This window comes from Hemiscyllium ocellatum (genome assembly GCF_020745735.1).
Source record: "Hemiscyllium ocellatum isolate sHemOce1 chromosome 27 unlocalized genomic scaffold, sHemOce1.pat.X.cur. SUPER_27_unloc_4, whole genome shotgun sequence".
NCBI lineage: Eukaryota > Metazoa > Chordata > Chondrichthyes > Orectolobiformes > Hemiscylliidae > Hemiscyllium > Hemiscyllium ocellatum.
The window spans coordinates 133,744-205,832 of record NW_026867509.1 but is presented as its reverse complement, the minus strand read 5'-3'; the positions used below and the strand labels follow the sequence as shown (position 1 = coordinate 205,832).

At 41.1% G+C, this 72,089-nt stretch overlaps 2 protein-coding genes across 2 annotated transcripts; one reads left to right on the top strand and one right to left on the bottom strand.

Moving 5' to 3' along the window:
* Positions 1 to 19,092: 19,092 nt before the first annotated feature.
* Positions 19,093 to 21,563, bottom strand: LOC132808236 (probable G-protein coupled receptor 139). The gene is made up of 2 exons (XM_060822060.1): positions 21,494 to 21,563; positions 19,093 to 20,003 (listed from the first exon to the last, which is right to left on the bottom strand). The coding sequence occupies exons 1-2, from the start codon at positions 21,561 to 21,563 to the stop codon at positions 19,093 to 19,095; spliced, it is 981 nt and encodes a 326-aa protein (XP_060678043.1).
* Positions 21,564 to 33,968: 12,405 nt separating this feature from the next.
* On the top strand, positions 33,969 to 37,863 carry LOC132808235 (probable G-protein coupled receptor 139). Its single transcript, XM_060822059.1, has 2 exons — positions 33,969 to 34,038; positions 36,962 to 37,863. The coding sequence occupies exons 1-2, from the start codon at positions 33,969 to 33,971 to the stop codon at positions 37,861 to 37,863; spliced, it is 972 nt and encodes a 323-aa protein (XP_060678042.1).
* Positions 37,864 to 72,089: the final 34,226 nt, after the last annotated feature.

Below are 72,089 nucleotides of genomic sequence, written 5' to 3'. Positions count from 1 at the left end.
AGTGCTGATGGAGTTTAATTCAGATAAATGCGAGGCCCTGCATTTTGGGAAAGCAAATCTTAGCAGGACTTACACACTTCATGGTAATGTCCGAGGGAGTGTTGCTGAGCAAAGAGACATTGGAGTGCAGGTTCATAGTTCCTTGAAAGTGGCGTCGCAGGTAGATAGGGTAGTGAAGAAGGCGTTTGGTACGCTTTCCTTTATTGTTCAGAGTTCTGAGTACAAGAGTTGGGATGTCATGTTGCGGCTGTAGGACAATGGTTCGGCCACTGTTGGAATATTCCATGCAATTCTGCTCTCCTTCTTATGCGAAAGTTGTTGTGAAATTTGAAAGGGTTCAGGAAAGATTTACAAGGACGTTGCCAGGGTTGGTGGATCTGAGCTACCGGGAGAGGCTGAAAAGGCTGGGGCTGTTTTTCCTGGAGTGTTGGAGGCTGAGGGGTGACCTCATAGAGGTTTACAAAATTATGCGGGGCATGGATATGATAAATAGACAAAGTATTTTCCCTGGGTTCGGGGAGTCCAGAACTAGAGGGCATAGGTTTAGGGTGAAATGGGAAAAACATAAAAGAGACCTAAGGGGCAACGTTTTCACGCAGAGGTTGGTACGTGTATTGAATGAACTGCCAGAGGGTGTCGTGGAGGCTGGTACAATTGCAACATTTAAGAGGCATTTGAGTGTGTATATGAATAGGAAGAGTTTGGAGGAATATGGGCCGGGCGCTGGCAGGTGGGACTAGATTTGGGTTGGGATATCTGGTCAGCATGGACGAGTTGGACTGAAGGGTCTGTTTCGATGCTGTACATCTCTATGACTCTATGACTCAGTGCAAGAACTTTTCAAACACTAAGCAAATGCAAACTTTCGAATTTTTTGTGTTATACAGTTCACATGCAGAAATTGCATTTGCGCCCCCCCCATTCTTGTTGATACTTTATTCTATCGTTGCTAAACTTCCAGAAAAGAAAACCTGAAATAACCCTCCCATTGCTCTTTACTTCCAATTTGTTTGGTGAATCCAATTTGATATGATGATTTTATTTTTGTTTGAAACGAACTGTCTGTTCGTTATACATTAAATTCACTTGCACAGTATCGTCATCCGATCTCTCTTTTCAAACAAATAGTGTGTCCAGTACTCGAACACCAGATGGAACAGCATGAGAGTCCTACAAATATTTGATGACATATGGGCTATGAAGTGAAGATTGAGTTTATTTTTTTAAAATGTAAATCAACTGATCCACCTCAGCATTGCATAAGATTGCATGGGTCTGAAGGATTACAGGAAGCCAAGAAATGAGTTTAGCAGTCCTCAACAACACAATACCACATGAACTGGGTCAGTGTAAAACTGGTATTGATCTCAAATGCTAAGCCCGGAAATTGGTGTTTCCCTCAGTGGATCATTGTAAATTGTAATACAGCACGGAAAATTTCGTCAATTTATCATTCTCAAAAAGGCAATATTTTAGCTTCGCTCCTCCATTGGGCAGCTCAGAGAGGAACATTGCAAAATCAAGAGAATTCATAGCAACATTGCGGGTTGTCTCTTATAAAGAAAGATCAAAATGTTCTGTTTTTTTTTGTGTTTGAAACTGAGTGCAGTGAGTTGAAGTACTGAAAAAATGCACAACAAATCATCTATTTTCCTGTTTTATTACAACGCCGAACCATATAGTAGACTCTTTCAGGCGATTTTCTGAGATCGTGGAACATTTTATATTCCATGATTTCAGATCACGAGAATTGTATTTGATTCTTCAGTGTTTGGGATTAGCGTGGATTGACGTTTTGGTCTGCATAGACGAGATTGCGCTGCCGGAAACGATAACATTGATTCTATGAAGCTTTATGATGCTGTCGCAGCCATGAAGGTTATTTTTTCGACAATTCAGCATTCCTTCCTATTGCAAAGAGGGAAATAGGTCTTACGTTTCTTAGCACAGACGCTGCAGCAAATAGATTGTTCGGGGGATTGAGAGGTTGAAATACGGCTGCCCATTGCGTCAGATTTGTGGGACTGAAATAGCTCCTAAACACTTCACTGTTTTGTTATTCATTGCCAAAAACGATTAGGAGGCCTGATAAAGCGATACACCAGCACCTTCTTCAACTCCTCACGGAACTTGTTCTGGGGAACGACATAAATAAAGAAATGGTTGCAGGAACTGAGTAACTGGAGCATGTTGGTCGTCTCTTGAAGAATGTACTGCTGGTTACTGAAACCCAAGCTTGATACGTATTCGTCACCAGTAACCATTCTGTACAGGAAACGCGCAAAATATGTCGCCTAGAGGAGCAGGAAGCGGAGAGAGATTGCAAAGAGAAGAATAATTGACCACTTGCGGTTGGCCATCTCTGTGTCTTCGCTATTTTCAACACCCAGTAGCCTCTTACGGGCTCTGCTTGCCACTAAGATATGTCTTACATTCAAGACATTTAACAAAAGAATGATAAGGAATGGGAGAAAAGGGGCTAAAATGCGGTCAAGCCAGTAGAATGTCTGCCAGGCGGGAGATGTGTGGAAGATCGGTTTGATATCACAAAACCAGGGCACACCATCCAGAATGTACAAAGGTTGGTAAATGAAGTAGAATGGGATGTTCTTGCAGAAGCTCAGAGCATATACCACTCCGATAATCACTGAAGCACTTTTCTCAGTGCAGTACTTGGTCTTCAGACTCTGACAGCAAATAGCTATGAAACGGTCAATGGTGAAGGCCGCGGTCAGCCAAACCGAGCAATCCCGTGTGGCATAGACGAGCACAGCATTGAGGCAGCATGCAGGAGTTGTGGACAATACACTATAGCTGAAGTAAATGCGGCTGATGCGGTTGAGGTTGCACCCAGTGATGACGACAAGGAGATCAGCTACCGCTATGGCGACCAGGTAGTAGGTGACACATCGGGAAAGGCTGCAATGTCTTTGCGATAGTAATACAATGGCCAGTAAGTTGGCTGTGAGAGATAAAAGAACAACTATGTTATCAAGGGTCTCCAAAAATGAGTTCCCACCTCATCCTCAGATTTCCTTAAACTTTTCGGTTTAATCACGTTTCCATCTTCAAACTGTCTGCTCCACTTGGTGGTTCAATTTCCAAAGCTCAAGTACGCATTTCCAATAAAATATGTGAACATTTCCTTTCGACATCGTGAATTCCACCTTCTAGTCTTCAGTCAATTTCAGTGGCCAGCTATCTAATTCGAGGCAAGGCTCTTTACATCACGGGTGTTGCCATTACCTAGAAGCTGAACAAAACCAGGCATATAAATGAATTGCCACAACAGCAAATTAGAGACTCAGACTCCTGCAGCACACAATTCATCTCCCGAATCCCAAAAGTCAGTCCATCATCCTGAAAGAATAAATGTGGGACTGTAATTGAATACTAAAAACTTGCCGATGTGTTAAATTCCAACAAAACTCAAGATGTGTGCACTATCCTGGATACAGTAGCCCGATTGACTGGCATGATACCCTGAATTGCACACTGCATCAGATTTTGATATTCATTTGCAACACTATCGACAAAAGTCACTACAGAAATTTACCAAATATCCTCAGACCGCACCTTTTAAATACATGCCACATCCTTCAAGAAGTGCAAGGGCAGCAGACAGCTGAGAATATCACCACCTGTGCGTTCCCTTCCAGCCACTTACCACCTTGATTGGAGATATATTATCATTACTTCACTGTCACTGAGACTAAATCCTGGAACTTCCTCCCTAACGACACTGTGAATCTACCTACATCAGATGGGCTGCAGCGCTTGAAGAAAGCTACTGACAGCGACGTTCGCAAGAGGAAACAAACGTGGACAATTAACTCCTGTCAAAGTTAACAAAGTCTGCATTCGTCAAGAGATTATCAAGTTGCTGTCCACACCTACCAACGTTCAGCCAGCGACCTTATGTTCACTGATTTGCATTGTTTCCCGTCTGCAATATCACAGTTCAGATAATCTTATTCTTCAAAGTTTCACATACATTCATAGTTCACTCACTTCCATTCTGTTCACATTACGCAGCCGCCTCTGTTGTCAGAGTGGCTGCAAGTTGAATATTAATTCTTTCATCAGCTTTTAAAGTTGATCCCTGATCTCCGGAGATCACTAAATCAGTGGCCCTCCTGCCCCATCTCCCTTGGCCTTTTTAAAGTAATGTTTTAATCATATCATTAGCTTTTTGCTTTGATAGTCACTTATTTTACTTCTGATAAAATTTGTATATTAAAACTTCCGACCTTGCACACTGGAGTGGGCTGACAAGCAAAGCCAGCCACAGATTCTCAAAGAGAATTTGGTGATAAGTAATAAACGGTAGCGTTGACTGCAACAGTCAAATCCGAGTAATTATAACGACATGCAATTCTCTTCAATCGAAATGTTTGTCCAACATTTATCACACAGTAAAAAAAAAGTGCATTCACTCAACTGACAAATTTCATGTCTTTTTGCAAATAATCGCTTATATCCCATTAAAAGTTGAAACCACTGCAGGGAAATTTACTTCTTTGGATCTGTTTCATCGTGTCCATCTTTCACAATGCAGATTCGACTAAGCAGTGAATGTTTTATGTGTTGCAATTCTTTTCACTGTCACTGGCTTGAAATCCTGAAGCATCTTCCCTACATTCTCTATGAATCTACACACAGCAGATACATTACAGCGGTTCGAGATGACAGTTCACCGTCACATTTTCAAGTGACAAGTCGAAGTGGACAATTAACTGTTGGACCAGGAGCAAGACCCACATCCCACAGAGTTTTAAAAATTTGCTCTACTCACGTACAAAAGCAATTAAAACACTATTTTCTGTTTCTATAATCAGATGATCAAATGTTGCTGCTTTACTGCAGAATGTGAGACTATTTTTCTCAGAGTTCACTGCATTTCCTCAAAAGCAGAATTCTGCCAAATTTCAATAATAGGTAGAATTATGTTAAATTGGTATCACACAGTGTTCAATGCATATTTCATTAATCTAATCAAAGTACGTTTTTATGAATGTACTGAAATTATTTTGAATCAAATTTGTCAACTCTGAACATTGGTAGCTATTAACTCATTAGAAGACCATAAGTATACTCATAGAAAATTCTCAGACTGAAGTCATTCCCTGAGGCCGGGCGTATTATGATAGAGGTTAATCCTGAAACGACAGCTCCACAAATTTCAAGTAGCTGCAAAAATAAGTTAGTAACTAATTCGGAACCAATTTCATACCAGGAGCACCAATTATGGCGAGAATTGGATAGCAAACAGCATAGAACAGGCCTTTCGCTGGTCCGTGCATCCTATCTGAGAAGCTAAAGCTGCAGCCCTCCCCTCTATGGCATATCCAATGTTCTTTTATTCATTTGACATGACAGTCTCGAGAGGGTGAACTAAACCTCATCATGCATCCCAGTTGCAAATCAGTAAACAACCACATTATCTTCAGTTTTAATGTCGTTCATTTTAATCAACGGGATGGCGTGTGGCTCAGTGTCATTTGTCAGCTCACAGCTGGCTGGAAATTCCTTCCATCGAAACCCTATTTTTAGTTTTAATGGAGTGGAGTTGCTAATATTCGACACTGGGTGGAGATTGTATCTCTAATCTAAAGTTAACATTTTCTAAGACGAGCATATTATTAGCAATTTTGTTCTTTTGGTTGTTATACTTGTGAATGCTATTTTCAGAGGTTTAAATTCTCATAAATTACTGTTACCGTAGACTTGTCACAGATACAAAAATAATCTGTTAGGCGTCACTAGTACCTTGCAAGAAATGAAACGTGAGGTGGCCACGCTCACATGCTAACAGTGGGAAATGTGCAAGCGTTCCAGTTTTCCTTGTCAAGTTGAAATACAGGAAGGAGCTTCAAAAATGCGTGGCCTATGTTCGCCAGATATCCCATGGTGTCAGAACAACTCACGGCAAGAAAAGTTTCTGACTCACCCTGTTACGTGTTGAATTAGTGCTCCTCTGATTTGGACATTAGTTATTGAATGAGCTGTAAATGCCAAAAGCACACTTTGCCTGGGGAACCCCAACATTCCACAAGATGTGGTTTGGAAACCCCTCCACTAATCGAGCCAGTTTAATCTGAGCTGTGTGTCGTGGGAAAACTAACTGGAGGGATAAAATCATACGTGTTTGTAAACTCAGAAATCTGGCTGGACATTTGTCCATTGCAGCACTGGCCATAATCTTATGGCAACGAAATCCCAGCTTTAAATCGAGAATTCCCGCCATTACGTTGCGTAGCATTGTCACAGTGACGAACAGGATAGATTTCGAACAGATGAACCGATGCAAGAAATGGCATCTATGTAGCAACACGGGCAACGTGGCAACACTATCCGACACAATCTGTCACGTTACGACACCGCATTTTCCCCGCTCCATCATATCATCATGACAAGGGTTCATCCTTAATTAAATGAAGAGTACTGGGAACATTCAAGGATCAGCAGTAACACCTGAAAAGCGTTGTGAACCTGGTGAAGTTACGAAACAGGACTCATGTGTTCTCGGTCTTAAAACCAGCAAGTGACAGTCAGTGTTAAGTGACCACGCAACCAAATGGTCAGATCTCAACTTTGCAGTCCTGTTGCATCTGGTCGAAAACTGTGGTGCGCAATTCTAACTATTCACTGAAGGTGGAGGCTCCATAAACATACCGATCTTTAATGTTAGGAGAATCCAGCCTACCAGTCCAGAAGAGAAAGTTGAAACATTCACTGCAAACCTCAGCCAAAAGCCCTTGACCACAAGGTCACATTTAGGTGATTGTGGTATGAAAGAGCCCAAGCAAAACTGTAAATATTTGAGTGACAGTGCATCCCGTCTATTGGTCTGTGTCACAGGGAAAGATAAAATTTTGGCTGAAGGTTTGGAGGCTCTTTGGAGCGTCGGCGCAGACTCGAAGGCCCCAAAAACCTCTATTCTGCAGTGTAGGTCCTCAGGAAAACTGCGGAATATGTGCTCAAGATTGATTTTCCATGTGGAATCTCCAAGGCTCTGAGGCTTCCCACTGAATCATCGGTTATATGCTTGCAAAGTTCCATTATGACCTGCACTTCCTTCTGAAAGAAATGCCCTCCATTTTCCTCAATATTTCTTGCTGGATTTTCATTGACCTGCACTCTTCCCTCATTCAGAAACCAGATTCCCTAATGCACCCACACAATATGGATAACAAACACTTTGAATTGTGTCACTAACTGACTAAAATCCAATTAGCTCATTTTCCGATTCACAATGGCAAACGTTTTTCATAAAATTAAATAAATTTGACTCAGAATTTTCTTGAGAGATTTACTGTGACTTCTATTTTGGCCTCTCACACAAAGATTGCGCCAATGCTTCCTGGAGGTTTAGTGAGTGGAACATAAGATCCCTACGTTTTCTGAGCATTTGTTATGTTTATTAGGAGTTTTGGCTTGGAATGAAGAGCTTTGTTCCCCAGGGATGGGCGTAAGCCGTTGTTTGAAGCTGCAGTCGCCTCTTCCTCTTGACAGCCGGGGATTAAAGAGTGTGGGTCTGAAATCTTACTGCTTTCCTGCTTTTCCTCGTTTCCAATGTAGAGCTAAGTAAGAGTAAATCAATAAGAGGTTTGTTTAAATTGAATCACTTCATAGATTTTTGAAAGCTCAGATGTGAGACATGCAATGATCTCAATGATCCACAGATTTGCAATGAATATTCATTTAGATTCGAAACAACTTTGATGATATTCCACAAATAATAGTTCTTGTCGGGGAACATTTTTCGGAAATCAATACGGAGCACCAATGAACTCTGATGATGGAAAAACAGCCTTCCTATCATAGCCTCGTGCCACCAACCTTTCTCTGAATAGTAAAACACGGCGACCAAATATACTACAGAAATTGACAGATCACAACTCTGTATGATTCCCAAATGCAAACTGTCAGTCAATTCAAGCTTCAGATTCCTGATCCCTGTATTAGCTTTACCTTAGCTTTGAAATAAAAGTTTGTACATTCTTTGTGGAGTTATGAAAGCTGTCTGATCCCTCCCACTGCAGACACACCAACGTCACAGGGAACCAAATCTCCTACAACCAGGCCGGTCTACCTTTGCACATTTCACTCTCCCATCTGTTTCAAATTCTGTTGACAATTCAATGTTTCCCTAAACGGTTGTGTTAGTCCAAGCATTAAAAAAATGCTTTCCAGCTATGGACAATTACGTCCGAGTGTAAAATAACCAAAATGTGTTTCTGAAACTTGGAGAACGAATGTGAATGTAACTGTTGCTGATAAGTTTCGCACCAATCTGTCTATTAGGACCATGAACACACTAATTCAAAAGCAGTTATTCTTTGTCCTCTCCTTTGCCAAAACGAACACTTTATGCAGAGTTCCTGCTCCAAAGGAAATCATCGTAAAAAGGGAAGTATTGCAGATTATTGTCAGCTGGGACACGAGTGAACTGACAGTCCTGTAAATTGTGGTCATAGCACCGCGATGCAGAAAAAAATTGTCTTTTTGCCATTGATTCTATTTTTTCTTAATTTTTGGTGAATGTATTTAATGGGTTATTATTTCCGCGAAATAGTCTCATTGTTGTTACGAAAATACTTTTATTGACGTCACTTATGCCTTTTTTGCTTCTATTTTACAAGTTTATCTTATTTCAGAGGTAACCTCTCTGAGTTCGCTGAATTGCCCACGTCGATCACAGAATAATACTATTTTACGATAAACAGGTCAGATTAATGCGAAAAAATTAGCCTGGAGCATCATTAAATGATGATTTAGTGAAGCAAATTGACACAAGCCCGAATTCAAATCATCCGGGCCACAATCAAGGTTCAGGAATTCCATGATTCACTCGAAATTGATCAGTTGCTTCTTCTATTTGTATTCCTCATAAATGTCTGTTCCATCAAAATTGACCAACGACAAAGCCCGAACATATCAAACAGCAGCAAGCTAAGTTAGGCACCACAGAAATATCCATCTACATTTGCCTTTCAAAAAAAGTCATTCAAGTGAAAGATACAAAATAAATCACATTTTACATCTATTATTTTGAGTATGTACCGATTACGAATAGAATGTATTTTCAATTGTGCTCTCCGATGATAACTATGTTAGAATATATTGAGAAAGAAATTGTTACACTATAAAATCCCTACGAAAAATGACGTGTGCAGATGCTGAAAATCATAGTCAAAAGTTTCTGTGGTGGAAAAACACAGTTGGTCAGGCAGCATTCAAGGAGCAGGCCAGTTCACTATTCAAACATCAGCATTTCATTTGTGATGAAGACCATTTTCTGGAAGCATCGAGTCTCCGGCTCCTGGGATCCTGCCTCATCGAATGTGCTTTTTCAGTGCCTCACTTTTTGACTCTCATCTTCAGCATCTGCAGTCCTCACTTTCTCTGAATGAATGTATCTTAGAACAGTTTCGTTCGCGACTGCCAGCACCACACATTGTGATCCCAGAAAAAAAGTCCCTCTGCACTTCACCCTGATAAAATAAACTCGCTATTGCAAGGCAACACAAATATCTAAATTGCACATGTTTAACGCATTATAGCTACATAATGAAATACCTTTCTCGACTTGGTTAAAATTCAGCAATCCGTGGACCTGTCGTCTCCTCCATCTCCTCCCAAGTAAGATCTTAAACAGGTTCAAAGCCTGCTTGTTTATTGCACCGTGAGTCACGGCTCTGTAATACACTGCCGTGTGACAGCAGAACTGCATAAATAATGATCGTAAGTGCATAGAGTGCTGTGGGGTCTTTATCACTGTTCAAACGTATTGTAAATATTCCTTGAATTATTTCAACCCGGAATGTGGAGATGAAGAACTCGAGAGATTAATGAAATCACTGCCTGTACCAGAACACAAAGATGTGACATGTAACAGTGCCATTTTTCTGGCAGAGAAATAGATTGTCCGACATGTCCATGATGAATGGATACTGGCACTGTTTCTGTATGACAATAAATTGCTGGAAAACATGATCCGAAGAGAACAAAATCAACATAATGAAGACTGCAATAAGAATTAATTGAAATATCTGGGAATACGTTAGAAATAAGTAAATTTATCTATCTATCTACCTATCTATCTACTAATTATCTATCCATCTATCCATCTATCTATCTATCCATCTATCTATCTATCTATCTATCTATCTATCTATCTATCTATCTATCTATCTATAAATCTATCTATCTATCTATCTATCTATCTATCTATCTATCTATCTATCTATTTGTCTGTCTGTCTATCTATCTATCTATCTATCTATCTATCTATCTATCTATCTATCTATCTATCTATCTATCTATCTATCTATCTATCTATCTGTCTGTCTGTCTGTCTACCTATCTATCTGTCTGTCTATATATCTATCTATCTCTCTATCTATCTATCTATCTATCTATCTATCTGTCTGTCTGTCTGTCTATCTATCTATCTATCTACCTATCTATCTATCTATCTATCTATCCATCTATCTATCTATCCATCTAACTATCCATCTATCTATCTATCTATCTATCTATCTATCTATCTATCTATCTATCTATCTATCTATCTATCTATCTACCGAGTTGTCTGTATGTCTATCTGTCTATCAATTTATCTATCCCTCCATATGTCCATGTATCCGTGTATCCATCTATTTTTCTATCTCTTGCTTCTTTGGCATATATCTCTTGCTTGGCAGAACCCAACAGAAAATGACGGGACAACGGGACGGGGAAATGTTTGCTGGGAATATTAGAATGATAGCTATGGCTGCCAGAGGACAACGAAAGAATCGAAGAAACCTTGGAGCAGAATCCAGAACAAAACATCGCGAGATAGAGAAAACCAAGAGAGCACAATAGGCAGAGAGAGGACAAAAATCAGAAACAGAAGTATGGAGGCAGTGAACGTCGTGGCGAGGGGGCAGATAAATGAATTGATATTAAGATAGAGAACAAAAGACGGAGACGAGGAGAACGAAAGTGAAAAAAAGATAGAAGAGAAAGCTGACATGGAAACAGAGGGAAAATCGTGAATGGAGTAAAGACATAATGTAGCATTCAAAGAGACAGAATGGGAGAACACGTGGACAGAGGAAGACTGAGTCCGACATATAGACAGTAAGAGGGAGAAACAGAAATATAGAGGAAGATAGAATGAGAGAGAAACTGACAGAAAAGGGCAACGATCGAAAGAGTAGAAGGGAATAGGTGAAATTAAGGGAATAGAGAATAGACAGTCGGTTCAGGAGTAGGCCATTCTGCCCTTCGAGTCTGCACAACCATTGAATATGATCATAGCTGATCATTCTTAATCGGTACCCTGCTCCTGCCTTATCTCCGTAACCCTTGATTCCACTATCCTTCAGAGCTCTATCCAACTCTTTCTGAAATGAATCCAGAGACTGGGCCTCCACTGCCCTCTGGGGCAGAGCAGTCCACGCAGCCACCACTCTCTGGGTGAAGAGGTTTCTCCTTATCTCTGCCCTAAATGGTCTACCCCATATTGTTAAGCTGTGTCCTCTGGTTCGGAACTCACCCGTCAGCAGAAACATGTTTCCTGCCTCCAGAGTGCCCAATCCTTTAATAATCTTATATGTCTCAATCAGATCCTCTCTCAGTCTTCTAAACGCAAGGGTGTACAAACGCAGTTGCTCTAGTCCTTCAGTGTACGGTAGTCCCACCATTCCAGGAATTGACCTTGTGGACCTACGCTGCACTCCCTCAAGAGCCAGAATGTCTTTCCTCAAATTTGGAGGCCAGAACTGCACACAGTAGTCCAGCTGTTGTCTCACCATGGCCCTGTACAGCTGCAGCAGAACCTCTTTGCTTTTGTACTCAATCCCTCTTGTTATGAAGGCCAGCATGCCTTCACTACCTGCTGGACCTGCATGCTTACCTTCATTGACTGGTGTATAAGAACACCCAGATCTCTCTGCACTGCCCCTTTACCTGAATTGATTCCATTTCGGTCGTAATCTGTCTTCCTGTTCTTGCCACCAAAGTGAATAAGCATACATTTATCCACATTAAACTGCATCTGCCATGTATCTGACCACTCACCTAAGTTGCCCAGGTCACCCTGTAATCTCCTAATATCCTCATCACGTTTCACCCTGCCACCCAGCTTAGTATCATCAGCAAATTTGCTAATGTTATTACTAATATCATCTTCTATATCATTAACATATATTGTCAAAAGCTGCGATCCCAGTACTGATGCCTGTGGTACCAACTGGCCACTGCCTGCAATTCCGAAATGGAGCCCTTTATCACTACTCTTTGTTTCCAATCAGCCAACCAACTTTCAATCCAAGTTAGCACTTTGCCCCCAATACCATGCACCCTAATTGGGCTCACTAACCTCTGATGTGGGACTTTATAAAAAGCTTTCTGAAGGTCCAGGTGCACTACATCGACTGGATCTCCCCCGTCCATCTTCAGAGTTACATCATCAAAAAATTCCAGAAGATTAGTCAAGCATGATTTCCCCTTCATGCATCCATGCTGACTCTGACCTATCCTGTTGCTACTATCCAGATGTGTCGCAATTTCATCCTTTATAATAGACTCCAGCATCTTTCCTCCCACTGAGGTCAGACTAACAGGTCTATAATTTCCTGCTTTCTCTCTCCCACCTTTTTAAAAAATGGAATAACATTAGCCACCCTCTAATCCGCAGGAACTTATCCGGAGTCTATCGAACTCTGGAAAATATTCAGCAACGCTTCCATGATTTCTCGAGTCATCTACTTCAGTACCCTGGGATGTAGACCATTAGGCCCCGCGGACTGATCAACCTTCAGAACGAACAGTCTCTCCAACACCAATTCCTGGTAAATATAAATTCCCCTCAGTTCAGGTCCTTCAGCCACTGTTACCTCAGTGAGATTGGTTGTGACTTCCCCACTGAACACAGATCTGAAATACCAATTCAATTCTTCTGCCATTTCTTTATTTCCCATAATATATTCCCTTGTTTCTGTCTTCAAGGGCCCAGTTTTAGTCTTAACCCTTCTTTTTTACCTTTCACATACTTGAAAAAACTTTTACTGTCCTCCTTTATATTATTGGCCAGTTTACCTTCGTACCTCATTTTTTCTCTGCGTATTTCCTTCTTAGTAATCCTCTGTTGTTCTTTCAATGCTCCCCAGTCCTCCGTTTTCCCACTTACCTTTGCTATGTTATACTTTTACTCTATTAAGTTTAAGTGTTTCTTACTTACCTCGTCAGCCACGGCCACCAGATGTAAAACGGAATTATGTGATTAAAGGAGATTGTGCAACAGCAAAATGGATAGCCATTGAGAGAAAAAGCATGATAGACATCGATGTGGAATTCAGCTGGACAAAGGGAACAAGAGAGAGAACCCGAAATGAGATAATGAGACTGAAGTAAAGGACAGGAGCAGAATCAGGAAAGCAGACAGAAAATAAAACTGAAGCAGTTCTCAGATAAACACGAACAGGGAGAGTGTCGATGCAAAGAAACAATCTGCAAATGTAGAGAAATGCAACTGAAATAACATGAAAATTAGGACAGAAAGGAGATTATATGGAGAAGGATCGACTGACACAACCAACAGACTTGGTGGCGACGCAAGAAGTTGATTGGATATGTTTCAAGAGCAAACTTTGATTTGGCGACACAACTAATTTGCTGCATTATGGCAATAATTTCAACATCATTTAAAAATAAAATTTATGACCCCCATACGTTTTGACTTTGAGACAGTGAGGACTGCAGATGCTGGAGATCAGAGTTTAGACTGTGCTGCTGGAAAAGCACAGCATATCAGGCAGCATCGAAGGAGGAGAATCGATGTTTCAGGCAAGAGCCCCACATCTGGAACGAGTCTTGTGAGCTTACGGTGTGGAAAGATAAATGGGAGTGGCATGCGGGTTGAGCAGTGTGAGACGAGAGCGCGAAACATAGATGGAGTGAGGGTCATAGTGATATGCCGGAGAGGAAGGTGGAGCCTACAGGTGAGAAGGAAGTCAGACATCTAGGAAATGTCATTCGAGTCGTGCAGAGTTGAACTGGGATATTGCGAAGGAAAGGGGAATTAGCAAACTGGGGAAATCCATGTTGATGCATTGTGGTTGGACAGTCTCAAGGCAGAAGATGAGGCATTATTCCTACAGGCGTCGGGTGGTTAAGGTGTGATGATAGAGGAAGACCAGGATCTGCACGGCCTTGATGAAATGGGAGGGGGAGTTTAAGTGTTCCAGCATGAGGCATTGCGGTTGGTTGGTGCAGGTGTTGCGGAGATGTTCTCTGAAGCCCTCTAAAAGTAGGTGTCCTGTCTCCCCAAGGTAGAGGAGACCACATCAGGAGCAACAGAAACATGACGTGACGTGTGTAGAAGTGCAAGTAAAGTTCTGATGGATGTGGAAGACTCTTATGCTGACTTGGACAGAGTTGATGGGGAGATGTGGGCGCATGATTTGTAATCCCTGTGTGACAGGGGAAGATGCCAGGTGGAGTGTTGGGAAGGTGGTTTGGTGGGGCGCGTGGAATGGACAAGAGAGTCATCGAGGAAATTGTCCTTCTAGAAAGCAGGTCGGGTGGGGAGAGAAATCTATCTCTGGTTGGGGGGTCCGATTATAAATAGCGGAAATGGTGGAGCATGATGCTATGCATACGGAAGTTGTTTGGGTGGCAATGAGGACCGGGGGGGGGGGATTCCGTCTTATTTGCGGTCGGAAGCGTGGGTTTCAAGGTTGGAGTTGCGGGAAGTGGATGAGTCGCGCTGGAGGGCATTATCGAAGAATTGCTAGGAAGCAATTGCGGTCTTTGGAGGAGGAGGCCATCTGGTGTTTTCTGTGGTTGAACTTGTCCTCCTGGGAGCAGATGCGGTGCAAGTGGGAAAATTGGAAAAAAGAGATAGCGTTTGTATAAGCGGCAGGGTGGGAGGAGGTGTGATCCAATTGGCTGTGAGAATCATTGCGTGTCTAGAAGATGTCCTTGTTTTATCGGCCATCTGTGATGGAGATTGAGAGGTCCAGGAAAGGGACAGAGATTTCTGAGATGATCCAGGTGTACATAACTTCGGGTGGAATGTGTTGGTGAAGTTGATGAACTGCTCAAACTCCTCATGGGAGCAGGAAGTGGCGCTGGTGCAGTCATCAGTGAAATGGTGGAACAGATAAGGACTGGTGTTGATGTAACATCAGAAGATGCACTCCATTTCAAAACCCTTCACAGACGTCCCATTTGGAGAACAAAGTGGTGGTGAACAGGTTAGTTCTTGTGGAAGACGATATACTTGCTACGTTGTTGGTGAAATACAGAACAAGAGTTACATTCGTAAGACATCCAAGAATGGGAAAAGGAGAATTTCTTCAATCAGACTGGAGCAAACTTGTGGACTTCTCTGCCACAAAATGCTGTTCGGGGGCCCTTCATTAGATATATTCAAGATGGCGCTGTGCATGGCTCTTTCAGCTAAAGAGATCAAGGGACATGGAGAGAAAGCGTGCCTGGGTTATCGAAATTGCGTGATCAGCCATGATCATATTGATTGGTGTTGCAGACCTGAAAGTCAAAATAGCCTCCCCTGGCAACTATTTTCTATGTTATTACACTGCAGTTTTAAAACAGCACAAATTGCCGGCAAGTTTATTGTTTATAGGCTTGCTTTCATCCTGCTCCAAGACACTTGAACATTCATCATTACAGAAGAGGTTTACTACCTTTTGTTCTGGTCCCTGTGTCTCTTAGCCCGCAGTAATACACTGCGCTGTCAGAGAGTCGCAGCTCACCTCTGTTGAAAATCCCCTCACGTGTTGAAATAGATATTAACGCAGGGAACTGGTTGCAAACATCTTCTGCTTTGAAATCCTCTCCACGTGATGGGATGTAAATCAAGAATATGGCAGATTCTCCACGGCCCTGAGTACATTCCAGGAGGGATAGAATATCTGAAGTGAGGTATAACCGAAATTCCATAAATATATGTCGCTGCAACCAGCTCCTGTAAGACCCAGTCTGTAAAACTCACACCTGCAGAAGTGTAGATGCCAACATCTTTGTTTTTCGTGTTACCTTTTGCAACAATGTAATGGAGCGCATTGCAAATGGAGGGCGAGGACAACGAAAGGTCTAGATGTAATTGTCACCTGTAAGTCAGAATTTTTGACGGTGTGAGGAACGTGCATGTTCAGAGTTTTGCAGAAATTAAGAATGTATAAATAGTAACATCTGATGTTAGCTTTCACCGCCGATAGTGAGTTTTAAAAAGTGGTGGTGAAGCTGAAATATTTAAATATAGAACTGATGGAGTGCTTGAACAGATTGAGCTGAACCTGAATTCGTTTCGTGCAGGGCTGACAGTGTGTTTAAAAGAGGAAGCCGAAGATGAAATATTTTCTCTGAAACCATAGATGAGGAGTCATTTGCGGTTACGATTCACCGCTGGCAATGTCAATTGGGACACCCAATGAACGTATCAAAATTCGCCTTGAATACCGCCAGGAACTGAAGAACGACCACGCTCTGAGGTCCAGGAAATTTCTCAGATTACTGATCTTCCATCGTTTCACAGAGTCAATGTTTGACATCGGGCCCTGATTGGTAATATATAATGTTGCTCTGACGCTGGTATCAAAGATTATCCATCAAAAATGTTGCTCACTGACGAAGAGGAATACAGACATAAAAACGGACCTTTTATGGAATGATCAGTTCAATGTCACTGAAAGTGATTACTTCAGGATGATGACGTTAATACTGGGTATTGATTATATGAACACATCACGATTCAGGTCTCAGGTATGATTCAGTGAGAAAAGTTGGGAGCATGTACTCAGAGGTGTCAGGAGATTGTAGACTCCACTGCCATGTCATTCAAGTGCGCTTTCAATTTTTTTCAGGGTATTTGAATTGTTCGCACTGCAGCACAACAACAACATGAGCCCCTGTTCAATCCAGTCTCGGGCGAATGTTTGTGTGGAATTTGGATATTCTCCCTGTGCCTGCGTGGGTTTCCTCTGTGTGCTCTGGTTGCCTCCCACAGTCCAAAATGGGCAGATCAAGGGAATGGGAAATGCTAATTTGCACGTACGGTTTAGAGATACGTAAGCTATGTGGGAAGGCCATGGGAATTGCAGGATTGCGAAGCTGCAGTAGGAGACTGGGACTGGATGGGATGATCTTCAGAGTGTTTTTTTTCCGTTTAGATTAGATTCGCTGCAACATGGAAACAGGCCCTTCAGCCCAACAAGCCTACACCGACTCTCCGAAAAGAAACTCACCCAGACACATTCTCCCACACTGTATTCATCTCCGACTAATGCACCAAACACTTCAGACAATTTAGCATGACCAATTCACCTGACGTGCACATCTTTGCATTGTGGGAGTAAACCGAAGCACCCAGAGGAAACCCACGCAGTTAGGGGGAGAATGTGCAAACTCCACACAGGTAGTCGCTTGAAGAGACAATTAAACCTGCGTCCCTGGCGCTGTGAGGCAGCAGTACTAACCACTGAGACATCGTGCTTCCAGGATTCAGAATAGAGTTGATTATACCAATAGCCTGCTTCCAAACTGCAGGGATGCTGTATCCTGCCACGCTGTGTTCAAATGACCATGTTTGTGGGGCCCCGTGCACAGAGATATCGCAGAGTTAACGATAGAGACCCAGCAATAGTAAAATTAACAACTTTCTTGTCTTGATCAAAATAAACTGGTCAGAGAAATCTGATGAATCTTTCTCTTTACTCTAGTCAAATTTCTGTTGTAATTATGAGAAAGTAGTCTGGGAATGTATTTAATTAGGGGAGGGGAAATTTTACTGCAAAAACATATGTGTTGTTTAGTTTCAATGGGGAAGAATTGTTCGATGGGAAATGCACAACAGAAATGTTGAGGATTTTTAAGAGCAGTTGTTGTCAGTGTTGGACAACTTTGTCCTGCTGAGACAAGCAATGCTTGATAAGGTGAAGGAAACTTGGATTTCAAGCGAAGAGGCGGTTCTTGACGAAAGGAAGAAGGAAGCTAACTAAGGGTTGAGGAAACAAGGATTTGCACAACTTGGCAGGGTAGCTGGACAGATTTTAAGAATGGACTGAAGAGAGCTTGGATGGTGCACAAAGTAGCTTGAGCAGGAAGAAGTGGGAAACCCTAAAAGCGTTCTGCACTTACCTGAGGAATAAAAGAATGACCAGACAGAGGAGAGGGCTGATCAGGGATAGTGGAGGAAAGTGGTGCCTAATAAAGTATCTTATTTGTTTATTTATATTCCACCATTGCAAAATTACAATTCGCATTTATGGAACACACCTGGTCCTTTGAAAAGATATTCCAGTCATCATAACGCGTTATAGCCACTATGAAGGTGGACATGATATAAATTATGCCAGGAAGGCTGACATGTATTTTGTAAATTACGTAAAATTGATGTGAGAAAAAAAGAACCTGAAGTTCTTTATTTTGAAAGGACACTTTGTGGTGCCACGTGGGTTTTCGTGGGAGGTGTAATTATTGGGATGGCTGGCGTAGCCACTTTTGAGGCACAAATTAAATGTGTAACAAGATAAACGGCAACAAGTGAGGAACTGAAAAAACGTAAAAAGGTGAGAACCTTTAACAGAAGTCAACTGTAAAACTGAGGAATTGCTTATCAAGGATTGAAGCCAATATATGTCAAAAAGGTTGGTGCTTTGCTTGAATGATGATAGTGATCGGCTCAATCCGTGTGAAGTGACTGAGAGCCAACATTTCTTCTCGTGCTTTCACAAAATTTTCACCGACAGTAACGCAGGGGGATCAGAGAGCCGAAGGAGGGAGAGTGAGGAATAAATTTTAAAAATGTCATCTGCACGAGAAGAATGGAGAGTAGCTGCAGTAAGGGGATGTGGGAGGGTGAACACAGATAGAAATTGCGCTTCTTTTCGTGAAATACAAGATGCAATTGTTGCCCATTGTTTTAAGGATCGACTGCAGTCAATTATCAGAGCTGCCAATAGGCTTTCTATCCCTTTGGTACTGGCACTAACTTTCCATAAATTTCAGTACCAGCTGCTAACGCGACCAGTATACTCTGAACTCATCTCGTGGAAAAGAAAGAGCATGAGAGATTTATTCCACTCTGCGTTTAAAGAAATTGGTGACGGTAGCGAAGGGGTACATAAACAAGCTCATTAACTCCTTTCGAAACAAATTCTGAGATATTGCATAAATGAAGACATTGTTGCAGGAACTGAATAACTGAAGTGTGTTGGTCGTCTCTTGGAAGATATACTGTGGGTCACTGAAATCTAACCCACCGAAGTAGCTCTGTGTTTTAAGTCGCACGTAGATGAAATGTCCGACAAGAGGGGCCCACAGGAGGAGGAAGCTGAGAGAGATGGCGAACAGTAGGATGATGGATCTCTTCCGGTGGGCCATCTCCGGGTCTTGTTGTTTCTCTGTAACCCGGAGCCTCCTCCGGGCTCTGTTGGCCACCATGATCTGTCTTATGGTCAGGACGTTCAGCATCAGAATAACGAAAAAGGGGAGAGAAGGGGTATAAATCTGAAAGAGCCAATCATAAGCCTGCCAAGCTGGCCAGACGTAGTAGTTGGATTTGATGTTACAAAACCACGATACCCCATCTAAGATGTATAATGGTTCGTAGATAAAGTAGCATGGAATGTTCTTGACGCAGCACAGCGCACAGACAATTCCAATGACCAGAGACGCAGTTTTCTCCGTACAGTATCTGGTCTTCAACTTCTGGCAGCAGATGGCCACGAAACGGTCGATGGTAAAGGCGACTGTTAGCCAGATCGAACAATCCCGCGTGGCATAGACCAGTACGACGCTGAGAGTGCACACAGGAGTGGTCGACAAGACACTTTCCCGAAAATAGATGCGGCTGATTCGATTGAGGATGACTGCGGTGATGATGAAAAAAAAATCAGTCACTGCGATAGCCACCAGGTAGAAGGTGATGCATGGGGAGAGATTGCACCGTCCTCGAGATAGAATTATGATTGCCAACAAATTGGCTGTGAGAGATCAAAAGAGAAAGATATCACTGAACTTATTCAAAACACTGTCTGCTGCCTTTTTCAATCTGTCATGTAACAGCTTTAAAACACCGGGTTTCCACTTTCAGTCTCTGCCTATCCAAAAACCATTGACAAGCATTGGACGTTCACTACAGCATTATGTATCTCTCAATGTGAATAGTCCCAGGAATGGATATTGTTCGCTCGTTAATGAGTAAACTCCAATAGCTACTGTCCAATTCAGGATAAATGGAATAATGTGGACACGATGAACGTATTCATACCAAACCCCGGACACACTTCAATCCATAAATGTTTCCTCACGTTGGATTTTCACTGGTGGTGTCCCACCCATTACAATTCTCATCATTTGAATCTTTAGAAGCACCAGAGTCTTACTTCTTCCATTCCCGCAATCACACACAACTCTTTGTAATCACAAATTAACTTTGTTTGTGTCTCCTGTCTATGCCTCAAAATGGTATTTCTAACTGTGTCAGTTATAGGTTTAAATAATAAAGCTCTAAACCCTGGAATTATTAACGCAGATATTCGCTTCTACTCCCTTATTTCAGAGTTCCTTTGATCGACCCTTTTTACCAATATCTCATATCTAACGACATTGCATTAATTTACTAAAGGTGTTGTTGTGTTTGCTATGGGCGGTGTTGTGGCTCGAGATGATGTGAACTTTCTAATAATTGAGAGGAATGTTGTTTTGGCTAATTATTCCAAAAACGCATCGAGATCATTTGAATCCTTGCAACAGAGAAGCAAATTAATGACAGTATATAAATCTTGCATCTCCACTGACGCCTTTTACACTAAACTTCAGTTAATTCCGACGATCACATTAAAAATGACTCCATTCACCATGAAAAGTAAATCATAGACAGAGATTGCAATAAAGCCCATGCAGAAAGGCATTGTACCACATTATGGTCAAAAATTAAAGACTGGACTACAACGCTGAAAAGCTTTTACTGTTTTGAAGTGGAACTGAAAATGCATCAACATTACACTTTAATGTTCATGCATTAAGGAGGAAACATCACAGAAGCGCTTCACAGGAGGCTCCCAAGCACTGACGATATCACCTAGACAGGGGACGAAACGTCTGCAACACAAATTCCCAGCACAGCGAACAGAACCACAACAATGAGCACCCGAGCTACAAATCATCTCCCAAAGTTCATGCATGTTCATTCATTCCAGTTCGTAGTTCAGCAGACAATAAGCCATTTTTCTATGAATACACATCATGGAAAGTTCAGGAACGTATTTTTCATTCACACGTATGAAATTGTCAGTACTGAACGATGATATGACACAGCACAGATAGTATCCCGCCATACGCACTGAACATCATTTGATATCTATTAATGTTGCCTGTTGGAAAAGTTCAGCTATATCCTGAATGGGAAAGGAATGCATTTCATGAAAGAGAGAATTAAAAAAAATACTTTTCATGTGAATCTGTGACTTACCAGGGGCGCCAATAGCAGAGAGAATTGAGTAGGAAACAAGGAAGGAGGGGGCAATGACTGGTGCGTGCATCGTCGTTCAGGAACTGCAGGAGTTCTGGTCGCTGTGGAGGTTTGTTCTGCGACACATTTAAGTGCAACCTCATTCATTCGGATTGATAATCTCCAGGGGGCCAATTAAATTACAAGATGAATCTTGCTGACAAGTCCATGCTTAATGAGATGACCTCACTCCTTTTTGCCTTTCAACAAAGTGGACGATTTCAATTCACTTTGGGACAAGCTTGTAATAATTTTAGTGGTTCGTCTGTTCTGGACTGGGCCAGACCACTCAAAACATTCTAAAGCAGAAAGCACAGGCCATACCTTTCCTATTTGTTTCGGTAAGTGTACAGTGAAAATTCACCGGAGTAACTGAGTTAGGTTGACTCATAGGTTTCACAACGGACAAAAATTAGTTCAAAACATTGCAGGTTGAACCATGAAGAACCGAATACAGAATTACCCATAAAAACTAGACTATCCAACTAGACTTAATTATGGTGTTCTGAAAATGCACAACAGTCCTAATAAACAAACGCCTTAAACACAGAGTAAAAATGACATAGAGGCTTAATGATCGAAGGTGACGTGCAGAAGTCGAGAGATAAATTCCAGTCTCAGTTGACTGACTTCAGCAGTCTTTTGTCACACACACCACTGCTGAACTGAACTGCACAGCTAGATAGCTGGCCACACTCCCCTGACTGGACAGGTTTCTTCTAAATCAGAAAAGCTTTGCCATGAAGACCCATTTGTTTACAGATCAGCAAAAAGGCCTCCCAAAACATTTTCTTTTATCTCCGTATCAACCCAGCCGGTTCAGTGTGTGGGCTTTTTACAAAACCCCTTCAAAAATAAATCAAGGACACATTATCCTTGAGAAAAGGAACAGCTTTTAGAAAAATAAACAGTTTTGTATCTCCTTCCATCTAAAAAGAAATCAATATTTAAAGATGGCTTAATACTTAAACGTCAGAGAAAAAAATCTTGTTTGGTCCGTTAAATCACGGTTGTATAGTACACTGACTAAATATGTACATATATGTTCAAACATGCACAACCATATTTGAATTCAGGCCGTGGCCTACCCACCACCAAATGTTTCCATATGTTATTCGGATCTCAACAACCTATTGGCAATCACGTTTTTGCAAACTGATGCAGGCACAATTGTCAAATTGAATGGCTGTAACAACAAGCTCGAACAAAACAGTCTGTTTTTGTCTGTCCTGAAATTTCTCCACAAATGTCAACGGGTTATGATCAGTCCCCACGATTGTCAGATGCGTTGCTGGCCATATAAACACTGGAACGTTTCAATGCCAACGCCAAGATCAAATTCTCTTTCTCAGCTGTTGAATCTTTTTGTTAATGAACATTTACGCTTTAAGAGACATACTCAATGGATCTTTCTTTCCTCTCATAATCATCCTGCAGTGGTATCGCACTGACACCCACACCACTGGCATCAACAGCCGCCTTGAAATATTTCGTGAAATCAGCTGTGGCGAATAGTGGGGCAGTGGGTGACACAGTTTTTAGGCAGCCAAATGTCTTTAGTCAGTCTGTTTTCCACTGAAACGTCTTGCCATTTTTTGTACCAATTCAGTGAGTGTAGCCGTCACACTTCTAACATTCGGCAAAAAGTTTCTGTTATGTCCACTCAATTCCAGGAACCTTGGTAATGCTCTTTTCCTCGATCGCGTGGGAAATTCCCAATTACTTTCTTTTTCACACCCCGTGGGGCAATTTGCTCGTGTCTAATAACGTGGCCCAAAAACGTGGCTTGGGCTTTAGCAAATTTTCTTTGAGCTAGGTTTACCATGAAACCTGCCTGCTGATGTCGATTGAACAAGTCCAATAAATGCTGCAAACGTTCCTTCCACGTTTGATGAAAAGTCGAAGTGTCATCAATGTACACCACACATATCAGTAATTCGGCAATGGCCTTAATAGTTAGTTTCTGAAATGTGGCTGGAGCATTTTTCATATCAAATGGCATGAGTTTAAACTGATATATCCATCTGGCATTACAAAAGCCAAAATTGTCTTTGGGTTTCTGACAAAGGTACCTGCCAGCACCCTCTGAGCAAGTCCAACTTAAAAATGTAAGTTACTTGTCCCACCTTCGCGACACAGTCCTCAACTGCGGAATTGGATATGCATCCGTCTTCACAACGACATTGATTTTGCGCTAATCCATTTATAACCATTGAGTACCATCTGGCTTGGGCACCGTGGCTCTGGGTGAGCTCCAGTTACTGTAAAACTCACTTCGATTGTGGCATTCTTCTAAACCTGCGTCAAGTTCAGATATTTACGCTGATAAGGATGTTGCTAAATCGGAAAAATAACTCTTGGACCTGTCTTTTGCACAATTAGGATAGTATTTCCCAGTCTATTCCTATGATAATTATATCTCCTTCAGGTTATTGTGAATTTCTTGTGGAAGGTAGCTCAATAATTGAGGAATGTCTAATTCAGAGAAATTAACTTAGTTTTTCCTTCTTGGTTGTAATCTCCTCTTCCTTTCCTTACCTGACAAAATACCTTTTGAGCATATTCACATGACTCACATTGACAAATTTCATCCTGTCTCGAGTTCCTATCAAGTAGTTCACCTCACTCAATTTCCTCTCCGTTTGATAAAATTTACGAAACCTTCCTGTTAAAGGTTCACCTATTACTGGAATTAACACGAATACCTTATCCCCAATGGCAAAATTGCGAACTTTGATAAATTGTTCACATTCTGCTCTATTGTATGCTGTCATATTTTTAAATTCTGTTTTGCCATCTCCCCAGCTCTCTTCTCTTGTTCTGTAAAATTTGACACATCATCCAAACGTGTGGTCTCTGAATTCTGATTAACTGTCCTATTGCTTCATGCCCCAGAAATACTTCAAATGCACTGCATTCGGTCGATACTTTTGGTGCATCTCTGACCATATTAAGCACAAACAGCACTCCCCGATCCCAATCATCTGGATAATCCTGACTATAAGCCCTCAATATGGTATTTAATGTTTGATTCCACCTTTCTAGCACTCTCTGCAATTCTGGATGGCAAGCAGTAGATTTAGATTGTTTGTTTACCAAGCTATCCATAAACTCCATGAATATTTTGGACGTGACGTTTGACCCTTAATCTGACTGAATCTCTATTGGTTGTCTGTATCCAATAATCAAAAGAAGATTTAATTCTTCTCCAACTCTTCTAGCTGTGATATCGCACAATTTGACGACTTCAGGAAATTCAGTCGATGCATCCACTATTGTTCATCAATACTGCTTCACACTTTTTTTTTGATGTACGGGACATCCGAAATCATTTAAGACTCTCGTGAACGGTTCCTCAAATGCAGGAATAGGTATTAAAGATGCAGGTTTTATTATTGCTTGAGGTTTTCCGATTAGCTGATACATATGCCATGACTAGAAAAATTCAACTGCATCGACCAGGCCAATAAAAATGTCTTTGAATTTTGCTTATTCTGCATTTTTCTCACTCCTTAGCGACCTCTGACTGGCACCTCATCTGCCACTCGCAGCACCCTCTTTCTATACTCAACTGCCAATATAATTTGAAGACACTGCAGCATTGGATTTTTCGAGCAAACTCTGCCTTTGTTGTAGATTCTATTTCCTCCACTATTTGTAAAGCCAGGAATTCAAATAAAAGCCTGAACAGTCGATATCTGCGATAATTGTCCTAAATATTCCCCAAGACATCGGCACCTGGCAGACACAGAAGGAGGCTTTCAGTCTTCAGCAGCACTCCTGTCCCTGAACAGAGGGATTCGGTTAATCACACCGCCCTAAACTCCCAGAAACGTTGCATATGTGCACATTTCGAAAACAGCCAAATATCCTGAGAAAATTAGATTTAATCTGCTCCTGCTCTCTCTCAAGTAGCTTATATCATTGCAGAGTTACCTTCTGCACAGTTAGGCAATCGTCAAATACCTTCTGAATAGTGTTCAACATTTGGTACAAATTTTGGAAGTGGCAATATGGAGATTTTTCTTCCAGGGAGTGGGACCACCAGTTTGAACATTTGTGCCTCTATGTCTCTAATGCTATAATTGTGAGGCTTTTCTACAGTGAGTTTAACAGTGTGAGAGTATGACAGCATGATTATGAGAGAGTGTATGTGAAGATGAGAGGTGGTCTGAGAATGAATTTTACAACGTGAGGACGAGCGTGAATGAAAGATAATTTGTGAGTGTGAAATAAAGAGTGTGTGCACATACGTGTGAATGAGTGTGAGCTTTTCCGAGAGTAAATTTAACGAAGAGAGTATGAGAAAGAAACATTGCATCTAAGTTTGAGTGAGAGTTCGAGAATAACTTTAACAGTGTCAGAAATAATGTACGTATTCTTTCTCCACACTTGCTGATGGATCTCTGAATTCATACTGGTGAGTGACGGGTCGTCTAATCTGATCATAGGAAGGTGCTTTCTCGATTAACCTGACTGTGTGCACATTAACTGGTTACCAACAATAATAGACGTTTTAAATGTCCTGTTCAAAATAACAGTTGAAAAGAAAACCTGCTTAAAAGGATGACACAGGAAAAAATAGACTGGAGAGAAGCCATTCACCGTCTCCCACTGTGGGAGGGAGTTTACCCAATCATCAAATTTAGTGAGACATCAGCGAGTTCACCAGTGATGGAAACGTTGTTATTTCATGCACCACATTCAGTACTGAAAAAAAAAGTTTCTTGGTTCAGGGAAATTTACTCCGACTTACTGTCATGTTCAGATAATCGGACTGTGGATGTTTTCCCTCAATGGAATTCCGTCTTTTGTTCCCATTATTTTGAGCAGACGATTAAAGTAGTTTTTGGCAAAGATATGAAACAGAGGGTTCCACAACTCGTGGTGTATCAATCAAACATCTTTAGCCGTAAATAATGTACTCAAAGCTTATATTCAAAGACATATCAACGTCTTCAAAGTGAAATAATTTTCATTCAGAAGTGGAACTGTGAAAGGTGTGAATGCATTCATGGTACATCGTTTCCTCACGACAGTTAGAACATCTCACGTTGATTCGGCACGTAAAAGGTCTATCAGCAGTGTGAACTCGCCGATATGTCACCAACTTTGATGAATGAATGAATCTCGTCTCAAACATTGTGCAAGTGAATGTCGTCTCTAACCAGGATTGATGACTGAGTGAATCGCCCTCCGCCCTGACACAACTTGATAGTCTCTTCCCTAGTGTGCATCACCGATGAATTTTCAGCTTTGAATGATTAATGATTCTTACCAGGAGTCCTCACATTTTCACAGCTTCTCATGAGTATGAATGTTTTTATGTATTGAGTGGCCAGAAAATGTTTGAAGACTTATCCGTATAGAGAAGCCGTGTATTGTTTCTCCCCACTGTGAACAGTGTTTTCTCAATCCCTGTTGAAGATCAGGTGATATTCGGGTTGTGATGTGTTTGACGATTCTCTCCCAGATCCTGATACGATTTTGGTTTCGGTTTCTTAAATTCAATACCTCATCTTCTGAAACCCTGCGAAAAGGGTGAGAAACAGAAAATTCAATAATCACAAAACCAAGTTATAAATTATGAACTGAATGCATGCTGCACATGCAGAACAGAATTTAATAGTGGTGCAGTGAAAACAATTTCTTGCCATTAACGATTCTGAAAGGTGTTAAAATAGTTAAGTCAGCAGTATGTGGTCAAGCGATTGACCTTGGTTTGTACTTAATTTGATACGGTTGCCAGAAGTAACTGTAACACAGGCAACAGAGCTAAAAGTCAATGCTTATTTGAATGGAGGAAATTATATAATAACAGTGAGAAGAGGAGTGTGGACTTCTGTGAAACCGAGAATTGGATAGACGTTGATTCAGACGCAGAGTAAAGGTGTCTCATCAGCCCCAGACAATGCAATTTTTCACAGAGAACAAGCACATAATACAAGATCGAAATTGCAACTAAATGTTGAAAAAGACATAAACTGAAATGTTTTCACTGTTTTTAATTTAGATTGTTCTGCAGGAACTTCCAATGGGAAGATACAGAAACCTGCAGACAGTAGATCAGGTCTCGCTTGAGAAAATGCCTGGAGCAGCTGAAGTCGCTTTGTAATCATTGGTGCGTGATTATGTTGCACGAAAACCAGCAAACACTACACGTTCTGATGGATGTGATGGTCCTTGAGAGGATGCAGAGGAGAATTACACGAATAGTTTAACTGATGAGGAATTTTAACAGCAAAGTGGTGAGAGAGAACCTGGGTTGACGTCCGAATAGACTGAGGTGAATCAGATTATACTCAGTTTAAGTTAGGTTGATAAACAAAAAGAACCTTCCAATTAGCTGACAGCAAAATAAGTGCAGACACGGATTAAAGATTTTGAGAAAGAATTTCAGAAAGAACACGAAGGAGAAACTTTACATGGCAAGTGGGCACTCTGTAGGTATAGAATTTTGTATTCAAAATCTAATTACTATACAAGTTTTGACGAAACGAGCCATTTTGTCCATTGTTTAGGTGATGCTTGATTCATACCTCCTGGCACAAAATCGCTTGAATACCCTTTAAACGAAATTTACAAGTGCTGACTTTATAGTCGGGTAAGAATTCAGAAAAAGTAATGCATGCTTCCCTTGGTTTGAGATTGCTGTGTTGCAAGCTTTCCTTTCGATAGCTAGGTTTGACGGCTGGTTTGGGCTATAGAAATATACAATGAGTTTGGAGGTCTAAACACGTGGCTGCACATCTGATTCATGGGAGTCAATGAGGGGCCGAGCTGCCACTGGAGCTACCTTTTCGCCAGGACTCTGTATCTTTGAAATACCTAGAATGTTGCAGATTCTCTGAAGTCTTGGAGTGTACCTGTGGCCCCATGTTCAACAGGTCAGTTAATCACGTCCTTTCCTACCTCTACTGGGTGGAAAAGGGTGAGAGACAAAAATCTAAATTGTTTCCCCTGTGCAAATATGAGTCATTCTGTAAAAGGACTCATTAATCTATTCTGATTATGAGGACAATAATCATATCTTCGCCAGTTTCTAAACTGCATTGAAAACCCTCAACTCTGGTAATGTGCCAAGTTTTTTTGACGATCTTCAAATTCTCAAAACTGATCCCAGTTCAGATATTCAGAACTGAACATCCGGATTTCAATTTATGGATAACAACGGAGGAGACTGGAAAATAGTAAGTGTTGTTCCCTTGTTCAAGACGGGGAGTAGGGATAACCCTAGTAACTATAGGCCGGTGAGTCTCACTTCTGTTGTGGTCAAAGTCTTAGAGAGAATTGTCAGGGATAGGATTTATGAATATCTGGATAGGAACAATGTGATCAAGGATAGTCAGCATGGTTTTGTGAAGGGCAGGTCGTGCCTCACAAACCTTATTGAATTCTTTGAGAAGGTGACTAAGGAGGTGGATGAGAGTAAAGCAGTAGATGTGGTGTATATGGATTTTAGTAAGGCGTTTGATAAGGTTCCCCATGGTAGGCTACTGCAAAAAATACGGAGGTATGGCATTGAGGATGCGTTAGAGGTTTGGATTAGGAATTAGCTGGCTGGAAGAAGACAGTGGGTACTAGTTGATGGTAATGGATCATCTCGGAGTGCAGTTCCTAGCGGTGTTCTGTAAGGATCTGTTTTGGGACCATTGCTGTTTGTCATTTTTATAAATGACCTGGAGCGGGGATTATAAGATTGGGTGAGCAAGTTTGCGGATGACACGAAAGTCGGTGGAGTGGTTGACAGTGAGGAAGGATGTGGCAGGTTACAGCGGGGTATAGATAACCTGCAGAGCTTGGCAAAAAGCTGGCAAATGGAGTTCAATGCAGGTGTGAAGTGATTCACTTTGGTAAGAGTAACAAGAAGATGGAGTACTGGGCTAATGGTCGGATACGTGGTCGTGTGGACGAGCAGAGGGATCTTGATGTCCATGTACACAGATCTCTGAAAGTTGCCACCCAGGTAAATAGTGCTGTGAAGAAGGCATATGGCGTACTGGCTTTTATTGACAGAGGAATAGAGTTTTGGAGTACTGAGGTCATGTTGCAGTTGTATAAGACTCTGGTGCGGCCGCATCTGGAGTATTGTGTGCAGTTTTGGTCGCATACTATAGGAAGGATGTGGACGCACTGAACGGGTGCAGATGAGTTTTACCAGGATGTTGCCTGGTATGGTAGGACGATAGTAATAGGAAAGGTTGCGGTACATGGGGCTATTTTCATTGGAGAAAAGAAGGTTTAGACGTGACGTGATAGAGGTGTACAAGATGATTAGGGGTTTAGATAGGGTAGACAATGAGAACCTTTTCCCACGTATGGATTCAACTATTACGAGGGGGCATAGCTTTAAATTAAGGGGAGGTAGGTATAGGACAGATGTTAGGGGTAGATTCTTTTCTCAGCGAGTTCTGAGTTCATGGAATGCCCTGCCAGTAGCAATGGTGGACTCTCCCTCTTTATGGGGATTTAAAAGGGCATTGGATAGGCATATGGAGGATAGTGGGCTAGTGTAGGTTATGTGGGCTTGGGTCGGCGCAACATCAAGGGCCAAAGGGCCTGTACTGCGCTGTATTTTTCTATGTTGTATGTTCTATTTTCTATGATAAAGATTCTGCATAAAGTTCTTTTTTTAATATGCCGTGCATACGTTAATACAGCTAAGAGCTACATTTTTACAAACAGTACAGCATGAACAACTTAGTCTGTTGCACAGGTTGATGCACATGTAACTGCAGGTCAAACTGAAATTCCAAAGGCGGCGAATTCGAATGTTGTGTCTCAAAAGGCATGTAAACACGCATTTTGGAGAATGTGTTTGATCTATAAGGACAAATAGCTGCATGCGAATATAACAAGTAAATAACGCAGTTGTGGATTTGAAATGATCAGCACTCAACAGCTCCTACTCAATGATACAATGTGTTTGGAAAATATTGGGGAGCAAGTTAAAGGGAGGCTGTATTATAGTCCTGATTAAATAAAACATTTTTTTTAGAACAATCACAGAACATGCAACTTTCAATATTTAAAATATACCAGTCAAATCATCACAGTTCTAGGAATTTGAAAGGAAGAAAAATTAAAAATACAGTCCATAGCTGTGCGAATCTTTGGAAATTCTTTGGGAATCGGAATCAGACGAGTATAAAAGGTGAACTATCTGAATGAGCACAGCCATTTTAGGCAGTTTCGATTTCTTTAAGGCCAGGATATTGACACTAAATTTTTCAGTACATTCACAAATGTGAGACTTTGAACGGATTCTTGTTACCGGAAATCGGGTAATCAATGTCATCTCGGCTTCAAGTGCATCAGAAAACTTTCATAAGAAGTTTATAAACGTTGAGATTTGCACTCGAATGTCGCAGGTTTGAACTTTTCAGTTGGGACTGTTCATCTGTGAACGGTCCGCTTTTGCAAAAGAGTAAATTGAATTGACATTATGACTGAGTGGCCTGGAGTTCCCGTGAACAAATGGTTAAGGGAACGGACACATTAATGGGCAAAATACCTGCATTCAGTGGGACCAGAGCATAGATGTTGAAAGCACGTCTCTCATAAATTGGAAATCTTGAGTAAGAGTAGATTCCCTCTTGTGTGGAAAGAGGTCATTTGGTCCAACAACCTTTCCAAAAAAAAAAGAACCCCGCCCAGGCCCATTGCACACTGACTAATGCACAATGCACTGGGGGCAATTTAGCATTGCCAAATCACCTGACCTGCACATTTTCAGACTGTGAGAGAAAACCCACGCAAACACCGAACAGAAGATCGCCGGAGACAAGAATCATGCCCAGCCTCCTGGTACTGTCAAGCTAAAACGCCAACCACTGAACCACCGTGCCACCCTCATTTCTGTGCTGTCTGTCCTACTCAATCACCCGTCCAAACCTTTGAGGACATTACCCTCGTTAATAAGTTACAATATTCACAATTGAGCACTACACCCCTCAGCAACAATATTGATCTGTTCTGTATAACGCTTTCTCTTTTTTCTCCTCTTGAACATTGTGCCTATCAAAATTAATGACCTTACTATTCTGCCCACACAGTCCAGCACTTGGATGCCTTTGCATCGAAGGAGTGCACATCTCAATACTTATTATCTATTATGAGTTTTTCCGCCTCCTGTACCCTTGGACTCAGTGAATTCGACGTTACTCAACTCCATCTGGGTGACGAAACTTTCCCACACATATCCGATAAAGCTGTTACCCTTTACCTTGACTATATGCCCAGAGCCACTGATTCTACACCAAGGAAAACCGTTCCTCCCTCTCTAACCAATCAATGCCTCTCATAATTTTTGTCATTTCAGTCAGGACTATATTCAACGCCCTCTACTCCAAAGAAAACAGCACCAGACTATCCAAACTCTCATCATAACTGAAACTCTTCAGCAAAAGCAATAGCCTGATTAATCTCTTCTGCACCTTCTCTGGTGCAGTCACACCCCTCCTGTAATACGAATTCAATAAAAGCACGCAATAGTTTTTTTTTGTGCGGCATAATCAAACTTTTCTGCAGTTTCAATGCTCAATGCCTTGGCTTATAAAGGTACGCATTCTAATATTATCGAAACCTCTTTTTCTATCACTGATTCTACCTTTCTGAACTCATGAAAATGCGCACCAAGCTCGTGCTGATGCTTGGTCCTTCACAGGATATCATTTATTCTTTTTGCCTGTTTGTCCTCCCAAGTGCATCACCTCATAAAGATTCGATTTGAATTCAATTTACTCTTCATCATATCATAAGAGTTGTCCGCATTGAACATACAATGCATATCTGAGGCAACTCCTGAAGGATTGCGATAATTTTGGTCTCCCTTCCTTGAGGAGGAACGTAGCTGCATCGAATCCAGCTGCATTCTTGAACTGCCGCAGTCCCTGTGTGACGGGCAGACCCACAATACTCCTTAGACTTGAACTGCAGGACTTTCATCGAGCGACGCTGAGGGAACAAAAATTATCTTCCAAGTCAGGACAGAGCTCGTTTTTGCATCGTTATGATTATTATTATTATTGATATTGATACTAATATTAATTTACATAATGCGAGAATCTATGGGTAGACTAGCATTTAAAATGCTCATAATTGCTCAGAGGGGGTGCAAAGAGGCAGGCACATTGTTTGAGGTCTGGAATCACATCTTGGACAGCCCAGCTAAGAATGGTAATTCCTTCTGTAAAGGGCATTTGTGAAGCATATTTTCTTTCTGACAACCAACAATGTACTCATGGTCATCATTATTCTCCCAATTCCAGATTTTGTATTGAATTCAACTTATAACATCTGTTGTAATGGTATTCAGAACTTGGTCCAATGAAAATTGCCTGGATCTCTGAATTAACAGTTCAATGGTAATATCACTAAGTCATCGCCTCCAACTAAATTTCAATATATCTGATCCCGTTGACCTTATTGATTGAAGTGTTTGTGGTCTGGAATTTGCTATTGGTGAAGGAAGTTGGTGAAATTTTGCAGTGTATTTTGTCGAATGTACACAACTTTGCTTCTGAGTGTCGGATGTGTATGAATGGATGTGCCTGGATGTGGTGTCAAATAAGTGGGTTGGTTTGTCCTGAATGTTGGCAAGCGTCTGGAATATTTTTGGAACTGTAAACCTCCACGTATGTGGGGTTTACCTTTCATTATATTTAAACTTCATAAGACTTCCCTTTCCATAATGCCAACTACAATGTCTGGAATCAATACAGTGAATCTCCTCAGAACTGCCTCCAATATGCCATAATTTTTCACTTAAAGAGATAACAATTTTACGAATTACTCCAGCTGACGTCTCAAGAAGGCGTTCGTGTAGTTGTAGCAACACTTTAGCATTTTTTATACTCCATTCCTTTTGCAGTAAATGCGAAAATTCAATTTGTGTTTTTCATTGCCTGATGTATCTACAGATTAGTTTTCAAAGATTCATGCTCGAGAAATTCTAGTATCTGGAGATTACTTTTCAGCGACTCTTGCTGGGGAAATTCTGTTTAAACACGTGCATAACATGAAAGCAATCTCAGCTAAACTCCTTCCCAATAAACAAAATATATGCAATAATCTAACTCCGAAGAACACAAAATAATTGGGCAGAGAGGACCATTTTATTTAGGTTAAGGACATGGACATCAGTATCTGTTATCTTCGATTGTACTTGATGGAGACGCCAAGGCATATTTTGTGAAAACGGGGCAAGCACAAAATTTGCAGCCAGCTGTTCACCTACAAATATAAGAGAATCATTCACGTTGATGATGCAAAACAGCTGAGATAATCTGTTCGTTCACCGAAATGTACCTAAGGCGCATGTCAGAACTTAATTATTTCTCTGGAGACTCTCACAAAGTCTAAACGAAGGTTGAACCAAACTGCTGGAAGAAATAGTGTGCTAAAATATAGTTTTTGCTTTATTTTGTGAAACAAGATGCACGGGCCACCCAATGGCCTCTTCTTTGCAAACTGTTATCCAATTATCGCTATTATTGGTGTCCCTGGTATGTAATCATTAACATTCGAGTTATTCAATCAGAGAAAACAATTCCGTCCGTTTTGGTGTACAACTGAATTTATTTAACATTCAGTGTTTGGAATGCAAAGGACTTAAACGGAATGAGACATACATGTCTGGATGATGTGGTATTGCAATGCTCTTAAAAGCATTAAAGTCCTAAGATTATATTTGCGGTATAGTGTGAGAAGAAATGACAATTATGGAATACTATTATTTAACTTTCTGACAGATACAGCTTTCTGTGGCATTGCATGATCTGTTAATGATTTGGAGGAAGGTATAGGTGGTCTGAATAGGAATTTGCAGAAGACACGAACATTGGTGGAAAAGGCAATATTAAAGTGGACTGTCATAGAATACAGCAGAATATGGATAGATTGCAAAGTAGGGCAGAGAAATGGTACATGGAGTTCAGTCTGGACAAGTGTGCGGTGATGCATTTTGGAAGATCCAATTTAAGATCGAACTATCAAGAAAAGGGAAAAGTCCTGCAGAAAGGTGATGTACAGAGAAACCTGAATGCTCAGGACCAGTGTGCCCGAACGGGGCAACGCAATTCAATAGATTGGTTAAGAAGCCTTATGGCATGCTTTCCTTCATCGGACCGGGTATTGAGTGGAAGAGTTGGCAGGTCATGTTACTGTTGTATATGACTTTGTTTCTGGCACATTTGGAATACTGCGCACTTCTGGTCACCACATTACCAAAAGAATTTAGATGCTATGGACAGAGTGCAGAGGAGATTCACTAGGATGTTGCCAGATATGGATAACGCTAATTATGAAGAGAGTTTGAGTCGATTTGAATTATTTTCATTAGAAACGCGTATGTTGAGCAGGAATGTGATTGAGGGCTAGAAAATCATGAGAGATATAGCTAGGAAGTATAACAAGAAGCTTTTTTCCACCAAATTCGGGGTCTCAATTACGATGAATTCCGCTTTCAAAGTGAGAGGATAAAACTATAGTGGAGATGTGCTTGGAAAGTTCTTTTTGCAGAGTGCGGTGGATGCCTGGAACGTGTTTCCAGCGGAGGTGGTAGAGGCGTGCATGTTAGCGTCATTTATGATGTATCCAGACAGAAACATGAATAAGCCGGGAACGAAGGGATACAGACCCATAGAAAATGTGCAACAAATCTGGATTGGCGAAGGCTTAGAGGGCCGAAGGGCCTGTTCATGTGAAGTTGCTTTCTGTTCTTTATTCTATTAATGCCTAAGTTTTAATTTATCTTTGCAAAATGGAAATCCTAATGTTTTCACCATGTGGTATAAAAGTGCCTTTACGCAACAATATCAGTGCAGTATTAGAGGGTAAATCTTTGCATCCAATCATTCTTTTCGAGGCATTTAAATATAGAAGCATTTCTGTTGATTATACAGTTTGCAGTGCAACATTCGGGAGAGTGCAGGGGTGACTGTGTAGCGAGTTCCCTTCGAGCAGTCCCAACGTGTAAATTCTGTCTAAAGGCGAGTTAATAATTAAAATCTTTTCGTTCTGTGTTCTGGTGATGGAATTTACGTAATATCAGGATGTGCCATAACTGAAAACTTTAACAGTCATTTAACACCTCTAGTTTACACACTCCTAAGACTTACAGCAGCTTTAACAAGCAAATTTAATATGGAACGACATAAAGAGATAATTGCCCAAACTTTAAGACTTTCAGGAATGCCCTAAAATAGGAGGGACAGATTCAGCACCACTGAAGAAGAGAATTGCAGTTGTGACCTAAAGCCAAAACCGCTATTGAAGGAGGCAATAAGATCTGGGGTAACACGATGATTTGCCATCTTGTTACTTCTCCACTAAGTTAGAGATACCCAGATAAATCGGTAGCTGCAGTTTGAGCCCAACATACCAACTCTTATGAAGTCTTTCGGAAAAAATGTGAAACAGGCGAGTGAAGATCGAAGATTTTGTACTTATTGTGTTTTTGTTTTCATTTACTGATTAGGACTCTATATTTGGTATTTATGTTTGAAGTAGCTAAATGTGTTTTGATCTTTGTTAAGATTGGAATATCGCTGTGAATCTACGTTGATCATACAGAGATTCCAAAAGCAGTACCACACCAGACTGCGAATGCTACTTGTTTCTGTCTTCACAGACAAGGCCAGACCCGCTGAGACTCTCCAGCAATTTATGTTTGAGTTCAAGGGCCTGTGTCTGATATTCATCTCAGAAATTGAAGTTGAGCTTCTTTTTTCAGCTACTGTCATATAACCAGTGGCTATTATTCAAAGGAGATTTAACTATCAATCCAAACCTGTATAAGACAAGGAGATATTAAAACCGATCATCAGAAAATACAATCAACGTGTTCATTTGGAAAGAACACTCTAAAGAAGGAAGTAAAGAAACACGCAGTGAAAGGGAAATGTTTGGAAGTTCAGATCACAGCCATCTGAAGGTTTAACTTGCACTGATTCAATGTTTTGAAATCAATCCGGCTAGGAGCTCGGCTACGCTGTCAGACATTCATAGAATGCTACAGGATGGGAATGGTGAGGTTACAGAAATGTTTGAAATTTCAAAGAATTAGCTCATAACAGCTGAGAGATTTTGGGAAGGAAATCAAACGTAGGTCGATGTAGAACATAAATTGTTAGGATTGGTATGATTCGGGCACGGGAGGAAACTTTACTGTTGAGTTTAAGTTGGAAAATTAGCCACGGGAGCTGATGCAGTACATAGAAGACGGATGTGAAAGGGTTGGTGCTGATGATTGTATTAAGTGCGTTTTTGACAAATATTTACTGCAGCATTTGATCTCCTACTGATGTCACTGATTGGGGGATAATCGGTGTATAGAGATGGAAAATTCACTGATCAAAATTTCACAAAATGCTGAGTTGGTCTTTGGTTTCATTTAGTAACATCTTCTTGTATTTCTGTCTGTCACAGCCAACTTGGTCGCGATCATAATCCTATCCCGAGGTCGGTGCAATCTCTCCCGATGCGTCAGCTACTACCTGGTGGCTATCGCAGTATCTGATTTCCTTGTCATCCTCATGGCTGTCATCTTCAAACGAATTGTACACATTTACTTCCGGTACAGTGTCATGTCTACCACACCTGCCAGTGCACTCAGTGCGGTGTTGATCTATATCAGTCGGGATTGCTCAGTTTGGCTGACTGCAGCCTTCACCATCGACCGTTTTGTGGCCATCTGCTGGCAGAGCCTGAAGGTGAGATACTGTACGGAGAAAACTGCATCGTTCGTCATAGGAACAATGTGTGCTCTGAGCTGTGTTAAAAACTTCCCGTTCTACTTTGTCTGCCAGCCTTTAGTCATTGTAGATGGCGTCCCCTGGTTCTGTGACATAAAGTCAACCTATTACACCCTGCCTGCCTGGCAAGCCTACCACTGGCTCGACCGCATCTTAATGCCTTTTCTGCCATTCTTTCTCATTTTCCTGCTCAATATTTTGACTGCGAGACACATCATACCAGCTAGCAGAGCCTGCAGGAGGCTCCAAGGTATTGAGGACAGTGGAACCAAGGAAATGGCCAACCGTAGGAGATCCATTATTCTGCTTTTTGCAATCTCTCTGAGTTTCCTTCTCCTGTGGGTGACTTATGTGGGAAACTTCGTCTTTGTGCGGGCTATAGGCAAGGGCTATATCAGCAACCTAAATTTCAATGACCCACAATACATTCTCCAAGAGATGAGCATTGTGCTCACTTTTGTCAGTTCCTGCAACAACGTTTTCATCTATGCGCCATCCCAGAACAAGTTCCGTGAGGAAGTAAAGAAAACGTTTCTATGCCCTTTCAATATGCTTGTCAGTTTCACTAAACCGTGAAATACAAGGAAATCTTTCAGATTCTCTCCCATCCCCAGCCTCCCTGAGTGTGCAAATCTCTGTCATAGGAGCATAGGCGAAGGAGTGTGCCATTTATCACGCAGTGTTCGTTCTACCATTCTTGATGAGGCTTTGGCTCCAACACATTTGGAGCATTGTGCGCATTTTTCGTCGCAATATCTCAGGAGACGTGTTACGAGAATGTTCCAAAGAATTTACAGCTTCACGTATGAGGAAAGATTGAGGACTGTGGGTTTGTACTTGATGGAGTTTAGACGTATGATGGGATATCTAATTGAAACATAGACAGTACTGAATGCCCTGCACAGAGTAGATGTTGGAAAGTTGTTTCTGCTGGGAGCAGACATTTGGACCCGACGGTTTACCTTAGAATAAAGAGAAGGCCTCTTAGAACAGAGAGCAGGAGAAGCCCTTCAGCCAGACTGAAGAGAACCTAAGCATAACCCCAATCAACAAGCAATTCTTTACCACAGAAGGCTGTGGAGGCAGTTCAGTGTGAATAATTAAGATGGAGATACATAGGCTGATGAGTGCCAAAGGTATTAAGCGTTATGGAGAGAAAATGGGCGAATGGATTTCAAAAACTTAACACCCATGAATAAGTGGCATTGCAGACTCACTGGACAGAATAGCATAATTTCTGCTCCTATGCATTATGGTCTTATGTTCTTTTGGATCTCGTTGCTGATGTGTGGACCTATTCAATTTACCACCCCTTGGTTTATATCCCTTAAAATATTCCCTGAAGAATAACTTAACGATCTCAACTTTAGTACGACCAACTACCATTTGCGAAGTGTGTTTCAAATCTCAAACACCTGTTGTGTGTCTAAGACCTTCCTGACATCTTTCCTGAATGGTTTGACTCTCATTCTAAGACTGTGGTTCCGAATGATAGAAACCTCAACCTGTGGAATAATTTATCTTCATCGAACCTGTCTTTTCTTCTTTCATATCTTGAAGAATTCGATCAAATCACACCAGTCTCTTCCAAATTCTTGAGAAAACAGGCATAATTTGTTTAATGTCTTCTCATGACATAACTCCTGACGTCCACGTATCATTCATATAAAGCTCCATTGTACTCCCTCTCAGAGTCACATATCGTTTCTAAAATGTGTTGCTGAAATCTGCTCAACAGTACTTCAAGTCGCGTTTGTATAACTATAATATTGCTCTTATGTCTTTATAATGCAGTGATCAAAACATCAAGGTGTCAAACTTCCATAAGCTTCCTTTATTATTTTCTCTATCTGTTCGTGGCATTTTAAAGATCTATGCACCCCAAATCCACAGTCGATATCTCTATCGATATCCAGTGTATTGAATTCATACCTTCGAGAACGTTAAATAACAAAGTAATTTTTGTCTTTGTCACATTCATCATGAAGAGTTTTGATCAATCTCCCACACTCCACTGACCTGGGTGCACCGAATCCTCAATTAACAGTCTCCTGTTTCCAAAATCAATGGAATCAGCAACCACTTGAGGGGCTGCTTCACTCCAGTTAATGAGTGGCACTAAAAAACTACAGCACGTCAGGCAGCAACCGAAGAGCAGGAGAGTCGACATTTTAGGCCTAAGTACTCCATGAGGAACTTTATGGGGAGCGTGGTGTGTGGCAAGGTGTCTGTTCATCTTCCTTCCCATCTGTCTGCCCGATGCCCTGTTCCGATCAACCACCATCAATTCCAAATTTCACGTGCCTGTCGCCATCCTAGCTCCCATCTCCCACTCCCATCTTGCTTCCATTTGTCTCTCAGCTCCCTCGTGCCTTCTCCATTTCTGATGAAAGTCTCATTCCAGAAACGTCGACTCACCTGCTTGTCAGATGCTGCCTGACCTGCTGTGCTTTTCCAGCACCACACTTTTTCCCTGTCATCTCCAGAATCTGCAGACCTAACGTTATCTTCCTCCTCTCTTCGGTGCGTGTCCACTGACCACGATAGAGTTGAAAAGTAGCCCTCTGCTCAGTATTTTAAAAAAAAAGTAGAGGAGGTCTTATTCTCAGGGTCTCGAGTCAAAATTTAAAATAAGTGATACCAATTATCTGTTATATTATGACTCTCCATTTCTGGACTTTCATTCAGCAGAATTTTACAGCCAGGATACCTGCCTTTTAGGTGGAAGTTATAGAATGAGCAGTAAAGCTTGTGATTGGCTTTGAATAATTCAGTGATTTGTGTAACTATAATTAACTCGTGTTCTTCCTCTAGCCTTCAATCCTGCTACTGTGAAGTGTTTATTTCCTTTGACTGGTGTGCTAGACATCCACACCTCGTTGCAACCCTACGCACTTTAAAAATCAATCGCCATCAACAAAGAAGAATGAAAAATCTTCCAAACTCGGAAATGAGTTTATGCAGTAAAACATGACATATGTTTCTGCGACAAGACACAGGCACGGGTTAAGTTGCAAAAATGCCTCAATTTTGTTAATAGTTCGGTGACTGGAATCCCAGAATATTTATGGTGCCGAAAGAGGCAGCTAATCAGCTTATCGAGACTGCATTGACTTTCAGAAGATTATCCCACGCAAATGCACCATAACCATTTATTTAGAAAAAACAACAATAAAAACAATTACACCACAGGAACAATCCTTCGAACTTTCAAGCCTGCATCAATCCAGATCCTCTATCAGAACCTGGTCTCTAACTTCTAAGGATCTGAATCCCTCTGCTTCCTACCCATTCATGTGTCTGTCTAGATATGTCATCAATGACGCTATCATGTCCGCCTGTCCCATCTCTTCTGAGAACGCATTCCAGGCACCTTCTACCCACTGCACACAGACCTTTCCACGCATATCTACTTTCAACTTTTCCCCTCTCACATTGAACTCGTGACACCTGGTAACTGAATGCCCCATTCAGGAAAAGAAGCTTCTTGCTGTCCACCCTGTCAACACCTCTCATGATCTTGTAGACCTCAGTCAATTCCCCCGCTCAACCTCCATCGTTCTCATGACAGTAATCCTAATCTGTGCAACCTCTCTTCATTGCTCGCGCTCCCGATACGAGGCAACATCACAGGGAACATTCTCGGAACCCTCTACAAAGCATATACATCCTTTAGTCCTGTAGCAACCAGAGCTATATACAGTATTCCAAATGAGGCCTTGCTAAAGTTTGTTAAAAGTGTTACATGACCTGCCAACTCTTATACTGAATTCCCCTTCCGATGAAGGAAAGAATGCAGAATGCCTTGTTAACCAATCTATCGACCTGTGTTGCCACCTTCAGTGTACAAAGAATCTGAACTCCCAAATCTCTCTGTACATCAGTTTTGAGCAATGCTTTTCCATTTATAGTATGTTTCGATTTTGAATTGGCTCTGCTAAAATACATAACAGCACATTTACCGCATTGAACTCTATCTGTCATTTTTCCACCCAACTCTCCAATCTATCTCTATTTTGTTGCATATTTTGACAGTTTCCTTCAGTATCCGATACTCCACCAATCGGAGTGCCCACTGCAACCTTATTAATCAGACCACTTGTACCTACACACAGATCATTTATGTATACAACCAACAAATGTGTTCACAATGCAGATCCCGTGTGGAACATCACTATTCACAAGTGTTCATTTTGAGAAACACCTTTCCACTACTACTCTCTTTGTTGTGTTGCGCAGCTATCTATCTACTCCACACTAGACCTCTTGCGACTTCATTTTTACCATCAGCGTACCATGGGGGATTAAACAAACGCATTAATGAAGTCCATCTATATGACATATAAAGCCCTTCCTCCATCAATAAACTATGTCAGTTCCTTGCACAATTCTGTTAAGTAGGTAAGACATAACCTTCCCAGCACAAAACAATGTTGCCTATCACTGATAAACACATTTTGTTTCAAATGGGATTCGATTCCATCACCCACTGTTTTCTCCAGCAGCTTCCCTCCCACTGACGTCAGGCTCTCTGATCTATAATTATCTGGATTATCCCTGCCACCCTTCCAAAAGTCGGGGACAACAGTTGCAATTCTCCAGTCCTCTGGGACATAACCAGTGCTCAAAGATGCTACACAACTATCTGTGAAGGCCCCAGATACTTTCTCTCACATTTCCTTCACTAAACCTGTGATGTATCCCGTCCTGAATTGTTAACTCTTCCACCTTATTGCCTGAACACACAACACTTCCTCCCTCCTATGCTGATTTGACCTAGAATAATCAAATATCTATTCCTCACCTCATATGTCATGCGCCTCACCTCACAAAATACCGCCACAAAGAACTCAGGAAGAATCACATCCCTTTTCTCTGACTCTACCCATAACTTTCCTCCTCTGCCCTTGAGTGGGCCGGCCCTTTCTCTAATTACCAACTTGCTCCTTACATCTGAACGCTTTGGAATTTATCTTAATCCCGTTAGCAGAAGATGTTTTATGACCCCTTTTTACCCCCTAAATACCTCCGTTCAGATTGGTGAACCTTTTTTGAGATCCTTCCAAAGATTCGTCTGTTTTCAGTCACCTGGAAATTATGCATGCTTTGTTTCTTCCTCTTACATATTATCATAATTTCACCTGTCATCCATGGTTCCCTAAACTTGCCAAATCTCCTCCTTCCTTTTCACATGGACTTAGCTGTCCTCTGTTTAAAAACCAATCTCTCTTTAAAAGACTCCCACATATCAACTACAGATTTGCCTTCATTAGCTGATAACAATCCACATTCCCTAACTCCTGCCGAAATTTTCTGTAGTTGGCCTTACCCCAGTATAAAACTCTTTATTGAGGGCAACTCTTATCTTTGTTCGTGAGTATTCTAAAACTTACATTATTGTGATCACTATTCCCAAATTAATGCGCTACTGCAACTTCAAACATTTGGCCAAGGTCATTCGACAACACCAACTTTCCGTTTGCAGTATTTACATACGGCTTTATAAATCTGACCTGGATGCTCCTTAAAAATTCTGCTCCATATAAAATTCTAACACACTTGATCCCCAACGCACTGACAAAAACGTGAAAAGGATGTGGAATCTGAGATCGCTGAGCATTTTGTATCCATGTTTGCTGAGTCCTCGGAAGTTGCTTGTGTGACTGGAGGCTGGGTGTCCACTGGCATATCACTCAGAGTGCAGAAAGACTTGAGATTTCTAATCCAGGATTTCTAAATGAACATATTGGCAAATCAGTGCAAATCGAATCTAAATTTGATAATACAGTTTCGGGAAAGACATTTTCAATCCTTACATGTTCAACATTACATTTAACTCGAGACTCACGGCAATGACACACAAACGTCTTCTGGGTAATGAGGGATGGACAGTAAATATAAAATAGCCAGCAAAGACTATATTCCGTCAAAATAGAGAGAGAGCGAGAGGGCGACACACACACACACACACACACACACACACACACACACACACACACACACCCGCAGATGGAGAGAGAGAGAGGGAGAAAGTCTGTCTGTGTGTATATATGTAACTCATATTTTGGAAGATGTAACAAAACAATAATTTCTTCATCAACTATCGGGCGCTAGTGAGCTGAGCAGAGTATCTTGGGATGCTTTTGCACAGTTTCCTGAGGCAGCGAGATCATTCAAAATTATAGTTAGTAAAGCATACATGCCAATTGCGTTAGTTCATCGTAGCGTAATTTACAAAAGCAGTGAAGGTATAGTGGAGCTGTGCAAGAACTTGTTTCGTCCATACATATGACATTCTCTTTCAGACAGTTAGTGCAAGCTTGCCGAGTCAAATGACCATCTTCTCTTCTGTGATCGGTCTATTTATTATTCAATTCAATTTTCATTTGACCGCTCTCAGCTTGGACCAAGCTGCACTCAATTGAATCTTTCTGTGGATAGTGATATAAATAAGAAAGTGGAAACGTGAAAGAATCAATAACTGTAAGTTCCAACAACATCCTGACTGATAAAGGTGATTCAATCTTTTATTGCCGATCAGTCAAATCCTGGAAATCACTCCTGAACTGAATTTTGGATGTACTTGCATTCAGTAGATTGAAGCAGTTCGAGAGGACAGCTCCATACCACATATTAAAACGTAACTAGGAAGGAGCATTGAGCTCGGATTTTGACTGTGGGTTCCAGATTTCAAATATGCATGAAAACACAAACACATACCCTGATTTTACTCTCAATCAACGAATTCTGAAAGCAAGTGGCTCAGTGAAAAGGAGAATTAACTGTTAAACTGTCTCTGAAATGTGTGTATTATCCACAGTATTCAATTAAAATTAAGGAATAAGAAAGGGCAGACTCTCATGATATTCTCCATCGTCTTCCTGCAGATTTTTCCAATTTACTTTCAAATTGTGACCATTCCCCTGTCATTTACGGGTGTTCCTGGAATAATTCAATGCTTCATTTCTTTTCTACGAATTCCTGTTTGCGAGTTGTTCTTGAGTCATTCTGCTATGCGCTCCTGACCGGACAACTTGCTGTTCTATTTTCCAAAACAAAATTGGACATCTCCCCACTTGTCATTTTGATGTTAATAGGAGAGAAAGCATCTTGAACCTGCTACAAACGAAGAAATATGATTTAATACCTGTTATCGCCACTTGGATGTTTCCTATATAAACGGGAATTTAACAAACTTCCCAACAACCCATTGGACGATTCTCTCCCGGGTTCACTGAGCGAACCTTTGTCTGAATTTTACTTTAAAGTCACTCTTTGATCTTAGGACAGTACGGTCGATTCAGATTGAGGATACACACGTTTCTTCTCCACTGGAGCCAATCTACCAATAGTGAGCTATTGCTCTTAAATATGTGTGCCTCCATATTCCTTCCTTCGAACTCAATTTTTATTCTCCACTCACTCCACATTTCAACGAGATTATTGCTTTCATGCATTTATCATGTTATGAAGTTGAAGGTGTGCACTGTTCCTATCAGACAGTGTGCTATCTTAAGAGCTCACACGCACCTGTGTATATGACTAGTTAGCCGTCTCAGAGTGTACTGGAGAATTGAAAATATACAACATTTCGCTGCAAATTAGGTATCTGTGTTGGTTGCTGTTTTGATAGAAATTCAAATTTAATCAATCAATCTAAATTATGATTCAGGATACTGAAACGCAATTGGGTTTGAATGTATTGTTTTGCCAACATTTTGAATGAAAAAGGTGGTCTGTTGTAGGGAATGTAACAAGGCAGACATTTGAACATCAGATTAAGCCATCAACACAGATCCAAGAATTTCGAAACATTCTCTATCAAAATAACCTTTCATTTGAAACTTACCCACATTAAAAAGAAAGAAGACGAGGAAGGAAAGAGACAGAAACCGAAAACGATAGCTGCTGCGTGGTTTTGAAATTACCTTGTTGATATTTTTGTAAGTCTCTTATTGGAACAGCATATTGTCACAGACTGGAGACAGTTAATAAGCAGTTATGTGGAAGAGAGTCTTAGAGATTAGAAAAATTGTTATTTAGTGTTCAATTTATTTTCTTTAAATAGTGGAAATTGGAAGTTCGCTGTCACTCACATTTGAACAGATTACGAGGCGTAGTGAGCTTTTCCAGAAATTGCTCGAATAAAAAGAAGAGTTCAGCACCGTGTTGTGATACTGTGTAGAAACGCTCTCCATCGTAAGCTCTGTCATGCGAGTCGTTCCTATTTATTCGAGACCTAAAATGAAAAGAAAATGGCTCCACATCCACCTCATTGAACCCGCTCATAATTTAAAAGATTTCATTGAATTCGCCTTCTGGTTCCACGTTACTATGAAAACAAAAGGCCAAGTCAAAACAAGAATTTCAGGTCGGTGCAATTTGCAGCTGATGACCTTTACGTGAGACAGTTGAATAGTCAATCAATTTTGTACGAACATAAAAACTGTGATTACTCGAGTCAGTCGAAGTTTTGAGCGTTATTCATTATTCAATGGGATCATGGATGATTATCCATCTTTATTCAACCACACCACAATATATTTCCACAAAAGCTGATTTAATTATTGTGTAAAATCGATTGTTAAACTACCAAGCGTCCACAGCCTCTACCCTGAAAGGAGCCCTTGATAAATGAATTTGTTTCAATGAAATTACCTCCCATTTTTTTCAAAATTGTCTCTGACAGGAAACGCCCATCAGCTACTGAAGTCCTTTCCCTCAAGTATTAGCATTCTAGACATTGCCTGCACATAGACTCTTTTTTGAGAGAGAGGAAGAGATTCCATGATATCAGATGGATCATTGAATTACTTCACAAAAACAATGATGTCTGCAATGAAGTGAAAAAAAGTAAAATACACCCACTTCCCAGACGGCAGCCTGCTTTGTGGGTTTGATGTTGACCATATCTGCTTTTAAACCCAGGCCTGCTCGGCTTCTGACGAAACAGAATACTGCAATCGAAGATCTTTCTTATAAATGTGTACGATTTTCAGTTCAATACGCTTGCGTTGTACTGATGATAATAGAAAGATTTAATGAAGGTTAACTTTAAAATCTGCACAATAGAAGGGTTTCGTGTCACTTCTCACCTGTGGCAGCTGACCAGCTTACCAGACTCCATTCAGAAAACAACACAATTATACTTTACCACATAATATAGTTCTTCCACCAAGTAGTAAATTCTGTCATGCATTTGTATTTTAAGGCGTGATTGCTTCTTAAAAAAAATGCCCATCACACAACGTGGTCTGTCCCAGATGATGGGGATCTGCACTCATCAGGCAAGTCTGAGGTGTTGCATCACCATCTTGAATTGTGTATTGTAGCTCATGGGCAAGGTTTAGGGATTTGAGCAGTTATCAGTTCCGTAATTCGCTGATGTCTCTGTTGCAGATTAGCCTTCATTTCTTGTTACGGTTCGTTTTTATCTGCAGTGTTAATATTGCGAGTACATTTCAGATTCAGTCAATTGTTACCACCAGCATTTTAGCAGTTGGGGAGTTAAAGGATATTGATGATCACAAAATTTAAAGGATGATGATTAGATTATCAGCTGTTGCAGATTTGTACGGTCTCACACATGTGTGGCATGAATGTTACTTGCCATCCAAGAGAGAAGAATGCTAAAGACGAATGTGCAAAGTTTGTTAGCATTGTTCTATTCTGAAATCTCGAGAAAAATGCAATCTAACCAACGAAACCTTCCATCTTCTCTGAAAGTGATGGAAGCCATCGCCAACAGTACCCACCAACCAGCACATGGAATAGAATAACGTGCAAACTGATATGAAGATTTGGTTATGCCACATCCATTCAGCTGCTGGCCACATTACAGCGGTCATCCAAACAGGAATAAAAGGTAAACTCCAGAGGTGAACTGAGAGTGACTACTCTTCATAGCCAGACGGTATTTTAAAAACTCTGAAATCGATGAAACTGATTTAATATCTCGTAATTTCAGGGATAACTGGTAGGAACAGAGAGGACGTTGGATTTCGAAGCTCATTCATCTCAAGCACAGCACTATCACCACATAAGTTCCTTAGTGTAGTCTTCAATATCAAAACTTCTTCTGCTGCTTATTCAAGGATGCTCACTCCATCACATCCTTAGATGCGCAAATGTTTGTTGATATTTATCTAATGATCAATATCATTGCTAACTCGTCGGTTACTGAATCAGTCAATCTTGTTTGCAACAAGATAAGGCTGACATTCATCTTTGCAATGTTAAGTAAAATAATTTGTGTGGCACGTAAGTGCCTGGAAGTGACTATCAGTAGCAAGTGAAGTTAAAAATCGCCCCTTGACATTCAATGACATTACTATAGCAGAATCCATGACTATTGACATTCTGGGTAAGCACTAATCAAAAAATTTAACAAGAGAAGCAATTAAAAGATTATTGCTATAAAAGCAGGCCAGAAGTCTGACATTATGTGGCGATTAATTCTTTTTTATTTCAGCTCACACTTTCTGTCCACCATCCTTCACCAACAAGAAAAAAAGTTTTGTGATTGAAAACACTCCGCTTGGCTGCTGAGCGTAGCGCCAACACGACTCAAGAAGCTTGGCAGGATCCAAAATTAGGAATCCACATGATTGGTCCCCATTAACTATATTCTATAAACGTTCAAATCATCATGAATGCCATTTAGGAGAAGCGTGTTCCACGCACAATGTGCATTGTAGTAACTCATGGTGGTCCCTCGAGCACCACCTTTGCTCCTGAGAACTCCACTGCTTCGACCATCCCAGACAGCGAAAAATATGAACACGAATCGACCTAACTTGAAACGTTTTCGATATTTTTTCACTATTGCGGTTTCAGAAATTTTGAAATATCGCTCCTACATCTCCTCTAATATCTCACAAACAAGTATATTTTATTATAATGCCCGAGATTCTATCCAGATTCAGTTTGGAAATTTCCCCATTTACAATTTATTTTCCATAATTATCCTTGTGAGTTTACACCTTCTGTCTTTCATTTCTGTGTATGTGAGTTCCATTGTGTGGAAACGCTCTCTGTTGCATCAGTACAACTTCTGTTGTTTAAGTACTTTAAATAGTATGAAATCATCATTTTCATCACCATCATCACTGTTTTAAAGTAATCACAGTGTTCTTAGCCTGGTTTCATGATCAACGATATTCCTTTTTTGTATCACTGAAGCAAAGTCCCACAGGACATAAACCATTTTTATTTTGATGAAGTACAAATGCACTGGTCATCAGCATCGATCATCAGGATTTGACTACTTTTCCCAACGTTGTCATGTCTTCCAAATCGGAAGTGGCAAGCAGTGTCTGTTGTTCAAAGAACTCTAAAGGCCGAGAGAGCATAATTGGCTCTCTGTGGACTTGCAACCATTATAGATTGGCGCATCTCTGAGCCTGTTAGAGGTAATGCCTGTGATCGGCAATCAGAGAGCAGAAAGCAACTTTTCAAATATTAAAAAAAATGCATGGTCGAATAGATGGTCCAGTGTATGCAATTTACTATCCAATTCTTGCTGCCATTGGAGTCCCCAGTGAGTCATTGTACTGATTAAATAATTGTGTAAAGAACTGATTCAGTAAGTAAGTGCGGCCATTGACAACTGAAAATATGTCATAATGATCGACAGCTGACGTGATAATGAAATATGCTCAGAAATCGTTTAATACCGAGTCGTCCTGATTAAAGCCTGTTAAACCTCAAGATGACAATATTCCTTGACTGATTGAAAGGAACGATGAATATTTGGCCAGTTATTCAAGATCTAGATTTCATGGTCGGATTTTCAAGGTTTAGCACAGGACATTTAGCATTTGTATTCAATTGATTCGTATTACTTGCATGAAAGCATGCAGTCACGTGCCTTGATTAGTATTCTGAAGGGCTTTGATGTGAGTTCAAATTTCACTTTTATTTTCCGAATAATTAAATCTCCAAAACAAATTTGACATGAGTGCCAATCTCAATCTTGGATAGTGGATTGTCTCAAAAACTCCGAATGCTTTGTTAATGCTATTTCTGGAAAAAAAAACCACTTCAGTCGCCTGACATGAGGACACCCTTCCTTTGCACCACCATCAGTCACCTCTCCAGTGAGTACACAGTCCGAAAATCATCTGGAATTGTGATGATTTTAACTTTCCTTGTGATTCAGTCCACACCCTCGTACTGGAGTTTTTATGCCCCTCTGGAGTGTAAAACGCTTTACCCGGCAACATTTACTGATGGGCAAAAAATTCTGAGCCATAATTAGTTCGCTCTTCAAGGATGACGCTGTCCTACATTTCGATAAGGAAAATGTACTTTTAATTGAAAGGCAGCATGAATGTGAAAGTACCTGCACAGTTATGTCAATGTTCATGAGGTTTGAATCTGATTTGATACCAGTATTATCTTGACGTTTTCAATTCTGATTGTAGTTTATTTGCAGAATATATGGCAACCCAAGGTTAAATTTAGTTTTTCTTGAATGAGTAAATGACCTTCTGTATGTCAGCATCGAATTTTAACCTACAACTTTTTTTTTGACGCATCTTATAACAATTATATTAAAGGTGCTAAGTAAATGTAAGTTGGTGCTAATATTAGTGAGACGGGGGTGTCACTGGAGATGCAAACAAAAATGCTTTTGTTTCCATTCAGAAAATATGCTAAAATATCAAACCTTGCACAAATATTTATCTGGTTAGTCGCTTACAATTTCTTTCCCCCTTTCAGTAAATGTGACGGCTATCGTGATCTTCTCCCGTGGAAGATGTGATCTTTCTGTAAGCATCACTCAGTATCTGGTTTCCATTGTCGTGGCAGATCTCTTGGTGGTTATCAGTGCTGTGATATTCAATCGGATCACTGGCATTTATTTCCCAGTTAGTTTTATGTCCATGACGCGTGCCTGTACACTCAGTACGTTGATCATCTATGCAGCCACAGAAAGTTCTGTCTGGTTAACTGTTGCTTTCACCTTCGATAGATTCATAGCTATTTGTTGTCAGAATCTGAAAACACAATATTGCACAGAGAAAACAGCGGTTGTGGTCATCGGAATAGTCGGTTTGTTGAGCTGTTTAAAAAGTATCACCTGGTACTTTATGTATGAACAACTATATACAATCAACAAGGTGGCATGGTTTTGTAACGTAAAATCAAGCTTCTCTACTTCATTAGGATGGATTGCCTATAATTGGTTTGCACGTGTTTTAAATCCGGGCCTGCCTTTCCTCCTGATTTTTGTGCTCAATGCTCGAATCATCAGACACGTCATTGCAGCCAGTGTAGCCCGGAGCCAGCACGAGCAGTGGAGAAAATCATAATGATCCGGAGATGGAGAGTCGGAGAAAGTCCATTGTTTGACTCTTCAGCATCTCAGGAAGCTTCATCCTGTTATGGATGACGTATGTGGTAGATTTTCTCTATATGAAAATTACAAATGAACCTTATTTCTCAGGGTTAAATTTCAATGATTCAAGATTCATTCGACAAGAAATTGGAAATATGCTTCAGCTCCTGAGCTGTTGCACCAACACTTGTATTTAGGCCGTGACACAGAGAAAATTCAGAGTGGAATTGAAGAATGCAGCAAACTATCTTTGGAGACTAATTGTTAAGTTAATGAATTAGGAACGATGTGGGATTTTAATCCAAATAATGATCGAATTGCACTTCGTTATTCTTGCATTATTTACTCTGGTGATGCTGGGTGAATAATCCTTGGGAGTCAAGGAAAACGAGTGCTGAACAATATGATGCCAGCTTTTCTTTTCACTGACGTGGCAAAAACACAGTTGTAATTTATTAGTTAAAAAGTGTGGCTAGCTTCTGATTAAAAATCTGTGCAATAATGGCTTCAATTCAGTCTCAATCTCGCCTTTGAGGCAATCGATTAATAGCTTGACAGGAAAACGCAGGAGCACATGATTCAGCTCATCATATCTATCTCTGTCAGAAAGGCACTTGTGACTTGGCCTGCACAGCGTTCGTCCACAATGAGTTGCACATATTCATCACTTATTCTGGCTGAACACATTCCTCCTCAACTTATTTTGAAATCGTCTACCCTTCACGCGAAGATGATGCCCAGAAGTCCTACACCCTCCTATTATGAGAAAACACTTTCCAATTCACTCTGTCCTTGCATCCCAATACTGTGTAAGTTTAAAATAGGTTCCAGCTCGTTCTTCTAATCTTCGTAGAGTACCTACCCAGAATCCACAAACGTTCGTCCACATGACAAGGCCTTCGTCCACCAGATGATTCTTGCACCCCTCTTTGGAACTCCTTTCATGGCTTTCACATACTTCTTGAGATACAGAACTCAAAACTGCTCACAATATTCCAAATGCGGCCTTACCTGAGACTTATACAGCGTCTGAAATACATCTCGTTGTTGTTTCCCAGCCCTCTTGAAATGAATGCTAACATTGAATTCATCTTCCTCACTGAAAACTGAAATTTCATGTTACCTTGACGAGAATCCATCCTAAACTAGCACAGCAAAACCTGTCTGTGATTCAAACTTCCAAGGTTTTTAGAATGCAGTACATACCTTTATTCTTCATGTCAAAGTGCATGACCCCACATTTCCCTCATTATACTCCATCTGCCAGGTCTTTGTTCACGTTCCTTTCTCCCTCAAATCTTATTGCAGCCTTTCCATGTCGCCAACATTACTTATTACATGACCTAACTGCGTCACTTTGAAACTTTGCAACAATGACCTCAGTCATTGTAATATATAATGTGATTGGTTGTGGTCCACATTTTGACCCGTGCAGAACTCACTGGTCATTGGCCACCATCCCGATAGTGATCAGTTTATCTCCAATCTCTGTTTTCTCCAGGTCTCTCATTCAATCCATGCCAGTACCTTCCACCAATCCTCATTCGTTTTCTTTGTAGTTGGGTTGAAATTTTGCTCACTGAGCTGGAGATTCGTTCTCACACGTTTCGTCACCGCAGCAGGTAAGTAACAGCATCAGTGAACCTCCGATGAAATACTGGTGTTCTTTTCAGCATGCCATTTCGCTTGGCCTGTTGTGGTGGTGGTATCACTTCCGGTTCTTTGTCTGAGAGGATGGTAAATAGGGCGCATATTGATATGATTGTTAATGAATTTCCAGTTTGAAAACCAGGCCTCATTCCCGTGCAAGTCTTTGTTAACTCTGTCCCAGGAAAGATGTATTGCCCCAGTCGAAATGATGTCACGCTTCATTTGCATATTTGCATACTTGTGATGTTTGGTCTTGTCATTTGGTGGCAATTTGGTGCTAATGCATCCTGGTGGCTATCTTCCGGCTCGTCTCTCCAATGTCATGTTTTCTGCAGGCCTTGCAGAATATTTAGAAATGAGGTTCGATTTCTGCTACTTGCTGGAAAGGGGTAATTTATAATAATTTGGAGCTGTGTCAGTGTGGTAGTAGGTCTGTTGGCTATCATGAGTCTGGTTTTCATCTCTGAGACGCATTTAATGTCTAGAAGGGTGAACATCATCTCTCGGTGTGTTGTGTCTTATTGTTTACTTCTGCTATGTCAGAATTGATGGGGTGCACTTATCGGATAATTGTTGTACCTGAATACATGGTACAGGTATTTTTCTCTACTTCTCGGACGTCCAGGTTCCTGCAGTGTGTTGCCGCTCTTTTAAATAATGTCCTGACGCAGCTCTGTTTGTGGATGTTGGGTTGGCTGTTCCTGTTGTTGAGTATATGATCAGGGGTGTCGCATTCCATTAAATGCTAGTCTGCAGCTCTCCATTGCCTTTTCGTTCGACTGTGACGTCTAGGAAGGGGAGTCTCTTAATATTCTCTTCCTCTTTGGTGAACGTTATACCGATGAGGATGTTGTTTATGTGTTTGTGGGTTTCTTCTAAATCAAATACTTCTCATTCAAGCAACTCTCCCTTCAACTGAAAGTTGAATTCTGTAATAGTATGGTCAGTATCACCTACGATTTCCTTCAACTTATGCTAATAATTCAGGTCTGCCTCATTGCTTCTCGCCAAATTCAGAATTATCCTTTGCTCATGGGTTCTTCCACAAGATGTGTTAAAAACAACAACGTGGAGATATTTCACGGAATCATTTTTGGGGAATCCGTGACCAACGTTACTTTCCCAATACGCCGACTTGCTAAAATCCCCCATGATTGTTGTAATTGTGTCTTTATTACATGCCTTATTCATTTCCTGATTGTTTTTTTGCGCCCGGTGAGGCCTTTCCATTAATTCCACCTGGGTCTCCTTTCCTTTGTTGCTTCTCAACAAATTCCCACACACATTCGATGCATCCCAAACACAAATTACTTCATGTTCATGATTAAAATTCATTTCTTCCAAACAAAACAACACAACCATTATGCCCAAGAGCCTGTCCTTCAAGGATCTCTGGCTCGAAAGTGATCAGCTCTAATACCATTGCAGCCACATGTATCTGATATCCATAACATCGTACCCGTCAATTTCAATCTACTCTGCAAACTCACTTCCATTACTTAGCATATTGTACGCTCTCAGTCCTGCATTGACCACACCCTCTCAGAGTTGTGCCATTGAGTGCTTTTCCTGAAGTAAGATTCCTGACATTTTTTCACAATCTGTCGACACTTTTACATTTTCTGGAGTCTTTAGTTACCTCCACTGAGCCGATACCACCTTTTCAAAACTGTCTTCCCCAATTATCCATGCAAGTGAACCAACACATACATTTTCATCAGGTTATCATACCAACGGTCGAGGGAACTTTCGACGGTTTACTGTGTATTTTACACCCCAGTATTTACAATGATATGCTGGAAAGTACCTGGGCGTACTCTAAACGTAAAGGAGCCCAGTGCTTTTGAACAAGTGGCAGGTAGAAGTTCAAGGGCATAAAGAGAGAGAGTTTCCACACAGCCCTCTGTCGAAATCCTCACCAGTTCAGGACTGAACTAAACAGCTCAACAAGAGAGCCGACCACTCCTGTTTCGTCCTACAGGCCACTTCGAAAACACGATTAATTTAGCCTGAAGTCTTATCTATTTACATATAAATACAAGGCCTTTCCAAAACGTTTTCTGTACCAAACCAGACTGATTGGAGCCCGGGCTGGTTTATCTTGAAAAAACACCAAGGACAGAGCGTCCTTGAGCCAAGGAACAACTTTCAGAAAAAAGAAGGTTCGAGCTTTGTGACAGTTTCCTATCCCTCCTCCACAAGACGTTTCTTATGAAACGTGTGAAGAGGAATTCCAACCCATCTGATGACAACTGTGTTTTTCTAGATTCTACCATTCTGTGTTTTGTCCAGGCAGTTATCTGAATTGTGTTTATGGAGCTAAGAGCGGAGTTTCATCATTGAGTTGAAACTCTGCCTCACAGTATTTACTTTATCCGGCATATTTTTGTGAAATAGGGACATTCCTAAAAAAATTCCGTTCCTCTTTCTATTCCCAATCTCCATTTTAAGAATTACTAGCCATTTGTTATATCTGTCCTGCTGTTTTCACTTTCAGAGATGATTAGCAAATCCTTGTCGCAACTCTTCACAATCAGATAGATTTCACAGTTGGAAACAGCTGCAGGTGACCAGGGTCTAATTTGAATCTCAATTTATTTTTCCTTTCTGTCTGAGATTAAACTGTTGTAATAGAACCATTACATAAGAAACTGGCATTCAGCTAATCGGATCTTCTCAGCTGTGTCTACCTGTCCGAGTTTGATCTTTTAAAGAAACCAACAGTGGCAGTCGGCAGCAGCCATGCGGATATTCAGCACCAGTCTTCTATTCGCAATGTTCATTGCAGGTGAGGAATAGTCCAATTGTGTCTTCTACAAACTAGAAGCACGCAGTTATTCAAGCAATATTTTTTTAAATACTGCCTTCTTCTTTCTGAACATGTTCCAGATCTCAGTGAGGGTAATTCCGGAACTCAGTCTCAACTTTCCGAGAGCAGGAGAGTGGCTGAATCTGTGACTATGAGATGTACCTACCGTACAACAGAAAACGAGTATTATTTGTATTGGCGCCAGCAACAATCAGAAACGGAACTTCAGTTTATTGTGTTGACCCGGTCTTGGGATACAGAACAAGGGAAAGGAGCCCATTCCAGAGACCGTTTCTCGGCAGAGCTCCAACATGGAATAAAACTCACCAGTTTGACCATTTTGGGACTGCAGCTGACTGACACTGCCATATATTATATGCTTTCAGCCGCACAGTAAAAACAAAAATGCAATCTGAGCTCAGTTTAAAAACTATTGAACAGCTTTTGAGGGTCTTACTGTTAGAGATTGTGTGGTTTTCTCAGAATCACAAAATTAAATGCAACCACAAAGCGAAGTGTAGTGTTTAGCGCTCAACAGCACGGCAACCAGGAAACCAGAGCAAACTGGAAGCAATCTGTTACAGGATCATTTGAAGAAACGCCCGAGAAATACAAATTGCCGAGAAGAGAGATTACTGAATCTATCATACCGTTAACCTGTCCTTTTGGGTCAAGATCAGCATGGCTTCTTTGTCCACTTACCACCATAACTCCAAGAAAACAAAATCATTGAATCAGATATTTCAGAATAGGGTTTTCATCCCATCAGGTCTGTACCACTAAAACTACACTAATTCTATGCTTTGCAGCACGAAACCCATCGCTCATCGAAGTCATTTTGGAAGATTGTGAATTTACCTACCTCAACCCAGGCAATGCATTTCAGCCAGCCACTCTCTGTGTTATTTCCTCTTAGCGCAAATCCCCTCTAACCCTCTTGCCTTTCATTTTTAAATGATGCTTCATTCTTGCTGATTCTCCAACTAAGGTGAATAGCTGCTTTATATCCATTCTGTCTATACCGCCAACATGTTATACCACATCTACTCCACCTCGAATGCAATCATACAATTCTGATAGAGGCAAGAAGTATACACAGAACTTCAGTTGTGACCTAACCAAAGTCCTGTGCATCTTCAATAAATCCTCACTGCTGTTTAATATATGCCTCCACTGATAATAGCAAGAGCCCCCTATGCATCTCAAACTGTCTCAAAAACCTTCCCAGTCGCCTTCAGCGATCTGTTTACAAGCACCCCACAATATCTTACTTCCTCTGAATTTCGTAGTTTGTTAGAATTCAATTAATACTCTCTTATCTTATTTGCTTCTTTTGAAATGCATCACTTCACTATTATCATGATTTGATTCCATCTGCCACTGATCTGCCACATTACCAAACTGTTTTCAACCGCCTGTAACCTATGATAGTCATCCTTGCTGTCAATCACCCGGCGAAGTTTTCAGTCATTGCAAACATTGTTACCTTGTCCTCCACCACACTCTCCTGCCATATTCTCATTGAAACAGATCATATATGCAACGACCAATAAGGAACCCAGCACTGAACCCTGACGTAAAACTCTAGTCTCCAGCCACGCCATCTATCTTCTATCACCACGTGCATTTTGGATGCGTAAGACTTTTGAATAATTAGAATGATCAAAACATTCCACGAGCCCAGCAATGTCTTTTCATTCTTATTCTCTTCAAATCCATCACAAGTTCACTCCCTGCTGCAACCTTTATATGCTGAACAGGTTACATGTGTCACAAGCAAATATTTAGGGAAATAATATCTTCGAGTTTTTGAGGTGCGAATGGCTGCCTGCATCGACTTCAAGAAAGCAACTAATTTTCAACGACTCCTTAAATTCTAAACTCTTCATCAGGTGCAAGAACACCATTAACTGTTCATTTGTTTATGCTTTTTAATTTATGATGTTGGAGGTAGAAAATTGGATTTGACCATTGTCTAATTCCCTCATATACATGGAAACACATGAAATAGGAGTGGAACGAAACCCTACTTTTCCTGCTTTAAATAAAATCATGACTAATCGGTTTGTCTTCGAACTCCATACTCGTTTCTCTCCTCAGCAAGTGGAAGTTCTGGTCTGATTATATGGAGAATTTATCTGATGGTTTGATTGAAGAAGAAATGAGTTGTCAGTGGCTTGGATGACATTTGTTGATTTTAATCAACTGTCAATTGCCAAAGACCCTTCCACATGTGGACTCACTGTTGCACTTCTGAATGAAAATTATGTCACTTTGAAGACGTTCTGCTTAATCCAGTGTGAACTTCCTGTTGATATGTCTTTGAATATAAGCTTTGAATACATTATTTACGGCTGAAGATGTTTGATTGATATATCACGAGTGGTGGAACCCTCTGTTTCATATCTTTGCCAAAAACTACTTTAATCGTCTGCTCAAAATAGTGGGAAAAAAAGACGGAATTCCATTGAGGGAAAACATCCACAGTCCGATTATCTGAACATGACAGTAAGTCGGAGTAAATTTCCCTGAACGAAGAAACTTTTTTTTCCAATACTGAATGTGGTTACATGAAATAACAACGTTTCCATCACTGGTGAACTCGCTGATGTCTCACTAAATTTGACGATTGGGTAAACGCCCTCCCACAGTGGGAGACGGTGAACGGCCTCTCTCCAGTCTATTTTTTTTTCTGTGTCATATTTTTAAGCAGGTTTTCTTTTCAACTGTTATTTTGAACAGGACATTTAAAACGTCTATTATTGTTGTTAACCAGTTAATGTGCACGCAGTCAGGTTAATCGAGAAAGCACCTTCCTATGATCAGATTAGACGACCCGTCACTCACCAGTATGAATTCAGAGATCCATCAACAAGTGTGGAGAAAGAATACATACATTATATCTGACACTGTTAAAGTTATTCTCAAACTCTCACTCAAACTTAGATGCAATGTTTCTTTCTCTTATTCTCTTCATTAAGTTTACTCTTGGAAAAGCTCACACTCATTCACACGTACATGCACACACTCTTTATTTCGCACACAAATTATCTTTCATTCACGCTCGTCCTCACGATGTAAAATTCGTTCTCAGACCAGCTCTCATCTTCACATACACTCTCTCATAATCATGCTGTCATACTCTCACACTGTTAAACTCACTGCAGAAAAGCCTCACAATTATTGCATTTGAGACATAGAGGCACAAATGTTCAAACTGGTGGTCCCACTCTCTGGAAGAACAATCTCCATATTGCCACTCCATATTGCCATATTGTACCAAATGTTGAACACTATTCAGAAGGCATTTGACGATTGCCTATCTGTGAAGAAGGTAACTCTGCAATGATATAAGCGACTTGAGAGAGATCAAGAGCAGATTAAATCTCATTTTCAAAGGACATTTGGCTGTTGTCGAAATGTGCACATATGCAACGTTTCTAGGGCAGTGTGATTAACCTAATCCCTCAGTTCAGGGACAGGAGTGCTGCTGAAGACTGAAAGCCTCTTTCTGTGACTGGCAGGTGCTGATGTCTTGGGGGATATTTAGGACAATTATCGACTGTTCAGGCTTTTTTTTTAATTCCTGGCTTTACAACTAAAGGAGGAAATAGAATCTATAACAAAGGCAGAGTTCACTAGAAAAATCCAGTGCTGCTGTGTTTTCAAATTGTGTTGGCATTTGAGTATAGAAAGAGGATGCTGCGAGTGGCATATGAGCTGCCAGTCAGAGGTCGCTAAGGAGTGAGGAAAATGCAGAATAAGCAAAATTCAAAGACATTTTGACTGACCTGGTCGATGCAGTTGAATTTTTCTAGGCGTGGCATATGTATCAGCTAATCGGAAAACCTCAAGCAATAATAAAACCTGCATCTTTAATACCTCTTCCAGCGTTTGAGGAACCGTTCACGAGAGTCTTAAATGATTTCAGATGTCCCGTACCTCAAACAAAAATTGTGAAGCAGTATTGATGAACAATAGTGGATGCACCAACTGGATTTCCTGAAGTCGTCAAATTGTGCGATATCACAGCTGGAAGCGTTGGAGAAGAATGAGATCTTCTTTTGATTATTAGATACAGACAAACAATAGAGATTCAGTCAGATTATGGGTCAAACTTCACGTCCAAAATATTCATGGAGTTTATGGATAGCATGGTAAACAAACAATCTAAATCTACTGCTTGCCATCCAGAATTGCAGGGAGTGCTAAAAACGTGGAATCAAACATTAAATACCATATTGAGGGCTTATAGTCAGGATTATCCAGATGATTGGGATCGGGGAGTGCTGCTTATGCTTTTCATAGTCAGAGATGCATCAAAAGTATCTACCAAATGGAGTGCATTTGAAGTATTTCTGGGGCATGAAGCAATAGGACAGTTAATCAGAATTCAGAGACCACACATTTGGATGATGTGTCAAATTATACAGAACAAGAGAAGAGAGCTGGGGAGTTGGCAAAACAGAATTTAAAAATATTGCAGCATAAAACAGAGCAGAAAGTGGGACAATATATCAAAGTTCGTAATTTTGCCATTGGGGATAAGGTATTAGGGTTAATTCCAGGAATAGGTGAACCTAGAATAGGAAGGATTCGTCAACTTTATGAAACAGAGAGGAAATTGAGTGAGGTGAACTACTTGATCAGAACTCGAGACTGGATGAAATTTCGCAAAGTGAGTCATGTGAATATGCTCAAAAGGTGTTCTGACAGGGAAGGAAATGAACAGAAGATGGTGTTGATGATTACAACCAAGAAGGAAAAACTAAATTAATTTCTCTAAATTAGACATTCCTCAAATCAAATTGGACCATGAGAAAGTTGGCAAAAATTGGGATACATTATTGAGCTACCTTCCGCAAGAAAATCTCAATGACCTGAAGGAGATATTATTATCATAGGAATAGACTAGGAAATACTATCCTAATCGTTCAAGAGACAGTTCCAAGAGATATTGTTCCGATTTAGCAACATCCTTATCTGCGTAAATATCTGAAGTTGGCACAGGTTTAGAAGAATGACACAATCGAAGTGAGTTTTACAGTAACTCGAGCTCACCCAGAGCCACGGTGCCCAAGCCAGATGGTACTCAATGGTTATATATGGATTAGCGCAAAATCAATGTCGTTACCAAGACGGATGCATATCCAATTCCGCAGTTGAGGACTGTGTCGAGAAGGTGGGACAAGTAACTTACATTTCTAAGTTGGACTTGCTCAGAGGCTACTGGCGGATACCTTTGTCAGAAACCCAAAGACAATTTTGGCTTTCGTCATGCCAGATGGATATATCAGTTTAAACTCATGCCATTTGGTATGAAAAATGCTCCAGCCACGTTTCAGAAACTAACTAATAAGGCCATTGCCGAATTACTGATATGTGTGGTGTACATTGATGACATGGTGATTTTCCGTCACTCGTGGAAGGAACGTTTGCAGCATTTATTGGACTTGTTCGATCGACATCAGCAGGCAGGTTTCATGATAAACCGAGCTAAAAGACAAGTTGTCAAAGCCCAAGCCACGTTCTTGGGCCACGTTATTAGACACGAGCAAGTTGTCCCACGGGATGTGAAAAAGAAAGTAATTGGGAATTTCCCAAGCCATCGAGGAAAAGTGCATGACCAAGGATCCTGGAATTGAGTGGGCATAACAGAAACTTTTTACCGAATGTTAGAAGTGTGATGGCTACACTCACTGAATTGTTACAAAAAAGGGCAAGATGTTTCAGTGGAAAACAGACTGTGCAAAGACATGTGGCTGCCTAAAAACAGTGTCACCCACTGCCCCACTATTCGCCAAAGCTGATTACACGAAATCTTTCAAGGCGGCTGTTGATGCCAGTGGTGTGGGTGTCAGTGCGATACCACTGCAGGATGATGATGAGAGGAAAGAAAGATCCATTGAGTATGTCTCTTAAAGCGTAAATGTTCATTAACAAAAAGATTCAACAGCTGAGAAAGAGAATTTGATTTTGGCATTGGCATTGAAACATTTCAGTGTTTATATGACCAGCAAGAATCTGACAATCGTGTGCACTGATCATAACCCGTTGACATTTGTGGAGAAATTTCAGAACAAAAAAAGCCAGACTGTTTAGTTCGAGCTTGGTGTTACAGTCATTCAATTTGACAATTGTGCCTGCAGCAGTTTGCAAAAACGTGATTGCCAATACGTTGTTGAGACTCGAATAACATATGGAAACATTCGGTGGTGGGTATGCCACGGCCTGAATTCAAATGTGGTTGTGCATGTTTGCCGGACAAAGTAAGTTTTTTTCTCGGTGCTTTAAGAATTAAGCCATCTTCAAATATTGACTTTTTTTAAGATGGAAGTAGATACAAAACTGTTTATTTTTCTAAAATCTGTTCCTTTTCTCAAAGAAAATTTTTCCTTGATTTATTTTTGAAGGAGTTGTGTAAAAAGCCCAGACACTGAATCGGCTGGGTTGATAGGGAAATTACAAAATGTGTTGGGAGGCCTTTTTGCTGATCTGTAAACAAATGGGTCTTCACTGCAAAGCTTTTCTGATTGAGAAGTAAACTGTACAGTCAGGGCAGTGTGGCCAGCTATCCAGCTGTGCAGTTCACTTCAGCAGTGTTGTGTGTGAATAAAGGCCGCTCTAGTCAGTCAATTGAGACTGGAATTGATGTCTCTCTACTTCTGCACTTCACCTTCGATCATTAAGCCTCTACGTCATTTTAACTCTGTGTTTGAGGGGTTTGTTTATGAGGACTGTTGTGCATTTTCGGAAAAGCATAATTAAGTCTAGTTGGATAGTCTAAGTTTTGTAGTTAATTCTGTATTCGGTTCTTCATGTTTCAAACTGCAATTTTGTGAACTAATTTTTGTCCGTTTTAAAACCTAGTAGTCAACCTAGCTCAGTTACTCCGGTGAATTTTCATTTTACACTTACCGAAACAAATACGAAAAGTATGGCCTGGGCTTTCTGATTTAGAATGTTTTGAGTGGTCTGGCTTAGTCCAGAACAGACGAACCACTACAATTATTACAAGCCTGTCCCAAAGTGAATTGAAATCGTCCACTTTGTTGAAAGGCAAAAATGAGTGAGGTCATCTCATTGTGCATGGAATTGTCAGCAAGATTCATTTTGTAATTTAATTGGCCCCCTGGAGATTATCAATCCGAATGAATGAGGTTGCACTTAAATGTGTCGCAGAACAAACCTCCACTGCGACCAGAACTCCTGCAGTTTCTGAACGACGATGCACGCACCAGTCATTGCCCCCTTCTTCCTTGTTTCCTATTCAATTCTCGCTGCTATTGGCGCCCCTGGTGAGTCACTGATGCACATGAAAAGTATATTTTTTTTATTCTCTGTTTCATGAAATGCATTCCTTTCCCATTCAGGATATAGCTGAACTTTTCCAACATGCAACATTAATAGATATCAAATGATGTTCAGTGTGTATGGCGGGATACTATCTGTGCTGTGTCATATCATGGTTCAGTACTGACAATTTCTTAAGTATGAATGAAAAATACGTTCCTGAACTTTCCATGATGTGTATTCATAGAAAAATAGCTTACTGTCTGCTGAACTACGAACTGGGATGAATGAATATGCATGAACTTTGGGAGAAGATTTGTAGCTCGGGTGCTCATTGTTGTGTTTCTGTTCGCCGTGCTGGGAATTTGTGTTGCAGACGTTGCGTCCCCTATCCAGGTGACATCCTCAGTGCTTGGCAGCCTCCTGTGAAGCGCTTCTGTGATGTGTCCTCCTTAATGCATGAACATTAAAGTGTAATGCTGATGCATTTTCAGTTCCACTTCAAAACAGTAAAAGCTTTTCAGCGTTGTAGTCCAGTCTTTAATTTTTGACCATAATGTGGTACAATGCCTTTCTGCATGGGCTTATTGCAATCTCTGTCTATGATTTATTTTTCATAGTGAGTGGAGTCATAGTTAATCTGATCGTCGGAATTAACTGAAGTTTAGTGTAAAAGGCGTCAGTGGAGATGCAAGATTTATATACTGTCATTAATTTGCTTCTCTGTTGCAAGGATTCAAATGATCTCGATACGTTTTTGGAATAATTAGCCAAAGCAACAGTCTTCACAATTATTAGAAAGTACACATCATCTCGAGCCACAACACCGCCCATCGCAAACACTAGAACACCTTTAGTAAATTAATGCAATTTCGTGAGCTATGAGATATTGGTAAAAAGGGTCGATCAAAGGAACGTCTGAAATAAGGGAGTAGAAGCGAAGATATGCGGTAATAATTCCAGAGTTTAGAGCTTTATTATTTAAACCTATGACTGACACAGTCAGAAATACCAATTTGAGGCATACACGACGGACACAAACAAAGTTAATTTGTGATTACGAAGAGTTGTGTGTGATTGCGGGAATGGACGAAGCAAGACTCTGGAGCTTCTGAAGATTCAAATGATGAGAATTGTAATGGGTGGGACACCACCAGTGAAAATCCAACGTGAGGAAACATTTATGGGTTGAAGCGTGTCCGTGGTTTGGGATGAGTACGTTCATCGGTTCCACATTATTCCATCTTTCCTGAATTGGACAGTAGCTACTGGAGTTCACTCAGTAACGAGCGAACAATATTCATTCCTGGGACTATTCACATTGAGAGATATATAATGCTGCAGTGAACGTCCAATGCTTGTCAATGGTTTTTGGATAGGCAGAGACTGAAAGTGGAAAACTGGTGTTTTAAAGCTGTTACATAAAAGATTGAAAAAGGCAGCAGACAGTGTTTTGATTAAGTTAAGTGATATCTTTCTCTTTTGATCTCTCACAGCCAATTTGTTGGCAATCATAATCCTATCTCGAGGACGGTGCAATCTCTCCAGATGCATCACCTTCTACCTGGTGGCTATCGCAGTGACTGATTTCTTTTTCATCATCACCGCAATCATCCTCAATCGAATCAGCCGCATCTATTTTCGGGAAAGTGTCTTGTCGACCACTCCTGTGTGCACTCTCAGCATCGTACTGGTGTATGCCACGCGGGATTGTTCGGTCTGGCTGACAGTCGCCTTTACCATCGACCGTTTCGTTGCCATCTGCTGCCAGAAGTTGAAGACCAGATACTGTACGGAGAAAACTGCATCTCTGGTCATTGGAATTGTCTGTGCTCTGTGTTGCGTCAAGAACATTCCATACTTCTTTATCTTCGAACCCTTATACATCTTAGATGGGGTATCGTGGTTTTGCAACGTCAAATCCAACTTCTACGTCTTGCCAGCTTGGAAGGCTTATGATTGGTTCTTTCAGATTTATACCCCTTCTCTCCCATTTTTCGTTATTCTGATGCTGAACGTCCTGACCATAAGACAGATCATGGTGGCCAACAGAGCACGGAGGAGGCTCCGGGGTGCAGAGAAACAACAAGACCCGGAGATGGCCCACCGCAAGAGATCCATCATCCTACTGTTCGCCATCTCTCTCAGCTTCCTCCTCCTGTGGGCCCCTCTTGTCGTACATTTCATCTACGTGCAACTTAAAACACAGAGCTACTTCGGTGGATTAGATTTCAGTGACCCACAGTATATCTTCCAAGAGACGACCAACACACTTCAGTTATTCAGTTCCTGCAACAATGTCTTCATTTATGCAATATCTCAGAATTTGTTTCGAAAGGAGTTAATGAGCTTGTTGATGTACCCCTTCGCTACCGTCACCAATTTCTTTAAACGCAGAGTGGAATAAATCTCTCATGCTCTTTCTTTTCCACGAGATGAGTTCAGAGTATACTGGTCGCGTTAACACCTGGTACTGAAATTTATGGAAAGTTAGTGCCAGTACCAAAGGGATAGAAAGCCTATTGGCAGCTCTGATAATTGAATGCAGTCGATCCTTAAAACAATGGGCAACAATTGCATTTTGTATTACTCGAAAAGAAGCGCAATTGCAATCTGTGTTCACCCTCCCACATCACCTTACTGCGGCTACTCTCCATTCGTCTCGTCCAGATGACATTTTTTTTATTTATTCCTCACTCTCCCTACGTCGGCTCTCTGATCCCCCCGCGTTACTGTCGGTGAAAATTTTGTGAAATCACGAGAAGAAATGTTGTCCCTCAGTCGCTTCACACGGATTGAGCCGATCACTATCATCATTCAACCAAAGCACCAACATTTTTGACATATATTGGCTTCAATCCTTGATAAGCAATTCCTCAGTTTTACAGTTGACTTGAGTTAAAGGTTCTCACCTTTTTACGTTTTACCAGTTCTTCACTTTGTTGCCGTTTATCTTGTTACAAATTTAATTCGTGCCTCAAAAGTGGCTACGCCAGCCATCCAAATAATTCCGCCTCACACGAAAACCCATGTGGCACCACAAAGTGTCCTCTCAAAATAAAGAACCTCAGGTTCTTTTTTTTCTCACATCAATTTTACGTAATTTTCAAAAGACATGTCAGCCTCCCTGACATAATTTATATCATGTCCAACTTCATAGTGGCTATAACGCGTTATGATGACTGGAAAATCTTTTCAAAGGACCAGGTGTGTTCTAGGAATGCGGATTGTAATCTTGCAATGGTGGAATATAAATAAACAAATAAATTCTTTAATAGACACCACTTTCCTCCACTATCCGTGATCGGTCCTCTCCGCTCTATGGTCATTCTCTTATTCCTCAGATAAGTGCAGAACGCTTTTAGGGTTTCCCACTTCTTCCTGCTCAAGCTATTTTGTGCACCATCCTAGCTCTCTTCAGTCCATTCTTAAAATCTGTCCAGCTACTCTGCCAAGTTGTGCAAATCCTTATTTCCTCAACCCTTAGTTAGATTCCTTCTTCCTTTCGTCAAGAACCGCCTCTTCGCTTGAAATCCAAGTTTCCTTCACTTTATCAAGCATTGCTTGCCTCAGCAAGACAAAGTTATCCAACACTGACAAAAACTGCTCTTAAAAATCTCCAAAATTTTAGTTTTGCATTTCCTATCGAACAATTCTTACCAATTGAAACTCCACAACTCCAATGTGTTTTTGCAGTATAATTTCCCCTCCCCGAATTAAATACATTCCCAGACTACTTTCTCACATTTACCAGAGAAATTTGTCTCGAGTAAAGAGAAAGATTCATCAGATTTCTCTGATCAGTTTATTTTGATCAAGACAAGAAAGTTGTTAATTTAAATATTGTTGGGTCTCTATCGTTCACTCTGCGATATCTCTGTGCACAGGGCCCCACAAACATGGTCATTTGAACACAGCGTGGCAGGATATAGCATCCTTGCAGTTTGGAAACAGGCTATTGGGATAATCAACTCCACTATGAACCCTAGAAGCACGATGGCTCAGTGGTTAGTACTGCTGCCTCACAGCGCCAGGGACTCAGGTTTAATTGTCTCTTCAAGCGACTACCTGTGTGGAGTTTGCACATTCTCTCCCTAACTGCGTGGGTTTCCTCTGGGTGCTTCGGTTTACTCCCACAATGCAAAGATGTGCACGTTAGGTGAATTGGTGATGCTAAATTGTCTGTAGCGTTTGGTGCATTAGTCGGAGATGAATGCAGTGTGGGAGAATGGGCCTTGGTGGGTTTCTCTTCGGAGAGTCGGTGTGGGTTTTTCGGCTGAAAGGCCTGTTTACATATTGCAGCGAATCTAATCTAAACGAAAAAACACTCTGAAGATCATCCCATCCAGTCCCAGTCGCCAACTGCAGCTTCGCAATCCTGCAATTCCCATGGCCTGCCCACATAGCTGGTGTATCTCAAAACCGTACGGGCAAATTAGCATTTCCAATTCACTTGATCTGCCCATTTTGGACTGTGGGAGGCAACCAGAGCACACAGAGGAAACCCACCCAGGCACTGGGAGAATATCCAAATTCCAAACAGACATTCGCCCGAGACTGGATTGAACAGGGGTTCATGGTGTTGTTGTGCTGCAGTGCGAAAAACTCAAATACCCTGAAAAAAAATTGAAAACGCACTTGAATGACATGGCAGTGGAGTCTTTAATCTACTGACACCTCTGAGTACATGCTCCCAACTTTTCTCACTGAATCAGACCTGAGACCTGAATCGTGACGTGTTCATATAATCAATACCCAGTGTTAGCGTCATCATCCCGAAATGATCACTTTCACTGGTATTGAACTTATCATTCCATAAAAGGTCTGTTTTTATGTCAGTATTCCTCTTCGTCAGTGAGCAACATTTTTGATGGATAATCTTTGGTACCAGCGTCAGAGCAACATTATATTTTACCAATCAGGGCCCGATGTCAAACATTGACTCTGTGAAACGATGGAAGATCAGTAATCTGAGAAATTTCCTGGACCTCAGAGCGTGGTCGTTCTTCAGTTCCTGGCGTTATTCAAGGCGAATTTTGATGCTTTCACTGGGTGTCCCAATTGACATTGCCAGCGGTGAATCGTGACCGTAAATGACTCCTCATCTATGGTTTCAGAGAAAATATTTCATCTTCGGCTTCCTCTTTTAAACACACTGTTAGCCCTGCACGAAACGAATTCAGGTTCAGCTCCATCTGTTCAAGCACTCCATCAGCTCTATGCTTAAACATTTCAGCTTCACCTCCACTTTTTAAAACTCACTATCAGCGGTGAAAGCCAACATCAGGTGTTACTATTTATACATTTTTAATTTCTGCAAAACTCTGAACAGGCACGTTCCTCACACCGTCAAAAATTCTGACTTACAGGTGGCAATTACATCTAGACCTTTCGTTGTCCTCGCCCTCCATTTGCAATGCCCTCCATTACATTGTTGCAAAAGGTAACACTAAAAACAAAGATATTGGCATCTACACTTCTGCAGGTGTGAGTTTTACAGACTGGGTCTCACAGGAGCTGTTTGCAGGACATATATTTATGGAAAATCGGTTATAATTCACTTCAGATATTCGATCCCTCCTGGAATGTACTCATTACACCTGTTAAGACAGGGCAGTGCAGAATCTGCCATATTCTTGATTTACATCCCATCACGTGGAGAGGATTTCAAAGCAGATGATGTTTGCAACCAGTTCCCTGCATTAATATGTATTTCAACAAGTGAGGGGATTTTCAACAGAGGTGAGCTGCGACTCTCTGATAGCGCTGTGTATTACTGCGGGTTAAGAGACACAGGGACAAGATCCAAAGGTAGAAACCTCTTCTGTAATGATGAATGGTCAAGTGTCTTGGAGCAGGATGAAAGCAAGCCTACAAACAATAATCTAGCCGGCAATTTGTGCTGTTTTAAAACTGCAGTGTAATAACATAGAAAATAGTTGCCAGGGTAGGCTATTTTGACTTTCAGGTCTGCAACACCAATCAATATGATCATGGCTGATCACGCACTTTCGATAACCCACTCACGCTTTCTCTCCATGTCCCTTGATCTCTTTAGCTGAAAGAGCCATGCACAGCGCCATCTTGAATATATCTAATGAAGGGCCCTCGAACAGCATTTTGTGGCAGAAGAAGTCCACAAGTTTGTTACAGTCTGATTGAAGAAATTCTTCCTTTTCCCATTCCTTGATGGCTTACGAATGTAACTCTTGTTCTGTATTTCACCAACAACGGGGCAAGTATATCGTCTTCCACAAGAACTAACCTGTTCATCACCTCTTTGTTCTACAAATAGGACGTCTGTGAAGTGTTTTGAAATGGAGTGCATCTTCTGCAGTTACATCAGCACCAGTCCTTATCTGTTCCACCATTTCACTGATAACTGCATCAGCGCCACTTCCTGCTCCCTTGAGGAGTTTGAGCAGTTCATCAACTTCACCAACACATTCCACCCAGAAGTTATGTACACCTGGACCATCCCAGAAATCTCTGTCCCTTTCCTGGAACTCTCAATCTCCATCACAGATGGCCGATAAAACAAGGACATCTCCTAGACACCCACTGATTCTCACAGCTAATTGGATCACACCTCCTCCCACCCTGCCGCTTATACAAACGCTATCTCTTTTTTCCAATTTTCCCACTTGCACTGCATCTGCTCCCAGGAGGACAAGTTCAACCACAGAACACACCAGATAGCCTCCTCCTCCAAAGACCGCAATTGCTTCCTAGCAATTCTTCGATAATGCCCTCCAGTGCGACTCATCCACTTCTCGCAACTCCAACCTTGAAACTTACGCTTCCAACCGCAAATAGGACGGAAGCCCCCCGGTTGTCATTGCCACCCAAACAACCTCTGTATGCATAGCATCATCCTCCACCATTTCCGCTATTTATAATCGGACCCCCCCACCAGAGATAGATTTCTCTCCCCACCCGACCTGCTTTCTAGAAGGACAATTTCCTCGATGACTGTCTTGTCCATTCCACGCGCCCCACCAAACCACCTTCCCAACACTCCACCCGGCATCTTCCCCTGTCACACAGGGATTGCAAATCATGCGCCCACACCTCCCCATCACCTCTGTCCAAGTCGGCATAAGACTCTTCCACGTCCATCAGAACTTTCCTTGCACTTCTACACACGTCACGTCATGTTTCTGTTGTTCCTGATGTGGTCTCCTCTACCTTGGGGAGACAGGACACCTACTTTCAGAGGGCTTCAGAGAACATCTCCGCAACACCCTCACCAACCAACAGCAATGCCTCATGCCGGAACACTTAAACTCCCCCTCCCATTTCATCAAGGACACGCAGATCCTGGTCTTCCTCTATCATCACACCTTAACCACCCGACGCCTGTAGGAATAATGCCTCATCTTCTGCCTTGAGACTGTCCAACCACAATGCATCAATATGGATTTCCCCAGTTTGCTAATTCCCCTTTCCTTCCCAATATCCCTGTTCAACTCTGCACGACTCGAATGACATTTCCTACATGTCCGTCTTCCTTCCCACCTGTCGGCTCCACCTTCCTCTCCGGCATATCACTATGACTCTCACTCCATCTATGTTTCGCGCTCTCATCTCACACTGCTCAACCCGCACGCCCCTCCCATTTATCTTTCTACACCGAAAGCTCACAAGACTCGTTCCAGATGTGCTGCTCTTGCCTGAAACATCGATTCTCCTCCTCCGATGCTGCCTGATATGCTGTGCTTTTCCAGCACCACAGTCTAAACTCTGATCTCCAGCATCTGCTGTACACACTGTCTCAAAGTCAAAACGTATGGGAGTCATGCATTTTATTTTTAAATGATATTGAAATTATTGCCCTAAAGCAGCAAATTAGTTGTGTCGACAAATCAACGTTTGCTCTTGAAACATATCCAATCAACTTCTTGCGTCGCCACCAAGTCTGTTGGTTGTGTCAGTCGATCCTTCTCCATATAATCTCCTTTCTGTCCTAATTTTCATGTTATTTCAGTTGCATTTCTCTACATTTGCAGATTGTTTCTTTGCATCGACACTCTCCCTGTTCGTGTTTATCTGAGAACTGCTTCAATTTTATTTTCTGTCTGCTTTTCAGATTCTGCTCCTGTCCTTTACTTCAGTCTCATTATCTCATTTCGGGTTCTCTCTCTTGTTGCCTTTGTCCAGCTGAATTCCACATCGATGTCTATCATGCTTTTTCTCTCAATGGCTATCCATTTTGCTGTTGCACAATCTCCTTTAATCACATAGTTCCGTTTTACATCTGGTGGCCGTGGCTGACGAGGGAAGTAAGAAACACTTAAACTTAAAAGAGAAAAAGTATAACATAGCAAAGATAAGTGGGAAAACGGAGGACTCGGGAGCATTGAAAGAACAACAGAGGATTACTAAGAAGGAAAGAGGCAGAGAAAATATGAGGTACGAAGGTAAACTGGCGAATAATATAAAAGAGGATAGTAAAAGTTTTTTAAGGTATGTGGAAGGCAAAAAAAGGGTTAAGACTAAAACTGGGCCTTTGAAGACAGAAACAAGGGAATATATTATGGGAAACAAAGAAATGGCAGAAGAAATGAATTGGTACTTCAGATCTGTGTTCAGTGGGGAAGACACAAGCAATCTCACTGTGGTAACAGTGACTGAAGGACCTGAACTGAGGGGAATTTATATTTAACAGGAATTGGTGTTGGAGAGACTGTTCGTTCTGAAGGCTGATAAGTCCGCGGGGCCTGATGGTCTACATCCCAGGGTACTGAAATAAATGGCTCGAGAAATCATGGAAGCGTTGCTGAATATTTTCCAGAGTTCGATAGACTCGGGATAAGTTCCTGCAGATTGGACGGTGGCGGCTAATGTTATTCCATTTTTTAAAAAGGTGGGAGAGAGAAAGCAGGAAATTATAGACCAGTTAGTCTGACCTCAGTGGTAGGAAAGATGCTGGAGTCTAATATAAAGGATGAAATTGCGACACATCTGGATAGTAGTAACAAGATAAGTCAGAGTCAGCATAGATTTATGAAGGGGAAATCATGCTTGACTAATCTTTGGAATTTTTTGATGATGTAACTCTGAAGATGGACGAGGGAGATCCAGTCGATATAGTGTACCTGGAACTTCAGAAAGCTTTTTATAAAGTCCCACATCAGAGGTTAGTGATCAAACTTAGGGTGCATGGTATTGGGGGCAAAGTACTAACTTGGATTGAAAGTTGGTTGGCTGATTGGAAACAAAGAGTATTGATAAAGGGCTCCATTTCAGAATGGCAGGCAGTGGTCAGTTGGTACCACAGGTATCAGTACTGGGATCGCAGCTTTTGACAATATATGTTAATGACATAGAAGATGATATTAGTAATAACATTAGCAAATTTGCTGATGATACTAAGCTGGGTGCCAGGGTGAAACGTGATGATGATGTTAGGAGATTACAGGGTGACCTGGGCAACTTAGGTGAGTGGTCAGATACATGGCAGATGCAGTTTAATGTGGATAAATGTATGGTTATTCACTTTGGTGGCAAGAAAAGGATGACAGATTACGACCTAAATGGAATCAATTCAGGTAAAGGGGCAGTGCAGAGAGATCTGGGTGTGCTTATACACCAGTCAATGAAGGCAAGCATGCAGGTCCAGCAGGTAGTGAAGGCATGCTGGCCTTCATTACAAGAGGGATTGAGTACAGAAGCAAAGAGGTTCTGCTGCAGCTGCACAGGGCCATG

Coding starts and splice junctions, on each gene's coding strand:
- LOC132808236 (XM_060822060.1), bottom strand. CDS start 21,563: ATGCACGCACCAGTCATTGCCCCCTCCTTCCTTGTTTCCTACTCAATT. Junction 20,004..21,493: donor CTCTGCTATTGGCGCCCCTG/GTAAGTCACAGA, acceptor GATCTCTCACAG/CCAATTTGTTGGCAATCATA.
- LOC132808235 (XM_060822059.1), top strand. CDS start 33,969: ATGCACGGGCCACCCAATGGCCTCTTCTTTGCAAACTGTTATCCAATT. Junction 34,039..36,961: donor CGCTATTATTGGTGTCCCTG/GTATGTAATCAT, acceptor TGTCTGTCACAG/CCAACTTGGTCGCGATCATA.